The 70,793-nt window shown below is 50.9% G+C and overlaps 1 protein-coding gene and 2 pseudogenes across 1 annotated transcript; 2 read left to right on the top strand and 1 right to left on the bottom strand.

The window, feature by feature from the left end:
- Positions 1-12,397: 12,397 nt before the first annotated feature.
- On the top strand, positions 12,398-13,729 carry LOC113936857 (annotated as a pseudogene).
- Positions 13,730-30,456: 16,727 nt separating this feature from the next.
- Positions 30,457-70,043, top strand: LOC113915729 (voltage-dependent N-type calcium channel subunit alpha-1B-like; the record flags this gene model as incomplete). Its single annotated transcript, XM_035727686.1, has 12 exons — positions 30,457-30,541; positions 31,156-31,324; positions 32,735-32,855; positions 33,618-33,734; positions 46,806-47,007; positions 47,281-47,445; positions 57,910-58,026; positions 58,420-58,488; positions 59,842-59,933; positions 62,173-62,317; positions 68,717-68,844; positions 69,983-70,043. Coding segments are annotated over exons 3-12 (1,179 nt in total), but the record flags the coding sequence as incomplete, so codon positions are not given.
- On the bottom strand, positions 66,688-67,108 carry LOC113938889 (annotated as a pseudogene).
- Positions 70,044-70,793: the final 750 nt, after the last annotated feature.

The raw sequence follows: 70,793 nt of genomic DNA, 5'->3' as shown, positions 1-70,793 counted from the left end.
CCCCTGCAGTGGCACTTGTCGCAGCATGCTGTCATGTGTTGTTTCTCGGTCTGTCCTTCCTGTAGGAGTAGGTCTCTCTCACAGCTTCCTGGCTGGATGACAGGTAGATGAATGGTTTCGGGATCTTTTCTCCTGGGATAGCAGGTACCCAACAAAACCCTGATGGGCAGCGTGAGTCTCTGTCCCTCTGTGTGCCCCCAGCCTCGGTGGAGCATAGTGCCCAGGACAAGGGATTTGAGAGTCTTCCTAGATGAAGTTTGTTCTATGAAGGTGGATTCTTTCTGATATCATTATGTGACCACATAACGTGGCCGTCCCTGTGAGACAGAAAGCATGCTACTGTATTGTGTTCTACTTGCATACCGTGGCTAACAAAGAGTCAACACACGCTCACACTCACACGTTCACACTTACACCTCCGTTTCTGAGCATCACTCCCATGTAAACTGCAGTGAGTTCCCATTGGGCTGCAGACATGTAGATATGCCCTTAAAGGTAGAAATAGAGGAGGGTGGATATGGAGTTCTGGCTAAAATGAGGGAAGTCCTTGCCTACGCGGGTAAAGAAATTAGTTTTTCCCCAGAAAGCGCTACGTTCTGCTCAAAGGAGTGACATGATAATACTACGTTTTAGAACAGGGATCGGCACAAACTTTTCTGTAAAATCTTCTGTAAGGATTTTCTGTTAGGTGTTGCAATCCACGTGGTCTCCCTGACAGTGACTCCACTCTTGCATTGTGGCTTAAAAGCAGCCACAGACCATCCATAACTAATGTTCCAGCTGCACTTTATTTACAGAATACAGGGGGAGGCCACATTTGGCCCATGGGTGGCAGTTTCCCACACCCCAGGTTTGCAACCTGATTTATGATGGCGGAGAGGGCTCTTATTTTGAAATGGCAGCGTGGGCATACACTGGGATCTATCCTGCCTGACCCCGGCCCTTAAACCTAAAAGGAAAGATGATAGCAAGACTGACTAACCATTAAGGCCTCAGGAATTCCCCCGCATTTCTCTGTATGCCTCTAGCTTCCCACAAGATGGTTGTCTGTGGTTGAAGTACACGTGGGTATTGTTTGGCTGAATATGTCCCCATTGCCTAGTGGGTGTATCTTGTGGGGTATATAACACGCAGACGGTCATCTTGTTCAGGCCAAGATCATGAACATGTTTACGGTTTACATGAGTCAGTGGAGGACCTGGCACGTGTGGGCTTCAGGATGAGTTTGATTAAGCCCTCAGCAATGTTTTTGAGCCCCTGGCTTCCTGGGCCCTCTGTGGTGCTGGCACTGGCCTGGCCTAGGCCACTTCTGCAGTCGTGATGGAAAAGCCCCTATACTGGGCGGTCCACCCCATGCTTTGCACTGCAGGCTGAGACCCAAGGTTTCTGTCACCTCACTGGCTGGGACCAGGTCACATGCTTATGGATGAGCCAGGGAGTGGGGCTGTGGAGACTGGTACAGGTTGTTAGGTCCTCTGTTGTAATGACTTTTCTAATTGCTGTGGTGGCAATGTCTTCTGTGATGCATCTGTTGATAAAATGAGTATTGATTTCTGGTAGCAAGTGGGTCCAAGGTGCTGGCTTAGTACCTAGCACCTCAGTCCCGGCACCTCAGTACTACTCTACTCTTCTGCAGAGACAATGGCTGAGAATGAGCAAAGTTGATGGAAACTGGTCTGGAATGCACAAGGTAGGGGTGTGTGTGGGGGGGTATGGGGATTGGGGATAATAGCTCTGGACACCCTGTATCTACAATTTAACCAGGTTCAAGAAGGAGCGAGGAATCTATGGTGTTTCATAGTCAATAATGTTGTAGATGAAGAATATGCCTTTTGCATGGAGTATGACAAGACTTGTTCAAAGCATTTTCTAGTTGGTACAGTAGTCAGGGAGAACAACACCCCGATCTGCTAGGATAGGCGTGAGAGGCTGAGTGCTCTCAAGAAGGTGTCTGGCTTTTGCAGGGCTCAATGTGAGCCTGCACACAGGACTGACGAGGACAGTTAAAGGTTTTGTTCTACGGATGGAGTATTGGAAGAATGTGGCACACCTCGTAATCCTGGGGAGAGCACAGATCTCAAGTGGACTGTGGAGTAACTTCGTGAGAGTTGTGGTGATCTGCAGCATCCTGCTAACCAGATTCCTTTCCTTTATTAAGTTCTGGGGGTGGTTTCTATGCCTTTGTCCTAACAGCTTGGATTTCCAGGGGGTGGGATTTTTTTATTATTATTTTTTATAGTTATTTTAATCACCATACATTACATCATTAGTTTTTGATGTAGTGTTCCATGATTCATTGTTTGTGCATAAAACCCAGTGCTCCAGGCAGAACGTGCCCTCTTTAATACCCAACCCCAGGCTAACCCATCCCTCCACCCCTCTCCCTTCTAGAACTCTCAGTTTGTTTTTCAGAGTCCATCGTCTCTCCTGGTTCATCTCCCCCTCCGATTTACTCCCCTTCATTCTTCCCCTCCTGCTATCTTCTTCTTTTCTTCTTAACATACATTACATTATTTGTTTCAGAGGTACAGATCTGTGATTCAACAGTCTTGTACAATTCACAGCACTCACCATAGCACATACCCTCCCCAATGTCTATCACCCAGCCACCCCCTCCCTCCCACACCCCGACCACTCCAGCAACACTCAGTTTGTTTCCTGAGATTAAGAATCCCTCATATCAGTGAGGTCATATGATACATATCTTTCTCTGACTGACTTATTTCACTCAGCATAACACCCTCCAGTTCCATCCACGTCGTTGCAAAAGGCAAGATTGCATTCCTTTTGATGGCTGCATAATATTCCATTGTGTATATATATTACATCTTCTTTATCCATTCATCTGTCGATGGACATCTTGGCTCTTTCCACGGTTTGGCTATTGTGGACATTGCTGCTATAAACATTGGGGTGCACATACCCCTTCGGATCCCTACATTTGTATTTTTGTGGTAAATATTCAGTAGTGCAATTGATGTGTCATATGGTAGCTCTATTTTCAACTGTTTGAGGAACCTGCATACTGTTTCCCAGAGAGGTTGCACCAGCTTGCATTCCCACCGACAGTGTAGGAGGGTTCCCCTTTCTCCGCATCCCTGCCAACATCTGTCGTTTCCTGACTTCTTAATTTTAGCCATTCAGACTGGTGTGAGGTGGTAGCTCATTGAGGCTTTGATTTGGATTTCCCTGATGCCGGTCATGTTGAGCACTTTTTCATGTGTCTGTTGGCCATTTGGATGTCTTCTTTGGATAAATGTCTGTTCCTGTCTTCTGCCCATTTCTTGATTGGATTATTTGTTCTTTGGGTGTTGAGTTTGATAAGTTCTTTATAGATTTTGGATACTAGCCCTTTATCTGATATGTCATTTGCAACTATTTTCTCCCATCCTGTCGGTTGTCTTTTGGTTTTGTGGACTGTTTCTTTGGCTGTGCAAAAGCTTTTTATCTTGATGAAATCCCAATAGTTCATTTTTGCCCTTGCTTCCCTTGCCTTTGGCGATATTTCTAGGAAGAACTGGCTGCGGCTGAGGTCGAAGAAGTTGCTGCCTGTGTTCCCCTTTTGGATTTTGATGGAATCCTGTCTCACGTTTAGGTCTTTCAACCATTTGGAGTCTATTTTTGTGTGTGGTGTAAGGAAATGGTCCAGTTTCATTCTTCTGCATGTGGCTGTCCAATTTTCCCAACACCATTTGTTGAAGAGACTGTCTTTTTTCCATTGGACATTCTTTCCTGCTTTGTCAAAGATTAGTGGACCATAGAGTTGAGGGTCCATTTCTCGGCTCTCTATTCTGTCCATTGATCTATGTGTCTGTTTTTGTACCAGTACCATTGATGATGACAGCTTTGTAATAGAGCTGGAAGTCCGGAATTGTGATGCCGAGGGAGTGGGATTTTTTTAGGTCACTCTAATAGTTGGTCCCCCGGGGGTGGGCAAGTCCTGTTCCGCTGTTGAAGTTGTCTCTAGCGGTTGGAGTGTGTATTACAATCCCATAGGGAAATGGCAGGGGGGCTACAGTGGTCGGCAGGCTATTGTTGATGATTTTTATGGGTGGGTTCCATATGATGAGATGTGAGGTCTTATGGATAGGGATCCTCATTAATTGCCCGTAAAGAGTGCTTTTTCTGAGTTTAATAGTAGATATAGTTTTATTACTTCTAATAGCCCTCCTTCTTCTTGGTCCCCCAATGAGCAGTGCATTACAATGTTGCCGCATTTTACCCGTGTGCGGATGAGTGTTTGAGAATGGAAAATGTTGGCAATGCCTCTACAATTTGTACACTGGAACATCCAAAGAATAAAATTGTATTTTTGAGAACAAAATAGGAAGTATCGTCCTGTGATTCTTAGTTTAAACCAGGGGAGGGGGCCTTTTTTAAAAATTATTTTATTGTTATGTTAATCACCATATATTACATCATTAGTTTTTGGTGCAGTGTTCCATGATTCATTGTTTGTTCATAACACCCAGTGCTCCATGCAGAACGTGCCCTCCTCAATACCCATCACCAGGCTAACCCATCCCCCTACCCCCCTCCCCTCTAGAACCCTCAGTTTGTTTTTCAGAGTCCATCATCTCTCATGGTTCGTCTCCCCCTCTGACATACTCCCCTTTTCTTCCTCTCCTGTTATCTTCTTTTTCTTTTTTCTTAAAATATGTTGCGTTATTTGTTTCAGAAGTACAGAACTGTGATTCAACAGTCTTGCACAATTCACAGCGCTCACCGTAGCACATACCCTCCCCAATGTCTATCACCCAGCCACCCCATCCCTCCCACCCCCAACCACTCCAGTAACACTCAGTTTCTTTCCTGAGATTAAGAATTCCTCATATCAGTGAGGTCATGTGATACATGTCTTTCTCTGATTGACTTATTTCACTCAACATAACACCCTCCAGTTCCATCCACGTCGTTGCAAATGGCAAGATCTCATTCCTTTTGATGGCTGCATAATATTCCATTGTGTATATATACCACTTCTTCTTTATCCATTCATCTGTCGATGGGCATCTTGGCTCTTTCCACAGTTTGGCTATCGTGGACATTGCTGCTATAAACATTGGGGTACACGTACCCCTTCGGGTCCCTACATTTGTATCTTTGTGGTAAATACCCAGTAGTGCAATTGCTGGATCGAACGGTAGCTCTAATTTCAACTGTTTGAGGAACCTCCATACTGTTTTCCAGAGTGGTTGCACCAGCTTGCATTCCCACCGACAGTGTAGGAGGGTTCCCCTTTCTCCACATCCCCGCCAACATCTGTCGTTCCCTGACTTGTTAATTTTAGCCATTCTGACGGGTGTGAGGTGGTATCTCATGGAGGTTTTGATTTGGATTTCCCTGATGCCGAGCGATGTTGAGCACTTTTTCATGTGCCTGTTGGCCATTTGGATGTCTTCTTTGGAGAAATGTCTGTTCATGTCTTCTGCCCATATCTTGATTGGATTATTTGTTCTTTGGGTGTTGAGTTTGATAAGTTCTTTATAGATTTTGGATACTAGCCCTTTATCTGATATGTCATTTGCAAATATTTTCTCCCATTCTGTCGGTTGTCTTTTGGTTTTGTGGACTGTTTCTTTTGCTGTGCAAAAGCTTTTTATCTTGATGAAATCCCAATACTTCATTTTTGCCCTGGCTTACCGTGCCTTTGGCGATGTTTCTAGGAAGAAGTTGCTGCGGCTCAGGTCGAAAAGGTTGCTACCTGTGTTCTCCTTTAGGATTTTGATGGACTCCTGTCTCACGTTTAGGTCTTTCAACCATTTGGAGTCTATTTTTGTGTGTGGTGTAAGGAAATGGTCCAGTTCCATTCTTCTGCATGTGGCTGTCCAATTTTCCCAACACCATTTGTTGAAGAGACTGTCTCTTTTCCATTGGACATTCTTTCCTGCTTTGTCAAAGATAAGTTGACCATAGAGTTGAGTGTCCATTTCTGGGCTCTCGATTCTGTTCCATTGATCGATGTGTCTGTTTTTGTGCCAGTACCATACTGTCTTGATGATGACAGCTTTGTAATAGAGCTGGAAGTCCGGAATTGTGATGCCGCCAGCTTTGCTTTTCTTTTTCAGTATTCCTCTGGCTATTCTGGGTCTCTTCTGGTTCCATACAAATTTTAGGATTATTTGTTGGAGGGGGCCTTTTTTGTGGTACCAGTAATGAGTACCATAGTCCTTCCTAGGGAACATTATCAGACTCTATTGGGAACTTGGTCTTTGTTATTGTGGAAGAATCAGGAGTCGACAGATTATTTGTCTCCTGTTTCATTTTCCATGAACATTTCCACAATATTTGGTTTCACACCTCTGCCATTGTGAAATCATCCCAGATTTGGCAGAGCTCAGCCTTCTGTGCAAAGGGTATGTTTGAACCAAGAAAAAAGCAGCTTCTGGGTGACTGGGAGACTCTAGGATCAGAATGCTGTTGGTAGGTAGTTACTGTGACCCTAAATTCTGAACAAGCTCCTGACACCCCGACTAAATAGATTTCAGATTTAGAAACTTCAAATAGAAATTTTGTGTCCATGATGAAAACTAAAGAACACGTGTGATCCTTAAACCGAACTCTAACCCTTAACTGTAACCCTAAAAGCTAACGTGACCCTAAGCCCCAAACTGGAACCGTGAATCTCAAACCTGAAACTGAACCCCATACCCAAACTCTGAACCCAAGCCCTGAATCCAAGCCCTGAACCCCGAACCTAAACCCTGAACCAGAACTCTGAGTCATGAGCCCTGAACGCAAACCCCAGCAAGAACCCAAACCCAAATGTGACCTTAAACTTTATCCCCTAAGTCCTAAGTCTTAAACCCTAAATCATAAGCCTAAAGCCCTAAGCTCTCATCCTAACCATTAACCTCACCCTCACCCAAAACCCTCACCCTCACCCTGATCCTAAACCCAAACCTTGATCTAGAACTATGACCCAAACCTGAACCTGAACCCAGAACCAAACCCTTGACCACACTTTGTTTATGCATTCACCATGGATGGACATTTGCATGGTTTCTGCCTTGTGGCTATTGTGAACATTGTTCGGGTTTGGGGGCTAGGGTTAGGGTCTTGGGCTGGGGTCAGGACCAGGCTTGAGATCAAGTTTGGGTCGGAATCATGTTCAGTCAGGGCCAGGGTCATGTTCAGTGGCACCGTTTGGGTCAGGGACTGTTGTCATTCCGTATTGTTTCCAATTAATTGTTTCTTAGCTATTTTTGGAGAAGTTGGGGGGATATTGGGCTCCATTCAGCTTGAATTTTCAGAATTTAGTGGCTTCAGCTGGACCCAGGGAGCGAGCAGGTGCTTCCATTGAACGGGGAGCTCACCTTGTCCTGCACTGCCTCCCCCGCCTGCAGAGGGCGCACGACCCCAGCTCCCGCCCGGAGCCCAGAGCCCGGCCTGCGCAGCCGCCGTGACAGGAGCCGGACTTCCTCAGAACCTGATGTGGAGGCTTCTGGGGGCCGTGGGGCGCGTCCACGCTGACAGGAGCCCGGCCTCCTCAGGCCCCGCCGCGGGAGGAGAAGGTGAGGACAAGCCGTCTGAGCGGGGACCGCGGAGGGGGCCCGAGCTCACAGGACGCAGCGGAGGAAGGGCGGGTGCGCAGACCGTGGGGTGTCCGTGGCTCTGTGTGCGGTGACGTGGGGTCCCCGCGGTGCCGTGCGCGGGGCTGTCGGGGCTCCGCTCTCCGGCCTCGGATCCGCTCGGCGGCCCCCGCGTCCGTGTCCACGCGCACCCGGAGTCGGTTCCTGGGCTGCTCCCGCGGTCTGCGGTCCGGGCCGGCCGCCCGCCGCTGTGCTCCGGCTCCCCCGCCTCGGCCCCGCGGCTCCTCCCCGCGTCCACACCCGCGTCAGGGCTGTGGGTTCCGTGTCTGCGAAGACCCCGCTGGAGGCCCGTAGCGGCGGCGCGGACTCTGCGGACGGCGGGGGGAGAGTAGACATGTCCGCAGCGTGCGCTCTGCCCTGAGCGCAGGGCGTCTTCCCGGCGTGTCTCCCTCGACGTCCGCGGTCCGTGTCTCACGGGGTCGGAGAGCAGGTGTGTCGGCTCCTGGGGACGTGTGCTGCTCGGTGTGTGGTTCTTCTCGATGCGGCTGTGAAGGAGCCTGTGCTCCGCGGGTCTCGTCCTGACGGTGTGTGAGGAGCGCCTGGAAGTGCACCGGATTTTTGTCTCTCGGTTTTGCTCCTTGCCAACTTACCGAGTTTATCCGTCCTGTTGACCTTAAACTGAAAGTGCCGGTCGTTTTACCAGCAAAATGGGTTTCTTTGGGAGGAGCAGAGACTTGCCGTCCGGGACAAGCCAGCTCCGGCCACATCGCGGACGAGAAAGGAAGGAGAGGAACAGCGTGTCGTGGGGAAGGAGGAGGAAGCGGGGGGCGCTGTTCCGACGGGAAGTCCGCCGGAGAGAAGCAGGCTTCGGGGTGACGGCGGCTCGCCCCCCTGAGCTGCAGGGAGCGTGGAGTTCCTGGAGGAGCGGACACCTGCGTCCTCCGCTCCGGGGCCTGTGACTGATGGGTGTCTGCTGTGGAGGCTTCCGACCCCGGGCCTGTGACTGACGGCCGTTCCCGTCACTGACCCTGAGCGGCGGGCTCCCCGCTCCGGCCTCCCTGCTGGCGTCCCCAGTCCACGTTCCTGAGGTGCCCGTCTTGCATTTTCACAGTTCTAACCAGGTTTTGGGGGAGGGTTGTGGAAAATGGGAATTCCAGATCCCACTGCTTCTGCTGCACCCGAGACACGGGGGCTGCTGATTGAATCCTCCCGCGAGTCTCTCGCTACCACGTGGCCTCCTTCAAGGGCCAGTGGCCTCTCCGCGGTGGGGGAACCGGGTCTGGGAGGGCGCGGCCTCCGTCACAGTCTGGTGTCGTCTCTGCTTCCGTGACCTGGTGCCGCCGTGGTGGTTTGAAGAGTCGTGGACTCTGCGGTGATTTCAGAGTGCGGTCAACCTGTCACCGCAGCGCAAATACACTTTATCTCCACACTCAGACCCCAGCTGTCGTCTCCTTACCACATTTACCACTTCACACGGGGTGCTTCAGGGCGTTTTACCCCAAACAGGGACACTGTCCCGCGGAACCACCACATACCCGTAAATGAGGAAATCATTACAGTTTCCACATTATAACCCAGACCACAGGCCCACTTCCACTGCCACCCCCTGCCCCACATCCGAAATGTCCTTTTCCATTCAGATCCAGTTTTCTTTTCCTGGAGCTGCTCTGAGACTTTCCCTTATTCACACAACTCTGATGGATTTAAGGATTTAAGGATGGATTTCGAGCCATTTACAGACGGCGCTAATCTGAGTGGCATTTTCTGTCTGGCTTCTGTCACTTGGGCTGTTTTCAGTGTCCATCCACGTGGTGACATGCATCAGTCCTTCATTCACTTTTTCACCGTGACTAAACATAAATAACCTTTACCATCTGAAACATTTCAGGTACACAACGCTCTGGCCTTAGCTGAGTTCCCACGGTTGTACCTCATTCTCCAGAACATGTTCATTCTCCCCGAGGGAGACTCTGTGTGCATTAAACACCCAACTCCCCGTGATTTCTCTGGAGAAGGGTCTATCCAAGTCCTTTGTCTATTTTAAAACTAGGTTGTCTTTTTGTTGAGGAGTTGTAAAAGCTCTTTACATATTCTGGACAACAGACTTACTAGATACATCATGTACAAATATTTCCCCCTGGGGGCTGTCTTTTCACTTTCAGGATTGTCACTTCTGATGTACAAAGATTGGTAATTTTTTTTTTTTTAATTTTTTTTTTAAGAGCAAGGGAGAGAGCGTGTGCGATCGGTCGGGGGCAGAGGGAGAGGGAGAGAGACTCTCAAGCAGGCCCTACGCTCAGCGTGGAGCCTGACATGGGGCTTGATATCATGACCCTGAGATCATGATCTGAGCCAGAATTAAGTTAGATGCTTAACTGACTGAGCCACCCAGGCGTGCTGAAAAGATTTTTAATTTTAAGGATATTATTTTATCTATTTTTTCTTTCTTTTCTTATGCTTTGGTGCCAGAGCTAAAAGCATTGCTAAATCCAAGGTTATGAAGATTTATCCCCATTTATTTCTTCTAGAGTTTATAATTTTACCTCTTACATTTAAACCTTTACTTATTTTGAGCTAATGTTTCTATGTGGTATGAGGTAAGGGTCCAGTTTCCTTCCTCTGCACATGGATAACCAATTGTCCCCCAACGTAATGTTGTCCACCCTTGTCAAAATTCAGTGGACCATAGAAGAAGGGGTTTATTTCTGGTCTCAGTTAAATCCCACTGATCTGTATGCATACCTTTTTAAAAGGGTATGCATAACAATAAAAATTGTTATTTTATTTATTTATTTAAAAACTTTTTAAATTTAAATTCAATTAATTAACATATAATGCATTATTTGCTTCAGGGTGAATGCATACCTTTACGACAGTATCACAACGTTTTCTTGACTGTTGCTCTGTATTAAGATTTGAACTTTGGAAGTTTGACCTTTCACCTTTGGTTTTCTTTTTCAAGATTGTTCTGGCTATCTTGTGGTCCCTTGAAATTCCATATGACTGTTAGGATTAGCTTGTGCATTTCTTCCCAAAGGCCTTTGTGAATTTTCTTGGGAACACAGTGAATTTCCACATTGCATTGTGTACTATTGCCATCTTATCAATAGTATATCTTTTCATCACTATGGGGTGTCTTCAGAATTATTTAGGTTTCCCTTACTTTCTTTCAGCAATGTTTTGTAACTTTCAGTGTACAAGACGTGCACCTTGATTACATCTATTCCTAAATATTTGGTTAATGTTGATGTTCCCTAAAATGGAATTGTTTTCTTAAATTCCTTTTTGGATGATTCATTGCTAGTGTATACAAATAAGAGAGATTTTTGTGTATTGATAGTTTGTCCTGTAACTTTGCTGAATTAGGTAACTGGCTGTAATCATTTTTTGTTGATTCTTTTGGAAGCTCTATATAAGATGATGTCATCCCTGGTCTCTGAATAGACAGAGTTCTAGTGTTTCCTTTCACATGTGGATGCCTTCTTTCTTGGCTTATCCTTCTGGGTAGAACTTTCAGTCCAATATTGAGCAACAGGTGAAAACCAGCATCTTGTCCTTGTTCCTGATTTCAGAGTAGAGCTGTCCATCTTCAGACTTAAGCATGGTGTTTGCTGGAGATTTAATGAGAAAATTACTCCTTATTCCTGCTTTCGTGAGTATTTATATCAGCAACAGACATTGGACTTTGGTTAGAACATTTTCTGCATCAATTAATATGACCACATGTTTTTATTTAAAAATTCATTGTGCTGTATAACATTGCTTGTTTCACTCCATTGAATAACCTTTGAGGTGTTTGTGCAGAGTCACTTGCTTAGGGTGCACAGTCTATTTATGAGCTCTTGGTTTTGCAGTTCTGATCTGGCTTCTTACATCTCTTTTAAGAAAGGCACAGGAAGGTATTTTGCTGATTTTGTGGGGTTGGTAGTAGTGGTTAGGGTTAGGAGTTAGGGATTAGGGTTAGCGTTAGGGTCTCCCTGTCCTCTGCTGCACAGAACCCATTCTCCTCTGGTAACTAGAGTGATATTTTCGGAACATAACCTTTGGGCCTCTCTGTGGTCTGCTCCCCGCCTGCCCGTCCTCTCCAGCCTCACCTCTTCCACCACGGCCCCCCCTTCTGTGGGCCACCCAAGTGTGTGGTCGTCCCACATGTGCCCTGGGCCTGACTGCAAGCCTTTGCTTTTGCTGTGCCCTCTGCCAGGATCACCCTTCTATCCCCCTGCTTCATATCTGGCTTGTTCCCCCATTGGCTGGGTCTGGGCTTGCCCTCTGGTGACCTGACTCATGTTGAGTGTGCTTATCCCCTCTTTAAATGTAGTGCCCGCCTTCCCTGTGTGAGCGATTTACTAACGTGCCGGGTATGGGGCAGGCCCAGGGAAGTAGCCTTAGCGTCTGCACAAAAAAATCAGTCTCAGAGGGGCTCACCACACTTGCTGACAATGGGGGAGTTGCTGTCCTCACAGGGGGGAGCAGGTAGTACCCTTAAAGGGGGACCAGCCATGGGACGTGGTCGGACAAGACTTTGAACCTTTTGGGGCCGGGGAGATGTAGACTGGACCTGGAAGCTTACACCCTTGGATTCAAGGCTGGGGACTAAGAAAGCCCCCTCTCTTCCTGGTGTCGTCTTTTGCCTTCCCTGTCCATGGGCTGGACCTGATTCCTGATGTGGCAGAGTTTGAGGGTGACCCCTCCTAGGAATACCGGTGGCTTACTGAGCACCTTGTCAGCAGGATGCCCACTAGCCTTCCAGGGAGGACCCTACAGGAAGTGGAGACAGGTCTGCGGGGGCCAGCGGCAGCCCACTCAAAGCAAAGTGGGACAGGTGGCTGGCCCTGCTGATTCTAGCTGCTCTGTAAGACATAGAAATGAGGGCTGTGCCCAAAGGTGCTTCCTTCCTGGAAGGTGGGGACGGGATCTGCAGGGGGGGCGGCCAGTGGAGGGCACCTACAGGGTTTGCCCAGGAGCTCAGCACAGGGGGAGTGTTCCTGGCTCCAGCATGCTGACTGTGGGGCTGCATGGGTTTCCAGCCTCCAAAGCCTCAGGCTCCCCTTTGGAAGTCAGGCTGCTGATGGCCCCCATCTCTGGGAACAGACATTAGGGAGGTCCTGCTGACAGATTCACTCAGGAAGGCCAGGAGGTGGCTGTTGCTTAAAGCAGCCCAGGGCCTGCCCCCTTGAAGAAGGTACACACGTCCATGGCCCCCAACTCTGGGGTCCTGCTGCCAGCCTCTGGCAGTGACCCTCTTCCTGCCCTGTGCACTGCCCCTGTGGATACGTGGTCTTCCTGGAGCTGTTCCTGCAGACAGCAGAGAAGCACTTCATGGTGGGGCATGGGGTCACCTACTAGGTTTTCATCAATTAGCCAGCTGCCGGGCCCCGTGTGCCCCTCCAGGTGGGCCGGAGTGTGGTGGTCCTCATGGTGGACACGGGGTCACTTACTACGTCTTCACCGACCAGCTGGTTGCTGTGCCCCGTGTGCCACTCTGGGAGGGCCGGAGGGTGGTGGTCGTCGAGGTCTGTGGCGTCCTGCTCTGGCAGGATGTGTCCATGTGGCACAGAGCAATGATCAGCCGCTTCTGCGAGCAGCGCTTCCTCTGTGACATGGAAGACCTGGTGTGCGTGGACGTGGATGCGGGAATGAAGTTCTGGGACCATGAGGGCATGGAGATCCTGTCCCCCCTCTTTGGTACCCCACACCCCGGTTTCTACTGGGCAGCCCATGAGGACTTTAGCTACGAGTGCTGGCCACAGTCCCAGACCCACATCCCCAGGGACCAGGGCAACTTTTACTACATGGGGGCCTTTTTGGGGAATTGGCGGTGGAGGTTCCCCGACTGACCTTGGCCTGTCACCAGGCGATGGTGGCCAACTGGGCCAATGGGATTGAGGCCGTGTGGCCCGATAAGAGCCACCTGAACGGGTACCTGCTGGACCACAGGCCCACCAAGGTGCTTGTCCCCGGAGGACCTGTGGGACCCACGGCTGCTGGGCTGGCCCCCATCATTCCCCGGGTCATGAAGAAGCTGAGATCCATGGCTGTGCCCAAGAATCACCAGGACACCCAGAACTCATGAGGCGCTGTCCCCAGAGGAGCTATGGGACCCACGGTATTGGGCTGTCCCCTGAAGGACCTGTGGGACCCGCGGCTGCTGGGCTGGCCCCAGTCATGAAGAAGCTGAGATTCGGGCCATGCCCAAGAATCACCAGGACACACAGAACTCATGAGGGGCTGCCCCCAGAGGCCATGCAGGACCCGCAGCTGCTGGGCTGTCCCCTGGAGGACCTGCGGGACCCGAGGCTGCTGGGCCGGCCCCCCATCATTCCCTGGGTCATGAAGAAGCTGAGATTTGTGGCTGTGCCCAAGAATCACCAGGACATCTGGAAGTCACGAGGGGCTGCCCCCGTCTCCATCAGGGGGTGCTGCCTTGAGCGGAGCTGTCAGAGCAGATTCCTACTTCTGTCCCCTTGAGGGAAACTGTGGAGCCCAGCACTGCTTGCACGGGCACGCCAACGCCCCAGGCACCCCTGTGCACAGGAGGCCTGCCTGGGGGCACACGTTCCTCTCTTTGTGGTCACTACATTTTGATCATTTCGGGGTCATTTGCAGCTGTGAACGGTTCCAGTTTTATGTCAGATGTTTTTCTGTGTCAATGCTGAGCAACTATCTTTAAAAAGAACAATTAAGGGAAAAGGTTTTCTCTCTGGTTCTAAACAGACATTGCCTGTTGGGGCTGGGAGCAGCCCTGTAGCAGCCATGGAGCCAGAACAGGTGCTGGCCGGGTCTTCCCTCCCAGTCCTTACACCTCACCGCAGCCATGGGGCTTCAGGGTCAGGGTGTGCCGGGCCACCTCTCAGACCCCCCAGTGCCCTCACCACTGGAGGCCTTGGCCGTGGCCACTAGCTCGGCCTCCAGGAGCGTGGAGCCCTCTGGGCTATATAAGGTTCCTGCCTTGGTTTTAAATGGCTATTTCTGGGCTCCTGGGTGGCTCAGTTGGTTAAGCGACGGCCTTCGGCTCAGGTCATGATCCTGGAGTCCCAGGATCGAGTCCCACATCGGGCTCCCTGCTCAGCAGGGAGTCTGCTTCTACCTCTGACCCTCTTCCCTCTCGTGCTCTCTGTCTCTCATTCCCTCTCTCTCAAATAAATAAATAAAATCTTTAAAAAAAATAAATGGCTATTTCTATGCTGGTGTTTGTGAAATGTGGGCACTCGCTCCGTCTGGATGCACGTCCCCTTGGGATTCCTCAGTGCCCCCCAGTGGGTTTGCACTTGTGCACTTTCTCTGGACCAGCTGCCTGCACTGTGTCTTAGCAAGCACTTACTGAGCTCAGTCACCCAAAAAGGGGCAGAGCGTGAGAGCGAGAACTAAGATACAGGCTCCCTGCTCCTGGGCCCTCCAGGAATTTGTGATGGCCCCGACGTCCTGACTCACTTCTTTTGTATTGTGGTATAATGGACATACAGTTGATACCATGAAGCGCGTTTCAGTGGCAATAAGTATATTCCCTGTTCTGCACCGGCTACTTCCGGTCCATTGCCACAATGTTTTCATCATCCCCAACTGAACCTCTACCCACGAGACCCTAACCCCCCATTCCCTTTCCCCAGCCCCGGCACCCAGCAGCTCCTTCCACCTCTGTGATGGGAGTGCTCTCCATCCCTCACAAGTGGGGTCCTCCAGTGTCGGTCCTTTAGGGACTGGCTTATTTCACATGGCATAATGGCCTCAAGGTCTGTCCCTGTGAGCCTGAACCTGACCCCGCTTTTCCCCCAAAAGTGTGGCTCAGCCCTCTCCTGTCTGAGCCGAACCTCCTCAGTCCCCTCTGTTCCCCTCACCTTCCTCCTCAGCCTGAAGATGATCCCAGCCAGTCTGCAGCTCTGAAGACCTGTCCAGTCCGGATGCCAGGCACATACCTCGGGGGCCTCGGGCCTCACCTATACCCCATCTGTCCACGTCAGGTGCCTGCCCCCCTCCCCCAGCTGACCACCTGCACCTCCCACAGGTGTCCCCATCTCAGGAGAGGGAAACACCAAGTCCAGACCCTTGGAGTCCTCTGGGACTTCTTGCTTGCTACCAACTTTCCCAGCAGTGAAGTGGCTACTGGAGGACATTCAATGTCCAAAACATTTAAAGGCATACGTGAGTCTCTGCTGCCTAAGGCAATGGATAACAGTTGGGGCAAATAGAAACCAGGCAGAATCACCGGAAGAAAGGCTGAGGAATGAGGAGCTTTAGGGAAGAAGGGTCTGGAAGCTCTGACTGCCCCTACCTGACCTTCAGATGCTCCTCAGTTACTCCTGTGCCTCTGGTATCTTCCTGGAACCCTGACATGGCTGTTTTCAGACAGCTCGTCCAGCGGCACCCTCAGTTTCTGGGAGGTGTATTTGCTGGAATCCACAGTGTGTCCTGCTGCCCCACCGGGATCGCTTTTTGAAGGTGCATCGTCCGGGCCATCTGAGGAGCCAAGACTGTGGGTCTGTGACCTGGAGGGATTCTGAGCAGAGCTGGTGGGATGGGAGGGCTGCAAGGCCCAGAGGCAGGTTTCCCGAAAGCCGACTGGGGTCCCCGGCATCCTACCGTTTTTGAATCAAAGCCCTGAGATTTTTAAAATGCCAGCAATGTTACAGCATGGGCCAGAAAAGCGAATGTCCCTGTGCACCCAACCCCACCTAAACTATTGGCCATTTCTTGTCACTTGAGCTGAGGTCAAAGGATTGGGAGTCGGGGCTTGAGGAGGGTCCTGGGCCAGACTTTGTATTTGGGGGACAAAGGCCATCCAGACAAGCTTGTGCTGAGCCTGAGGAGGGGGTCTGTGTGGAGACCCCAGCTGCAGGCACTGCTGTCCACGGATGCCCCCTCAGCCTGCCCCAGTGCACCTGCTGCTGGGGGAGAGCCTATCCCCTCCTCTCTGCCTGAGGGCTCTCTCCTGCACCAGGTGCCTCCTCCCCTGCCGGCCACTGCCATCCTGCACCCCGGGAGGGTGGCTACCCCGAGTTCCTCCAGCTGCTGGGGAAGCACCTGCCCCCTCCTCTCTGCCTGAGGGTTCTCTCCTGCATCAGGTGCACCTCCTCTCCTGCCAGTCACTGTCAGCCTAGAGCCTCGGAGGGTGGCTACCCTGACACCCTCCAGCCCTGGGGACAGAGCTGCTGTGGGTGAGATGCGGTCTCCCAGCAGGTCAGAGCACCAGGCCCACATAGTGCTCACTCTCCTCCTGCAGGCTCACTGTGCCACATCCTCCCTCAGTCTCCCTGGGCCCAAGTCTTCCTCTGCTCGCGGACCATCCTTGACCCAGGCTCCACACGCTGGCACTGGGAGCAGGTCGTCTGGACCTTCTGGACTCTCGCTTCCATGCCCGTGACATGGGTACAGTCCGGCCTCACAGACTGCTCAGAGGAGACCCAGCACAGGAAGATGCAGGCCACTGCAAGGGAGATGCTAAGTGACCCCAGACGGAGCACACAGTCCTTGCAAAAAGCACCAGGCTCACGGGACCCAGCATGGGATGTGGGCGTCAGGCCAGGGGGCACAGGGAGTCCTGGTGGGGATGGCCCTGGTGGGGAGGCCACGGAAGGGTCCCAGAAGAGGCAGGAGACAAGGAAGACGACAGGATAGAGCTTCCCAAGGAGGTTGATGGAAGGATCAGAGAATCGCAGAGACCCTTGGGAAAACCAGAGGCCCTGGAGATGTTGGCTGAAACGTGTCATTTGGTCAGAAAAGTTGGGTCACAACACCCCAGTCGACACTGGATGATTTACTCTTTGTTGGTTCTAGGAATCAGTAGGTACCTGCCAGTAGAACTCACATCGCATGAAGTCTAGGATATACTTACTTTTCATCACTTTTCAGGACTAGATTTTTCTAGAGGAAGTGCTAAGCATGGGTCTCTCCATTCTTTGTGCAACTGGCCGGTGTTTTCAGGAGCAGATTCCTGGTGCTCATCACCAGTGCTAGCCCTGAGGACTGCCCCCGTCACCTCCCACAGTGGACATGACCATGTGGGTTGGGGGGTGCTCACTGATGAAGCCCCAGTGCTCAGTACACAGCAGGGACCCCAGATCCTCTGCTGAATGAGGGAGGAAGGAGGGAGGGAGGGAGGGGGAGGGAGGTGAGGGTTGGAGGTGGGGAATGAATGAGGGAGAGAATGAATGAGGGAGGGAGTAAAACCACAGAAGCCGGGTCCATAAATCAGGAGTCCTTATTTGGGGTGAGGTCCGAGGGCATCACAGCCTGGGCCCTGGATGGTGGTTCAGGGCACGTCCATCTGTCCTCCCAGTGCTGACCTTCCTTCTCCTTGGACCTGCTGTCATCCTGGATCCTCTCCCCCTCCTCCTCAAACAATTCTCAATGTTCCCAGGGGCAGGGTGGCAGGAGGGGTGGGTCTCAGGAGGGGCTTCCCGGATCCTGTGCCCCGGATGACACCGGGACAGTAGCTGCAGGGCATTCTGTCATGAGAACTGGGACTGTGGATCCCATCCATCTCCTTGGGCATTAGTGCTATTCCATTCCCTGCTCTCTCCAGCACCGCTGTGATGAACACTCCTGACAATACGTGTGTGAAAAACCGAGCCAGAGTTTCCGGGGCTGAGTCCGAGGCTGAGGATGGGTGCACCTGTGGCCTGGGATGGGTGCTGCTCACTGTTCTCCCAGATAGGGGTGCCTGTCACCCTTCTCTCCAGGGGACCTCTACTTCCTCATGTTCTCCCCAGGGCTGCTGGTCCCCAGACCAGACAGCTGCCAGTCTGAGGGTGACCAGCGCTGCCTCCATAGGGTTTCCTTTGCCGGAGTCCTTCCCCAGGAGCTCCCGCATCTCTGACACATATTCCCTGCGTGCCTATCCTTCCGCCTTGGACTTGCATGTGTTTGGTCTCCATCCCTGTGGAACCCAGTGACTTGGAGGGTGGTTTGGACCAGAGTCAGGTGAACCCTTTCTTTGGCCTTGGGTTGTGAGCAATGCTTTTGCCCTTTGTGGTGTGTCTTCCAGCTTTCTGCATTTTCCTGGTTTCTGTGTGGGTCACAGGAGGAACCAGCCCTGTCCTGTCTGGGGTCAGGCTGTGGTGTCCCAGCAGGACCAGGGGTCTCGGCCCCGAGATTGTGACCATAATTCCTAAAGTGGCCTCTATGATTCCATCTGATGTGTCATCCATCGGGGATTTCAATATCAAATAAGGGAAATTTTATGACAAATAAACACAGAAGAAAATGAGTCCCCTTTGAAAATAGGGGGGCAGACACAAAGGCCCCTATTGTGTGATTCCACTTACAGAAACATCAGGAATAGGTAAAGGAACAGAGAGAGAAAGCAGCTTAGGTGTCGCTGGGGTCTGGACTTGGGAAAAAGGGGCAGGGAGGGCTTCTGGTTCGGGGACTCCTTTGGGGAATGAGATATTCTGCGGCAATGTTCTGGGGTGTGGTGGCACAGCGTTGGGCATGTACTTAATGCTCAAGACGTGTTCAATTGAAAACAAGTAATTTTATTTAAAACAAATAATAAACAGTATATAGGACATGGAAGGATAAAATAACAGTTAATATGTACCAGAGAGAAAGAACACAGGGGGAGGGGATGAAACAATCGGGCGGGGTCTCGGGTTCCGGGGATGGAACTAAGGGTGATTGTACAAGGAGCTCTCCCTGCAGGGCTGTGGGCTCTGGATCTGCCTGTGGGAGCCCTGCAGGAGCAGGAGTAGGGGCAGGGCTCAGGATAGGGGCAGGGACAGGGGCAGGGGCAAGGGGAGGGACAGGGTCAGCAGTAGTGGCAGGTGCAGGATCCAGGGCAGGAGCAGGGACAGGATCTGGGTCAGGGGCAGGAACGGGACCCCTGGCAGGGGCAGGGGAAGGGGCAGCGGCTCTGGCAGGAGTACGGACAGGGGCAGGAGCAAGGGTAGGATCTGGGTCAGGGACAGTGGCTCTGGCAGCGGCAGGAGCAGGAACAGGGGCAGGGGCAGGAACAAGAGCACAGGCAGGGGCAGGGGCTGGGGCAGGGGCAGAGGCAGGGGTAAGGGAAGGGGCAGGAGCCAGGTCAGGATCTAGGTCCGAGGCAGGGGCAGGGGCTGGGGTGGGGGAAGGGGGAGTGGCAGGAACTGCAGCAGGGGCAGGGGCAGGAGCAGGTGCCAGTTCTTCCTGGACAGCGCCAGGCTCTCCGTGGGCAGGTGCCGGGTCATCTGCCGGCTCCTGGTCTCCTCCTGAAGTCACTGCAGGCACCAGCCCTCCCTCCAGATCGGGCTCTAGCTCCTCAGGTGGTGGAGCAGCTGTGAGAGGAGAAAAGCTCACCCCTGTGCTTACTCGCCATGGGCCTTTGCAGAGACAGAGCCCAGCCCAGGGTCTCCCAGAGAAGCCACAGCCGGGAAGGAACCTTCACGGGGACGTGTCCCCAGCTGCAGTCCACCTGCTGGGTGCTCTGTGCTCAGTCGTTGCTCCTGGCCCCACACCAGCCTCTGGGGGCTCCTCCCTGTGGGGCCGCACCGACCCGTCCCCACACACCACAAACACCCAGCCCCGGCCTTCTCACCCTCGGCCTCAGCCTCCATGGGCTCCGGCTCCTGGACCACTGTCCAGTGGACGACCACCTGGGACGGTGGTCCGCGTGGTGTCGGAGGTCTTGCCTGACAATCCCCAGCACCTGTTTCTTGGGATGCCTTTGGGGTCACCCCCTCTGTCAGGGAGGAGGGCACGTCCGCCAGCTGCCTCTCCGTGTCCTCCGTGGCCTTCTGCAAAGACAGGGACCGGTAGCCGGCCCCAAGGCATCACAGCCCTGCCCGGCCATCTGCACTGTCCTCCTGCCCAGTCCCCCTGCTGTTCCCAGTTCAGACACACACCTGTGCGTGCACAGCCCTGCACCCGGGATGCAGTGACCCATCCCTGCAGGGCTATCGGGATAAACCTTGGGCAGAAGGGGCAGTGCCCACACACCCCATCCCACACAGCCAGCCTTGACCTTGAACATGACCTGCCCACTGGGTATCTGACCCCTCAACAGCCTGCTCCTGCTCGGGGTGGCCCCACCCCCATGACCCCTCTTTACACACACACTCACACACATATGCACACACACACACGCGCACACCATCACACACACACACACAGGGAGGGCACCTGGGGCTACACAGGTCAGAGCGAGTGGGGCTGGGTGGCCGGCTCTGGGCCTCCTGGTGTCACCTTTCTGTCCTTCCGACCAAATGGCCAGAGGCGGTGGGGAGCCCTGACATGAAATCCCCAGCGGGGGACAGCGTCCATAGGGCGCGCTTTCTTCCATCTGCAGCCTCGGGACCTCGGCATGCAACACGTGAACATCTTGCCTTAATGATCTCCAATGAAATGAGCTGGGCAGGGGGCTGTCTGTGGAATGTGGGTGCCTGGTTACCGGGGTTCCAAATTCTGTTGGGCTCTATTGTCAGGGAAGTGAGGTCACCAATGCCTGGGGTCCCCTTACCCAACTTCCTCCTCACACAAGAGCCCCCCGAGGGGCCCCCTCCCCCGCTGCGGAATGCTCACCCTCCCCCCATGCCCCATCCATACAGTGACACCCCCACAGCCCCCGGGAGGCCTGGGTGCAGCCGGTGTCCCTGCTGTGAGGACACAGAGCTGGGTTCAGACCGGACTCCTGTGCATGCCCAGGGCTATGACCCTGGACAGACCCCGTGCCTCTCAGGGCCTCCCCAGGCTCCCCATCTGCACATCGGGGTATTCTGGCTTCTACTTCTAGGGACGCCATCAGGGGTAGGACCTCTACACATGTTCCATACCTGCTATCACAGGAGGCTGGGGCATACTTGGCAATGCAAGGATGAGCCAGGGGCTCGGCTTGGCATGGAACACAGCTCAGAGGGGCTTGGGTCTGCTCTGGGGTCCAGGCAAAGCCACCCCCCTCCTGCCTGTGTCCCAGCCCCCGTGGGAAGGTAGGAATGAACTGATTCTGACCTTGTCCCCTGGTGACACAGACTTCCAGGGGCTCCCATTAGGGTTAGGCTCAGGTCCCAGGGCCTCATCTGTGCCCGTGTGCTGGGCAGTCCCCACAGTGGCCCCTGGCACCCCTGAATCCTGGTCACACATCCCTGTGGAATCCCCTCCCCTCCAGGGTGGATGGCCTGTGTGACGGCGCTCTCAGGAATGGAATGGCACAAAATGCCGGGATGTCATTTCCAAGCTGGTGGAGGAAAGTCTGTGACTTCTCCTGGTTCCCTCTGTCCTGTGTTCATTCTCCGTCTCCTTCTCTGTCTCTGTGTCTGTGTCTCTTCCAGGAGCAGGATCTGTGGGTTCCATGGGCGATGTGAGAAACCTCAGAAGCCTCCCTTGTCCCCGTTTCCCTCTCTGGTCCCGGTGCTCCAGTCCTTCCTAAGGCCTCCTCACCCTGACCAGAGCAGTGATTCTGGATCCTCTTCCACATGGGGACCCTGAGGCTGCAACAAGGAGGGCCCTGACCTTGGTCTCCAGACTGGTGGCCCAGTGCTCTGCCCCGTTCTGCGTAGCCAGGTCCTCAGCTCCCCAAGCCCCGAGTCTGTCCTCTGCTGAGAAGGACCTCGAGGGGGTAGAAAGCATTTTCCCCAGACTGGGATCACAGGGGGTCGGGGATGGAGATCCAAGGGCAACAGGCTCTTCTACAAGCCTGTGGGACCCTTGGGACACTGCATCTCTGTAGCGCAAGTGACAGCAGAGGAAGCTGAGGCCTTTTGGGCTATTGCCCTCTGGACTTGGGGGTGGGTATCTCTTCCTACTCCCAAGTGCCCAGGGTGGTGGTGGACACCGGAACCCAGACCCTGTCTTTTCCCAGTGCCCTGGCAACCCCCCGGGCTTCTTGGGGACCCCTGACCATCAGCCTGGCCTGTCTCCCCTCCCCATGCTCTGGATCTCGGTCCTTGCCAGGAGTCCTGATGCCCTGCCCCATGGCCCAGGTGTCTCCAACCTCTTTCTTCTTTCCCCCTTGTCCCCCACCTCGCTCCCGGGGTGTCCTCCCCTTCTGACCCCCAGCTGGGCAGTCAGAGTGGTGCGTGTGGTTGGGTTTGCAGGTGCGCATGCCTCTACATGCCTGGGGATGCCAAGGTCATGTCCCCACATGGGACATGGTGGGTAGCTCTCCCCGAGGATCTGAGGGGGTCTCACCCCCAAAGCGACCCTCATGGGAGGGTTGGGGCTGGCCCAGGACTGGAGAGCAGCCCTGCTCCTTGGGCTCTGCACCCCTCATTTGTCTTGGGCCAGTGCCTGCCTCTCTTGACCCAGGTTCCCAACTGTCCCTGAGGGTTGGACATGGAAACGCTTGTACGTGGCCGCTCCTCCAGGGGTAGGTGGGGGACAGGTGCACCAGGCACCCAGACCTCCCCACCGAGAGGGCCAGCCAGGTGTGTCATGGCCAGGTGTGCAAAGGAGACCTGCATGCAGCACCTGTACGGTGAACCAGCCCTGCAGCGGATGTACACGAGACCCATGGCTCTGCACCTGACCGGTCCCCCACATTCCCTCACCACAGCCAACTACTCTGTGGCCCCAAAGTCCGCTGGGCCCCGCAACCACGCCCACCCTGGGCGGCAGGCCTTAGGGTGCAAGGCCAGGTGGGTAGGACATCTGGGGACGCACAGGTCATTGAATAGCCCTCCCACCCAGCTGCCCTGGAATGCAGACTCCCTCTCAGGGTCCAGCTAAGTGCAGGGCTGGGCCAGTGGACCTGCAGGCATCAGTGGAGGCCGACTCAGGACAGGGAGAAGATCAGTCTGCCCCTTCCCCTTCTCCACTCCTCCTTCTGCCTTTTCTTCCTGGCAGGATCTGGGACAGAGGTCCAGCCTGTGCCTGGCTGCAGCCCCGGCTGGAGTCAGAGGGGCGGGAAGGAGGCCGGGGTGGAGGGGCCCACCAGGAGGATGCCCGAGTGTGAAGGGGGTCGTTACTGTAATGAGGGACCCCATGGGCATTCAGGGATTTCAGCCCTTTTTAGACATGAGCAGTGGCCCCAGGACTCGGCCCCTGCCCCATCCTTCACTCTCCACAAGGCCCTGCATCCTCCCCAGCCCAGTCCTTGTCCACAGCCAGTCCTCCCTCCGGCTCCAGGGGCTCCACGGGCTGTGAAATCATTACAAGGTGGAACCGAGCCGTCCCTATGAGGCCTGGTTCCGGGTCCTGCAGCCCCACAGTGAGGAGAGCTGAGGCCAGGCAGGAGCGGGGAGAGGGCAGAGTGGACTCTCCCTGGGGGCCATGGCTCCCTGGTCAGTGCAGATCCTGTTGTGTGCTGGCCCCTAGGGCACCCAGATTCCAGCTCCCAGGCAGGCTCCGGGAGGGAGACCAGAGTGTGGCTCCTGCTAGCTCAGATGTGTCACTCTGTCCTGTAGCTACAGCCTGTCCCACCAGCTGAACTCCCCCTCTTAGTCGGCCAGCTCACCTTCAAGGTCAAGAACAGGCCATCATGAAGGTCAGGGGCCAGTGCGTGTCTGGTCAGGCAGGCGAGGGCTCACTTTCTACTCAGGGAGTCTCTGGCTGGTCTAGCAGGGGCTCTGGAGGGCTGGCTTTCCAGCTTCTCTGCTGACCAGCTCTGGGACTGGAGCCATTTACCTCCCCTCTCTGGGCCTCGCTCTCCTCCTCTGTGCAGTGGGGTGATGCTGAATGATCCCTCCCATGGCAGGAACATGTGGAGTGCTGGTGATCGACGTAAGCTGGGCACAGAGCCTGGATTGCAGAGTGCAGAGGGGGATGGCGAGCGGTGTGGGCAGTGAGCACTCCTTCCCCCAAAAGCAATTCAGCTCTTTGATGCAGCCACCAGGCCCCTGGCTGGGAGCCCAGGAGCAGTGGCCGACCACACTCCTGACATCAGGCCCCTGCGTGTGGCTCTTCCTCAGCACTGGGACACGGTGGGGACCCCGGCACATGGGGCCAGCTCCTCTCTCTGAGGGAAGGAGAACAAAGACTTTCCTTGGGGTCCCACAAGGCCCCGTAGGCCTAAGAGGGGAGGAGGCTGCCCCCAACCAGTACATTGAAATTCTGCTTGTGTTAGAACCTGAGCATTGGGGTTTGGTTCTTTCACTTGCTGGGCTGACGAGTCACACTTGCTCTCCATGACTCCTCCTCAGATGAAGAGCTCTTGCAGGTCCCGGGAGTCCTGGACCTGGGGAGGGGAGAGGGGCCAGTCCCCTCCCTGGCTCCTGCAGGAGACCTGTCCTCCCAAAGACAGGATGGTTTCGGGTCGTGATCCTGGGCCAGGGTTGGACACAGCTCCTCACTGCTCCTGACTCTGGGGCTGAGGGGGCCTTTCTCAGGCATAGCAATGCCCACGGAAGGCAGGGGCTTCAGAAAGAACACACTCCTGGACCCGGTCCCGCCCCAGGACGGTGGCTGCCTTCCCCAGCTCCGGAGGAAGAGGGATATCCTCTGCTTCTTTGGCGGTGGTCCTCTGACCCATGAGCAAGCCCTGAAAAGTCTCTAGTCCTCCTCTGGAAGTGCACCAGCCCTGAGTGGGCCAGTCACTGTCCACACACGAAGACGGACAACGTTTTGAGGAAATGTGGGAGGTGATCCTGTGCAAATGGCCTGTGGGTCGGTGGGGCTGGCTGCTTCACTGCCCTCCAGCGGACCCCCTTTCCCTGGATAGGCATCCTCCTGGAGTCTGGTCTCTGCCCTTGGAGGTCCCTTCCTGCTGGTTTCAGAACCAGGGGAGAGACTGTGGTGTGGCTTGGAAGGCTCCACCCCAGCCTCCTCCCTTTTGCACACATCACTGCTCCCCAAGAAGCAGGGGCTGTTGCTCCTGCATGCCCCGCACAAGGCTGGTTTAAGGCACTCATTCCCTCCAAGTCCCAGCCGCTCTGGCTCCATCACATACATCATGGCCACAGCTGCCTGGCTGGGCGAGGAGTCCAGGAGAGCTCTCCTTTCCCGGGATCAAGGTTCACACTCCTGGCCAGAGAAAGAAGTCCCATCTGTCTTCTGCTAGAGAAAGTGAATTCCTGGGCCGGGTTGCCCTCAGGTACCTGAGGACATGGGGGTCCCCTGCAGGTCCCCTGGAAAGAAGGGTGTTGGGCACCCCAGGCCTGGAAAACAGTGAGCAGCACCCATCCCAGGCCATGGGTGCAGCCATCACCTGGCAGTGCTTGGCCTCAGACTCCCCCCCGGAAACTCTGGCCGGTTTTTCACAGATGTGTTTTCAGGAGTGTTCAGCACAGCGGTGGTGGAGAGAGCAGGCAATGCACCAGTACTAATGCCCAAGGAGATGGATGGTGGCTCAGTCCGTTAAGCCGGCGTCTCTTGATTTTGGCTCAGGATGTGATCTCATGGTGTGGGATCGAGCCCCACGTAGGGTCTGTGTTCAGGGCAGCACGGGCTCACGATTCTCTCTTCCACCTCCTGTGTCTACTACCACTCTCGTGCCACGCTCTCTCTCTAAAATAAATTAATAAAATCTTTATAAAAATGGAATCATACAGAATGTACTTTTAAAAAATGGTAAAAAATCTATCATAAGATCTCACTGATATGAGGAATTCTTAATCTCAGGAAACCAACTGAGGGTTGCTGGAGTGGGGATGGGTTGGGAGGGATGGGGTGGCTGCGTGATAGACATTGGGGAGGGTATGTGCTATGGTGAGCGCTGTGAATCGTGTAAGACTGTTGAATCACAGACCTGTACCTCTGAAACAAATAATACATTATATGTTAAGAAAAAAGAAGATAGTAGGAAGGGAAAAATGATGTAATAGATGGTGATTAACATAACATAATAAAAAAAGGAAAAAAATTGTAAAAAATCATAACATTGATTTTGCCATTTTAAACATTTTCAGTATAAAGTCCAGTAGTGTGAAGTCTATTTACACTGCTGTGATACATATCTTGAGAACATTTCATTTGCAAGTCTGAAATTCTGTACTCATTATTATTTGTTTTTCATGTAGAAAGCATATTTATTTATTTACTTATTTAATTAGGTTCAGTTAGCCAACATATAGTACATCTTTGGTTTTTGATGTAGCATTCAATGACTCATTATTTGCATATAACCCAGTGCTCATCACAACATGTGCCCTCCTTAATACCCATCACCCCCAGATACCCCATCTCCCCACCCCCCTCCTTTCTGTAACTCTCAGTTAGGTTCCCGGAGTCCAGAGTCTCTCGTGATTTGTCTCCCTCTCTGATTTCTTCCCATTCAGTTTTCCTTCCCTTCCGCTGTGGTCCTCCACACTATTCCTTATGTTCCATATATGAGTGAAACTATATGATAGCTGTCTTTCTCTGCTTGACTTATTTCACTTAGCATAATCCCCTCCAGTTCAATCACGTCAGTGCAAATTGTAGGTATGTATCCTTTCTGATGGCTGAGTAATCTTCCCTTGTATATATGGACCACATCTTTATCCATTCATCTGTTGAAGGGCATTTCGGCTCCTTCCACAGTTTGGCTATTGCAGACATTGCTGCTATGAACATTGGGGTTCAGGTGCCCCTTCTTTTCACTACGTCTGTATCTTTGGGGAAATACCCAGTAGTGCAATTGTTAGTTAGTAGGGTAGTTCTATTTTTAACATTTTGAGGAACCTCCATACTGTTTTCCAGAGTGACTGTACCTGCTTGCATTCCCACCAACAGTGTAAGAGGATTCCTCTTTCTCCACATCCTCACAACATCTGTCGTTTCCTGACTTGTTAATTTTAGCCATTCTGACTGGTGTGAGGTGGTATCTCATTGTGGTTTTGATTTGAATTTCCATGATGGCTAGTGATGGTAAACGTTAGTCGTTTTTATGTCTTTTTTGGAGAAATGTCTGTTCATGTCTTCTGCCCGTTTCTTGATTGGATTATTATTTTGTTGTTGTTGTTGTTGTTGGGGTGTTGAGTTTGAGTTCTTGATAGATCTCGGATACCAGCCCTTCAACTGTAATGTCATTTGCAAATATCTTCTCCCATTCCATGGGTCACCTCTTAGTTTTGTTGACTGTTTCGTTTGCTGTGCTGAAGCTTTTTATCTTGATGAAGTCCCAAAAGTTCATTTTTGCTTCTGTTTCCCTTGCCTTTATAGACATGTCTTGAAAGAAGTTGCTGTGGCTGATGTCGAAGAGGTTACTGCCTCTGTTCTCCTCTAGGATTTTGATGGACTCCTGTCTCACTTTGAGGTCTTTCATCCATTTTGAGTTTATCTTTGTGAATGATGTAAGAGAATGGTCGAGTTTCAATCTTCTGCATGTGGCTGTCCAGTTTTCCCAGCACCATTTATTGGAGAGACTGTCTTTTTTCCATTGGACATTCATTCCTGATCTGTCAAAGATTGGTTGACCATAGAGTTGAGGGTCCATTTCTGGGGTCTCTATTCTGTTCCATTGATCTATGTGTTTTTGTGCCAATACCATCCTGTCACAGATTTGTAATATAGATTGAAGTCAGGCATTGTGATGCCCCAAGTTTGGTTTTCTTTTGCAACATTTCCCTGGCTATGTATCCTTGGCTGCATGTTCTCATTTAGTACTGTGAACATGTCTTTCCAGCCCTTTCTGGCTTGCCAGTTCCCTGGTGTTATTCTGACGTTATTCTGATGTTCCTCCCTCCGTACGTAAGAAATCTCTTCCCCCTGGCTGCTTTCTATATTGCTTCCTTGGTTCTAAGATTTGCAAGTTTTCCATTTTTAATTCTAATAGTGTATTTATAGACTACTTTGGATTTTCTATGTACACCATCATCTTATCTGTGAATAGTCACAATTATCTCCTCAGTGGGTATTCTTTTTGTTTCTCTTGGCTTATAACACTTGGGAGATTCTCCAAAGTAATGTTGACTAGAGTAGCATTGTTTGAAGATTTTAGTATACCTTTCGCAATATCCGATAGAAAAACAGACAAAACATTGGTAAGAAATGTGACCTATTTGACATATATGGAACATTACATAGTAAGTGCAGAATACATTATTTTCAAGTGGTCCTAGAATATTTACCCAAATAGCCGACACGTTGGGCCGTGAATCAAGTCTACACATTTTAAAATCCTGAAATTAACTAGATTATATTCTTCGACCACAGGGGAATTGAGCCATAGTCATAATGAAAAGAAAACCAGGAAGTCCCTCAATGTTTAAAACTTAAATGTAACTTTGCTACATATCCTAAGGGTCAAAGAGGGAATCAATGGAAATTCTCGATCTTTCCTACATCAGAGCTCACAGACAACGGCATTCTATCCATGAAGAGCACTATGAATAAGGTAGACAGGAGCTGAGGCTTAAGTCCGAGTTCTGCCTGCCTCAGCCACACCTGGCAGCCTTGGAATGTGGTCGCCCCCGGCTGCCCTTTCTGGCAGCCCTGAGCTAAGGGGGACAACATGGCCATGTGGAAATGGGAAGCTCCACACTCCTAGTGATGATGGTGTCTCCCACCCAAGCTGCCCTTTCTGGCAGCCCTGAGCTAAGGGGGACAACATGGCCATGTGGAAATGGGAAGCTCCACACTCCTAGTGATGATGGTGTCTCCCACCCAAGGTGCCCTTTCTGGTGGCCCTGAGCTAAGGGGGACAACATGGCCATATGGAAATGGGAAGCTCCACACTCCTAGTGACGATGGTGCTATTGTATTGTCCTCACCAGTCCAACAACATGATTTCTGAGTGAAAGATGACACAATAGCAGCTTCTTGACCTTCCTTAAGGTTTGAAAATCATCTTGTGAGTCATCTATTAGAAATAGGGTTTCAACACGTGTTCATTTATCTGGAAAAGAAATAGATCCAAATAGTAATTATGGCTTCCTGAGCACCTGCCGTTGAGCGCCATCACACTGGCTCTTTGTGGAATTGTCCCTCTTAAACTTCTAAACTATGAGGTAGGTATTATTAGTCACATTTTCTAGATGGTTAGACAGGGGCTCAGAAACGATACGAGTCACAGAGGATTTGAGTGTCAGAGACCTAAGTGGGATCTTCAAACTGACTCCAAATCCCTTGTTATTCCATACACGGTACTATTTCCCTCTTTTTTTTTTTTTTTTTTAAGGTTTTATTTATTTATTTGAGAGAGAGAGAGAATGACAGAGCGCAAGAGCGGGAGGGTCAGAGGGAGAAGCAGACTCCCCGCCGAGCAGGGAGCCCGATGTGGGACTCGATCCTGGGACTCTAGGATCATGACCTGAGCTGAGGGCAGTCGCTTCACCAACTGAGCCACCCAGGTGCCCTGCTATTTCCCTCTTATCTCTGGTCTTCTCTATCTGGAAACATATCAAGGATCAGGAATTTTATGTTGTGTGGCCAACTGGAATGAATTCAGTTGGCCTTTTAACCTCTGCCCATCGTAATTGAAGGATCTTTGAGTGAGATACTCCAAGATCTCTAGGAATAGAGACATTATAATATTTTTCTAATATTACAGTTACTGAAAGAACTATCTTTTTTTAATTGATTCAGGCTCTGGTATGATCAGAGTGTACCGTAAGACAGGTCTGAAATAGTATTTAAAAACACTCAGCTCAGGGGTGCCTGGGTGGCTCAGTTGGTTAAGCGACTGCCTTCGGCTCAGGTCATGATCCTGGAGTCCCGGGATCGAGTCCCACATCGGGCTCCCTGCTCAGCAGGGAGTCTGCTTCTCCCTCTGACCCTCTTCCCTCTCATGCTCTCTATCTCTCGTTCTCTCTCTCTCAAATAAATAAATAAAATCTTAAAAAAAAAAAATAAAAACACTCAGCTCAGCCTCTTCTACAAAGTGAGACCGTGCTTATAAACACAGAAACACAGCTGAAATAGTCTCTTAGCTACGATTGTTTCCTTCCCAACCATCGTAGTGTTTATATGTTATGACTAGGACTTACATTAGTCAAAATCAGCAAGGAAAGAACTGAGACAGTGTATCCAAGCTTTAGGAGCACTTCATGTTTCCATTAGTGCTGTGAAAATGAGCTACTCTGTTTTATTCTGTAGTCTAAGGGAATGGTGCCAGACATCTCTAAGATGTCTAGTAGTTCTAAAATTCTGACTTTAGGTTATCTGTGTGCTTCAGAGATTTGGGCAGGAGAAGGGGAGGAGCCCAGCGTCTCTGAACCCCTCTGTTACCCGTGTGGACCATGGAACAGGTAAACTTCTGTAGGCATCATTTTGATTTCTTGGTACTATCGTTAAAGGTACTTTTGTCTCAAGTTCCTCCCTTGAGTAGTAATTCTAATGATAATGGAAATTTTAATCTTTTACCATCCGTGGGCCCGGATCCGGGGCTCCCAGAGAAGCTACCCTTTAACATTTTACCAAGCTCCGAATGGGCAAAACCTCAGAGCGTGGGTCCTATTTCTGTCCTGAGCACATATTGTACATCTGGTTTGAGAAGAAAAAGATAACCCCCAAATGCCATTGCAAACATAAAGATAAGAAAAACGGAAGAACCTCTCTGGCTCCCATAAGATTAAAGTCATACCGACTTGCACAAACGGAAAGCACAGGAAGAAGTCTATAAGTTTCTGGAACGTTCTCCCTCATGACGATGTGTAACTCTGTATGTAAAACAACACAGAACAAATATATAAACCTGCCCCAGATGTTCCTTCCCCGGAGCACTCCCTTCTTTCTGAAGATTGTGTCTCCCAGGCAGCTGTCCTGCGGTGGGTTTGAATAAAACTCTCTTCCTTCCTCTCTCAGCTGTTTAAAAGGGTTTGCTCATTCAGTGTCGACAATAACAATACGTTTTCTTTTTAAGTGAAAAATAAATGTTCCTGGTTCACGACTCCAACAGCACAGAAGGGCGGCTGTTCTTCATCCTGGAGCTTCCCTGCAGAACCAAGCATATGTATATATATATTCCAGCATAAAAGAGCTCATCCTACAAGGATGCTTTGAAGGTCCAAGAAGCACTATCCACTCCATGGGTGAGACCAGAAAGTGAAGCTCTTCCCGCTTAGAGAATTAGTTTTGGGTTTAAAACTGCCTTGGAAATGCGTGAAACCATTGCATTTCCTAAAGCCCAAAGCCTCGGAAGGTCCGAGTGGGGCTGACCTTGCGGGGGGCCAGGAACAGCTCTGCAGGCAGGGTTGGTGCAGGAAGGGAAGGGGCAGGGCTCTGGGGGTGGTCTGAAGCCCGAGGCGTCCGCGGAATTGGCCGGGTGTGTGCCTGGGGCGGACCCCGCCCATAACCCCCGCCCATGCCTGCGCCGCCGAGCCAGGTGCTGGCTTGAGGAGGGGCCTCCTGGACCACCTGCGGTCGCGGGGAGCCGCGGGCGTGAGGGCGGGTTGGCCGGTAGAGGCAGGCGCGCCATCCAATGGGCTCGGGGCACCACCCTCCCCGACCAGTCACCGCGTGGGGGTGGAGCTACCTCTGCGGGAGGTCCCGGAACTGCCCGGGGGTTGCAGAGGTCTGGCAGCTCGGCCCGCTCCCAGAGAGTTCACCTGTGGAGTTCCCGGCTGGGTGAGAGCACGCTGTGGGCTGGGGTGGGGGTCCCGGGGGCAGGGTGCGCCCTGGATGGGAGTTGGGGGTTCTCGAAGGCGGCGGGGAGCGAGCTAATCCCGCGAACTCAGATGAGTTTTCTTTTTCCCTTGAAAGTCCTTCAACTGGCGGTATCCCCCAGCCCCGTGAACTCCAGGGCCCAGCTCACCCGAGTTTTTGTGGGATGGGTTGCGGACATTTCAGGGTTTGCCTCGTTCCCCTGGAAGAGTGCACGTAAGGACCGCACACAGTCCCCAACTTCAGTGGGGTGCCCCCTGTCCCCTGGCACAGTGCAGGTAATGGACCTTGAGCAGCACCCCGAGTTCAGCAGGGTGTCCCCTGTTCGCCCAGGCACAGGTGTGGTGGTAACAAGCCCCAGAGCCGTCCCCCAACTTCAGCATTGTGCCCCATGTCCTCAGGGATGGTGGTAATGGTCCCTTATGATCGTCTGGGAGGGCCCTCCATGTTCCTGCTCCCCCAGGCACAGGTGCGGTGGCAACAAGCCCTAGAGTCATCCCCCAACTTCAGCATTGTGCCCCATGTCCCCCAGGGATGGTGGTAATGGGCTGACAGGATGGTGCAGGAGGGTCTTCCAGGTGGCGGCCTGGAGGCTGGAGTAAACCAGACCCCACTCAAGTTGCATGAGGAATAGATGAGTTGAGGTGTTCATTTGGAAGAGTAATTTCGCTTTTCCAAAAATGTCAGAGTCATTGGTCTACACTAGAATGAAGATAATGACTACTTAAAAAACAAGTGTGTGTTTCCCCTCCTCCCAGAAACCGAAGCAGGTGTGCAGGCCATAGGTCGGAGGTGCCTTCTCATCCCCACCTGACAGCACTTCTCTGCTCTGGCTCCAGGAGACCCGAAGTTCTGAACATCAGCATGTGAGTCAGTGATGCAGCTTGTCACAGGACGTCAGCGTTCAGAGAAACCAGCAGGTCCATTTGGCGCAGTGTCATCATCATGTCAGGACAGGAGGTAAAACTTCTCATGAACCCCAAACCTCCTGGGCTTTCCTCTTTTCTCTAGTTGAGCCACGAAGTAAAACTTCAGTAGCTGTCAGCATTCTCCATTTGGTGCAGGAGTTACTTCATTTCCCTGCAGGTAGAAGATTGCAGGGGATCCCATTTTCTCTATTCATTATTGCTTACAAAATGTATTCTGATCATCTGTTTCCTAGAAGTAACCTTTATTAGAAAGGGAAGGTGAAATTTACTCTTTGTGTGTTTTTAACATATCATTTGTTCCTTCATCTAACAGCATTTATTCATTTGGGCCTAGGATATGGTTGAGTGGCCAGCATCTAGAGTTAGTTGGCTTTTTGTCATCAGATACAGACTTGGATGATGTCTTGTCATTTGTCAAAGGTGATGTTTCATAATTGATTAGTCTTTTCATCAGAAGAGTTACAGTTAGGGTCGAGGGAAAAATCAAAATTATTCAAAGCAGCCTTTTACTGTTTAAAGGTTGAGCTTGAGGGGCGCCTGTGTGGCTCAGTCATTAAGCGTCTGCCTTCGGCTCAGGTCATGATCCCGGGTTCCTGGGATCGAGCCCCGCATCGGGCTCCCTGCTCCGCGGGGGGCCTGCTTCTCCCTCTCCCACTCCCTGCTTGTGTTCCCTCTCTCGCTGTGTCTCTCTCTGTCAAATAAATAAATATTAAAAAAAAAAAAGTTGAGCTTGACTTTCTAGTTTTTCTAAATGTGTCGTCTAGATATTTTGACATGCTGATTTTCTCTGCAGTTTCTTTGGTGGTGGAGTCAGAAGGAGAGTCTTTGAGAATTCTGCATGCTGGTGGCATCAAGGGGCTTGGCGTCAGGAGCACTGGTTTGAGTTCTGGAACTGCTTGCCCAACCCTAGGTGAGTCAGGTTATCCCACAGAGCTTCCATTGACTCCTTATGAAATTGCTGGAATCAAATATCTATGGAAAGGCTTTTTTCACAGAAACTGTTCTGCCTAATGAAAAGCAATTAAAAATGAGGTGATTTGGGCTGTATTATTCTGTGAATAATAGTTTTAAACCCCCCCGTCATAGGATATGGTGTTTTATTGTACAAGGAGTCCTCAGAAGGCTGCAATGAAAGAAGCAGGTCTCAGAGCATGTCCATGTTCCATCGATACATTCCTTACAGTTTGCCCAGGTAGGAAGGTAAGTAGAGAGAAATACGACAGAAGGGGAAAGTAGTGAACCATTCATTAGGTAGCCTTCCACCTTTCTCATGAAAGCCTTGGGCCAGTGTCATTTTGGAAGAAGAGGGGGAGTCCTGGAGCTCTGCAGCGGATGGGGGAGTTCCAGGTCTGGGTAAAGCTGACAGGAGTCTCAGAGGAGAACTGAGTGCCTGGAGCAGGAGGGTGTGGGCAGGGCGGGCTCCAGGGGTGGCTTTGGGTCTCCCGGGTGAGAGTGGTGACAGGTGAGGGCCGTGAGGAGGTTCCTGGCCGAGGACAGGTGAGGCCCAGGTGGAGAGCTGGCCGAGCACCTTCTTCTGTGCCACCAGCCTCACCCAACACACACGACGTCATCATCTGTCCCTGTCACTCCAGTTCAGACGTCTCAGAGTTGCCAGGCCAAGACGTTTGTTTGAGCTTCTTTCTTTGTGTGTGTGAAGTTTCAAAACTTTGATTATGGAAATGACGGGTCATCAGAACATCTGTTACTCTTTTATTTCCTGCTCTTCTTTCCATCACCAAAGTGAATCATACCTGCTAGTGGAAGGGGCTATCTGTGTGTTTTTATATCCCAATTTAATTAAACAGTGGGAAAATAATCTTCCGAAATATTATGAGAATCCTTGGTGGGTGTTTATGTTTTCCTCTTCCATGAACAACATTCCGAGATTAGAAATTATGTTTTAAAGTAAGCACAGCCTCAGAGCTGTAACAGGGTGCCCTGTCCTTTGTGAGAGGGGCACATGGAGGAGTGTAGGTTCTTTAGGAGCTCGGGGAGTGGCACATCGTGCTCCCAGAGGAAATTGAGCCCCCTGTTAGCCTTCCCTGAGGGGGCTGCTTACGTGGCCCATCCTGGGCTCTGGAAGCTTGACCCGGTGAGTCACTTGTGACTTGAGCTGGGGAATTTATGAAGAAAACGGAAGGAATCCTGGAGGGTGCCTGCATCCTTTGTACTCGGACAACTCCACATAGCAAAGGAACTCATCATCCCGTGAGGCGTGTCGGGATCCCTGAGGGAAAGGGCTTCACTTCGTGGGCTGAGGTAGTGTCTTCATCCTTATCTGGACCAGAGCCATGTTGTGTGGCTATGGAGATCCAGACCCTTATGTGACCATGTCATTATTATTATTATTATTATTATTTTAAGAAAACAATATAGACATTGACTTCGAGATACAAATATTGTAAGGAAAAACACAAGGTCAAATATATATATATATATATATATATATAATGATTGAACTCGTGGCCTCTCTCATTAGTATGGGTAATGTAGGGCTGTCCGTATGAGAAAGACCAAGGAATTATATTTCGATTAGTGTGCTGTGCACACGTAGTGTTTTATTCTGTCATTTGCCTTATTTTTCTGGAGGGAAAATGGAGTGGTGACTGGAGCTTGGTTTCTGATTTTAAGGAATGGGAGACAAGTGAATTGAAAGAGCAGTGTTGATGCTGACATGGTGCTCAATGCCCAGTGAGCGAAGGTTTGAAGCTCGGACTTGGAAGCCTTGGTGTTCAGCGAGGATGTTGTCCGAGTTTCCAGCACATTGAGTCACTTGGCTGGTGTGCCTAATCGGGCTAGTTCCTGCCTTTCTAAAGGCAGTTTGAAAGTGGCTTGAAACCCTAGGGTATTTGTGGAGTGGTCTGGATGGGACATCTGTGTGGCCAGTGTAGACGCCACCCAGGGAATTCCAGAGCTAATGGTGAGCACATTTGTGAGGCTGGGGTTTGCTTCTCTGTGAGAAGCATTGAGCTGCAGTGGAAAGACGTCGCTGGGTCTTATGACTCACTGTGTGAGCAGGTCTGAGCCTGGCAGGGTAGTCGGATCAGATAGCTGGGAGGTTGTGATGCCGTGGTGGTGGACCGTCGCTCATGATGGGCAGGCCAGCTTGCTACAGGGACAGGGACTGGGCTGTACTCCCTGGCCAGCCCTCCTGCTGCAGATGTGATGAGAGAGTTGCTTCCTGTTTAGTGCCTGAGCCCTCGGCTCAGCAGGGTGGTTGGTGGGAAGCAGCCCACAGGCAGCATTATCGATTCTTGCCCATTGTGCCCCTGCTTCCTCAGAGGAGGCACAGCAGATGTCCTCTGCCTGGTGTGTGTGAATTCAGCCAGCAGAAGCAGTTCTTCCAGAGCCCCACCCCTGAGAAATCCTCTCCATATTCCTGTGCTGTGTGCAAGAGGTCACTTTTCATCTGGAACTGAAATCTCAGCTCCTACCGTTAGGGTCCGAGGCCACACAGGACACCAGTATCCGTGCAGTTCTACTTCTGCATGGGGCCTGATGTGCGAGACTGAGGCCGAGCCTGGTCGGCCTGTTGATGCTGCTGCAGGCTCCTTCCTGGAAAATGTGCAGCACAGCCTGGTTTGTGATGATATCGCAGGAAAGAGGGACAGGTGCACCACTCTGCCTGACCGCCGGAGTATTCCGGACGTCAATCCCAGGTGGTTGGTGCAGGGAGGAGAGATGTCTGTTTCCCAGGACGTTGGCCAGAGGGAGAGTTGGATCCTGGGATGGGTCTCTGTTCACCTTTCTCAGATGAGCACCTCAGGCAAGGAGAGGAAGTGTGAGTGCTCACCTGTAATTGAGGGAGGTGTCTGGTTTCAGGTCTCATGGGCAGGTGGATTCCTCATGTGGCTCATTTTCCTGATAGTGTTCAGGGTGCAGTCGATGGACCCCTGGTCCTTGGCATCCTGGCTGTGCCAGAGCCCTGGGGCACCTTTTCCCCCGGGGCTTTGGACCAGGAAATCGGAGGGAGTCAGTGGTGAAAGCGTCAGTGTAGGCCTTCGTTTCTGCCCTGCCGAGATGGACTGGTGACTGTGATAACTGCTACGGAAATACGGAGCAGGAGACGGGGCTGGGGTGCTGCAGGGGAGGTAAGGGTGGTGCTTGCTATTTACATAGAGCCATGTGGGACTTCACTAGGAAGGTGATCCTTGAGTGAAGATCTAAAGAAGGTGAGTGATAGCACATCAAGAGCATTCTAAATGGAAGGAAAGCACGTGCAAAAGTCCCGAGGCAGGAGCATACCAGGTTTGTCCAGAAGTAGCAAGAAGGCCCTGTGGGCACGGGAGACAGCCTAGGACATGACCTCAGGGAGGTGACAGAGGGAGACAGAAAGCCATTTCAGTGCTGTGACCCCATGGGACCCTCTTTCACTGGGCCATCCTGGCTACAGTGTTGAGAACAGATGACAGAGGGTTGAGGATGGGCAAGGGAGGTCCATGATGAAGCTTTTCCAGGAACTCAGGCAAGAGATGGCCTCTAGTGTGGACCGGACAGGTGGCCTTGGAAGGAGTGGTCAGTCCTATTCTGGGTATGTTTAAGATGGAGCTCACCAGATTTGCTGATGGGCTAGATACTGGGAATGGGAGAAAGGAGGAATTGGGGTAACTCCCAGCTGTGGCTGGTTGTCCTGAGCAAGGGGAAGGAGGAGGTTTCTGGGGGTAGGAGGTCATCTGTGTTCTGCTTGCTCAGGAAGGTGCCTTTCACGGTGGATCTGCTGATGTGCGTGTCCAGGAGAATATTTAACATCTCCCTCAGCAACTTTCAAGTACAAGTATCCCCCACTTTTTAAAAGTTCACGGTACACATGGCTTTTTTTTTTTTTTTTTTAAAGATCTGTGTCATTACCCGGCTTCAATAAAAGGAGGAATCCTGAAGAGGATTTCGCTCTTATGAAAAAAGTCGAAAAGTGAGCATCGCGTTCCTCATCTGTTTTGCGGGGAGCCACTGCAGAGGCGGTGTGCACCTCAACCAGGTCTTTCCTGGGAACCGCTCTCCGCATCCAGCCCCCAGCACTTTGAATTGTGTCTGTGAGCATCTGCTGTGCTTCATCTCCATTTATTTTGGGCATCTATTAGGAAGCTGTGTCCCGAGGCCTAGGAAAAGCCAAAGAGAAGTCGTTTTTGGAGTCTGAGCACGCGATTTTTTTCTGTAGAAATGAATGGTGATTCCTCCTTTGGTCTACACCTTTCTTGCTGTGAAAGGTTTCCTTCCTAGGAAGGAAGGAAACTACTTTCAAATAGCGGGGAAACCTGTACCCCATCCTGCAGGGTTAGCTTTAGTCTCCATGCTGCACAGAACGTTCCATGACTTATGCATTTTATCACTCAAACCTTGTGCCTTTTTTTTTTTTAAGATTTTTTTACTTATATGAGAGAAAGAATGAGAGATAGCACGAGAGGGAAGAGGGTCAGAGGGAGAAGCAGCCTCCCCGCTGAGCAGGGAGTCCGATGTGGGACTTGATCCCGGGACTCCAGGATCATGACCTGAGCCGAAGGCGGTCGCTTAACCAACTGAGCCACCCAGGCGCCCAAACATTGTGCCTTTGACCACCTTCCCCCATTCCTCCCCCATCCCTGGATCTGGCAACCAGCAATCTGTTCTCAGTATCTGTGCATTCAGTATTTTTTTTTCCATGTGGAACGTCCATGAATGTCTGGTATTTGTCTTTCTGTGTCTGCGTTACTTAGCATAATGCTCCCAAGGTGTCTGTCTTTATGTCTGGCTACTGTGAAGAATGCTGCAGTGAACATGGGAGTGCATCTGTCTTTTTGAGGTAGTGTTTTTGTGTTCTCCAAATAAATCCACCCAGAGCAATCACTGGGTCATGTGGTAGTTGTATTCATTTTTCCAGGAACCTCCATACTCTTTGTCACAGGTGCTGCACCAATGTACATTCCCACCAACAGTGCACAGGGTCCCCTTGTCTACACACCCTTGACCACACCTGGTGTCTGTCTCTGGGACAAATGCCATCCTGACAGGTGTGAGGAGATAGCGGATTATGGGTTTGACTTATGTTTCCCTGACGACGATTAGTGATGTTGAACAACTTTTTCTGTGTCTTTTGGCCACCTGGGTGCCATCTTTGGAAAGTATTCACATATTCTCCCCATTTTTTATAGAGGTTTTTCTGTGTGTTTTGATTTGTATGAGTGTTTTGTATATTTTGGATATTAGCCTCTTCTCACACCTATGATTTGCAGATTTTTTTTTTCTCATTGGGTAGGTTGCCTTTTAAGTTTTGATGGTTTCTTTTGCCATGTAGAAATTTCAGTTTGATGTCGTTCCCCTTGTTTATTTTTGCATTTGTTGCCTTTGCCTTTGGTGTCCGATCTAAAAGACTCTTTGCCAAAACCAATGTCGAGAAACTCACTACCTGTGTTTTGTTCTCGGAGGTTTATGGATTCCGGTCTTATATTCAAGTCATTCATCCATTTAAAATTTTTGTGTGTGCTGTAAGAAAGTGATCCAGTTCCATTCTTCTGCATGTAGTGTGCGGTTTTCCAGGACCGTTCACTGAAGAGGCAGTCCTTTCCCCGTTGCATATTTTCTGCTCCTGTGTCGTAAGTTAAGGCCATACATGTGTGGGTTAGTTTCTCAGGTTTCTTCTTCTTCTTCTCCTCCTCTTCCTCTTCCTTCTCCTCCTCCTTCATTTTTTTATTTTACAGTTTATTTTTTGGGAAAGTATTTTTTCCTGTTGGAATATATGCAGTGTGGACTTTATTGATTACATGTTCATACTATTTGTTAGGACATTTCTCTGACGTGTGTTTTTGTAAATGACTTGCCGGATTTATAGCTTTCAACAGGTTTAACATTTGGGCAGAACTACTCAAAATGTTACATTCTTCCATCAGATAAGAGATTGTGTCTGATTGTCTTTTGTGATGCTATCAGTTGTGATGATTGATATCTCTGTTTCTTTTCCCTGATAGGTTTATTAAAGTGATTTTAATATTTCTTAAAAACGTGGATTCTAAATCACTGTTATTTAATAATATGTGTTTATATAAAACAAGTTTAAAGAAATGCATTTATTGGAATCAGCTGTTGAAACAGGAGATAAATATTAATTCCTCTTCAGAGTTAATAATTATATCAGAGCTAAGTCAAAATATACCTTTAATGTACTGACTCTAATAAGTAAGCTTTGCCAAAAGTGCTATGATTATCATTTCCTGAGCTTTCTATTCGGTTCCATTGACCTGTGTGTCTCTTTCTATGTCAGCACCATACAGTTTTGATGACCACAGCTTTGTAATCTAGCTTGAAATCCGGGCGTGTGGTGACTCCTGCTCTCTTCTTTCTCCAGATGTCTCTGGGTATTCGGTGTCTTCTGTGATTCCATATGAATTTTAGGGCTGTCTTCTATTTCTGTGAATAATGGCACTGGAATTCAGATCGGGATTTCATCACATCTGTAGATTGCTTTGGTTGCTGTGGACATGTTAACATGATTAACTCTTCCAGTTAATGAGCAGGACGTATGCTTCCGTTTATTTGTGTCGTCCTGTGTTTCTTTGACCCATATATGCCCCCTCAACATACATGTGTTTTTCCTTCCTTTTCCAACATGTGTTCAGTGTACCAGGTCTTTCTCATTCTTGGTTACTTTTCTCCTAGGTTTTTTTTTTCTTGATGCAGTTGTAAATGGCATTGCTTTCTTATTTTCTCTCTGTGAAGGTTTGTCTTCAGTACACAGAAATGCAACAAGTTGGGACACCTGTGTGGCTCAGTCGGTTAAGCATCTGTCTGTGGCTCAGGTCACCATCCCGGGGTGCTGTCATCGAGACCCGCAGCGGACTTCCTGCTCAGTGGGGAGTCTGCATCTCCCTCCCCCTCTGCTGCTCACCCTGCTTGTGCTGTCTCTCTCTGTCAAATAAATAAAGTCTTTAAAAAAAGAAATGCAACAGGTCTCTGTATATTGACTTTGTATCCTGCAGCTTTACTGAATTTGTTTATTCTAACAGTTTTGTTGGAATCTTTATGTAATTCTATATATAGTATCATGTCATTTGCAAACACTGACAGTTTTCCTATTTGGATTTCATCTTTTCTTTTTTTTTTCCTTTTTGTCTGAATGCTTTGGCTAGGGCTTTCAATACTGTGTTGAATGAAAGTGATGAGAGTGGGCATCTTTGTCTTGTTTTTTTGTTTTTTTGTCTGTTTTATTTTTTTTATAATATGTTATATATTTATTCATGCGAGTCAGAGAGAGGCAGAGGCAGAGAGGGAAGCAGGCTCCCCGCCTAGCAGGAAGCCCGATGCAGGACTCGATCCCAGGACCCTGGGATTGTGACCTGAGCCGAGGGCAGACACTTAACCATCTGAGCCCCACCGGCGCCCTCTTTGTCTTGTTTTTGGTCTTAGTGGAAATGTTTTCAGCTTTTCACCCTTGGGTATGATGTCAGCTGTGAGCTTTTCATATATGAACTTTGTTATCTTGAGGTATGTTCCCTCTATACCCAGATGGTTTAGAGTTTTTATCATGAATGCATATTGAACTGTCAAGTGTTCTTGTTGAGGTACAGCGGAATGGGGGGGTTTGCCGGGATAGGCGTGCAGATTTCTCCAGGTCAGAGACTTTTCCGTAGTTCCAAATGATGCAGGATCCTTCTCGGTGGCAGCCTGAGTTCTCTCCTATTATTGAGGTGTCCCCAATGCCCAGAGCTTTGTAGCCGGGACTCTGGGGAAAAACCCATCAGAACCCAAGCCAGGGTTAGGGTTTGGGACTACGGGCATGACAGACCCGATCTGCTAGCACTGTGGCAGGCTTTCCAGGGGACTGAGTTGAGGGCGTGAATCAGGATGAATGTCATGCCAGGGATTTTGGCCAGGGGGCCGCTGAAAGTGGGGGTTCGCTAGGATGGGCCTCCGGAGTTCCCAATGGCGAGGTTTCCTTCTGTGTGTCAGTCGGTGTCCTCTGGTATTGCTCAGTTGTCCTCAATCCCTGGAGTTTAGAGGAAGGCCTCTGGGGACAGATCCTTCACAAGCCAAAATAAGGTTAAGGTTAGGGCTTATGTGCCTGGCAGGCCCGATCTACCAACACAGTGGTGAGCTTCCCGGGGAGCTGAGTTGTGGGCATGAGTCAGGGTGAGTGCCAGGCCCAGGATTTTAGGCCCGACCACTGATTGTGGGAGATTGATGGGGTGGACATGCAGGTTTCTCTTTTTTTTTTTTTTTTTTTTAAAGATTTTATTTATTTATTTGAGAGAGAGAGAGAATGAGAGATAGAAAGCACGAGAGGGAAGAGGGTCAGAGGGAGAAGCAGACTCCCTGCTGAGCAGGAAGCCCGATGCGGGACTCGATCCCGGGACTCCAGGATCATGACCTGAGCCGAAGGCAGTCGCTTAACCGACTGAGCCACCCAGGCGCCCCATGCAGGTTTCTCTTGCCCTGAATGCTTTCTGGAGTCCAAACGGTGAGGTTTCCTTCTGGGTGTAGGCTGAGTCTTCTGGTACTTCTCAGGTGTCCCATTTCCTGGGACTTTGGAGCCAGGCCTCTGGGGACAGATCCCTCAGAAGCCAACCTAGGGTTAGGATAATGGCCTAGGGTTATTTCAGCCACATCTGCCAACACTGTGTCATGCTTCCCAGGGCTCTGAGTTGGGGGATGGGTCAGAGTGAGTGTCAGGCTCAGGGTATGCCGCCAGGGGACCCCTGAATGTGGGGTTTTGCTGGGATGGGCAAGTAGGGTTCTCCTGCTCTGAATGCTTTCCAGGTTTCCAAATGGCACAGTTTCCTTCTGGGTGGCAGGCTGAGTTCTTTGGTATTTCCCATGTGTCATCAATCCCTGGGGCTTTATTGCCAGGCCTCTGGAGACAGAGCCCACAGAAGCAAACCCTGAGTAAGGGTTAGGGCCTACGGGTGTAGCAGGCCCAATCGGCTTGTGCCGTGGAATGCTTCCCAGGGCATGAGTTGACCACGTGGGTCACAGTGAGGTTAAGGTCAGGGTTTGCAGCCACTGAAAGTAGGAGTGCGCTGGGATGGGCATGCAGAGTTTTCCTACTCTGAATGCTTTCTCGAGTTCCAAAGAGTGTGTTTTCCATCTGGGTGGCAGGTTGAGTCCTCTCGTATTGCACTGATGTCCCGAATCCCTGAGGCTTTGGAGCCAGGTCTCTGGGGAAAGAAACCTCAGAAGCCAACCTAGGATTAGGGTTAGGCCGTAGGGGCAAGGCAGTCGATGTGCCAGCACTGTGGCGAGCTGGGGTCTGAGTTGAAGGCATGACTCAGGGTGAGTGTCAAGCTCAGGGTTGGTGGCCGGGTGTCCTCTGAATGTTGAGGTTCGCTGGAATTGGCATGCAAACATCTCCTGCTGCGAATGCTTTCTGGGGTTCCAATTGGCGTGGTTTCCTTCAGGGTGGCTGGCTGTGTCCTCTTGTATTGCTCAGATGTCCCCATCTATAGTGTTTAGGAGCCAGGCCTCTGGGGACACAACCCTAAGAAACCAACCTATGCTTATAGGGCCTAGAGTCAGGGCGAACCCTACATGTCCACACTGGGGAGAGCTTCCCAGAGGTCTGTGTTGATGGCGTTGTTCAGGATGAGTGACAGGGTCAGGGTCTGCTGCCAGGGGACCAATAGATGTGGGTTATGACTGGGATGAGCTTGCTGAGGTCTCCTGCTCTCAGTGCTTTCGGAAGTGCCAAATAACGCATTTTGCTTTGTGGTGTCAGGCTGAGTCCTCTGGTATTGCTCAGGTGGCCAAAATCCCTGGGGCATGGAGCCAGGGACCTAGGGAGAGAGCTCTTCGAAGCCAAGCGAGGGTTAGGGTTAGGGCCCAGGTGCACGGCACTCCTGGTCTGCGGGAACTATGGCGGGCTTGGGATGGGCGGTTTGTCTTGCAGGTGGGGGTCAGGTTGAGTGTCAGGCTCAGGGTTTGCCGCCAGGGGGCGAAGAAAGTGTAGTTTTGCTGGGATGGGCATTCAGAGTTCTCCTGCTCTGAATGCTTTCCGGAGATCCCAGTGGTGCGGTTTCCTTCTGGGTGGCAGCCTGAGTCCCTTGATACTGCTCGTGTGTCCCGAATCCTTTGTGCTTTGGAGCCAGGCCCTGGAGAAAGACCGCTCAGAAGCCAACCTAGGGTTAGGCTTAGGGCTGAGGGGCATGACAGGCCTGATGTGCCAGCGCTGTGATGAGCTTCCCACAGTCTGAGTTGAGGCCGTGGGTCGGGGGGAGTGTGAGGCTCAGGGATTGCGGCGTGGGCACGTTGAACTTGGGTTTCATTGGGATGGACCAGCACAGATCTCCTGTTCTGAATGCTTACTGGAGTTCCCAATGGCACGTTTTCCGTTTTAGTGGCAGGCTGAGTCCTCTGGTAATGGTCAGGTGTCCCAAATCCGTAGGGCTTTGGAGTCAAGCCCCCGGGGACAGACCCTTAGAGGCCTCTAGGGTGACGGTTAGGGCCTAGGGGCACGGCAGGGCTGACGTGCAGGCACTGTAACCTGCTCTGGGGGGTTTGTCTTGAGAGTGTGGGTCAGGTTGTGTCAGGCTCAGGGTTGGCCGCCAGAGGGCGCCAAATCTGTGCGTTGGCTGGGATGGGCATTCAGAGTTGTGTTCTGAACCCTCTCGGGAGTTGCAAGTAGTGTGTTTGAATTCTTTTTGGCAAGCCGAGTCCTCTGGTGTTGCTCATTTATTGACATCCCTGGGGCTTTGGAGCCAGGCTTCTGGGGACAGAAGCTAAGAAGCCAACCTAGGGATAGGCTTATGGCCTAGGGTCGTTTCAGCCCTGATCTGCCCACGCTGGGGCAAGCTTTGGGGGGGTGGGGGGTCTGAGTGGGGGGTGTGGGTCAGGGTGAATGTCAGTCTCAGGGTTTGTGGGCAGGGGGCCGTTGAATGTGGCATTTCGCTGGGATGGGCATGCAGAGTTCTACTTGGAAACCTTGCCCCAGGTTCCCAATGGTGCGGTTTGCTTCTGGGAGACAGGCTGAATCTTCTGGTATTGCTCAGGTGCCCCCAATCCCTGTGGCTTTAGAGCCAGGCCTCTGGGGCCAGAGCCCTCAGAAGCCAGCGAGGGATAGGGTTAGGGCCTAGGGGCACGGCAGGCCCGACGTACCAGCACTGTGGCCTGCTTCCCTGGGGTTTGTTTTGAGGGCCTGGGTGAGGTTGAATGTCAGGCTCAGGGTTTGCCGCTAGAGGGCGCAAAATTTGTGCATTCCTTGGGATGGACATTCAGAGTCCTCCTGCTCTGAATGCTTTCAGGAGTGCAAATGGTGCGTTTACTTTCTGGGTGGCAGCCTGAGTCCCTCGACACTGCTCGGGTGTCCCGAATCTGTGGGGATTTGTAGCCAGGTTCTGGGGACTGACCCCTCAGAAGCCAACCTAGACTGAGTGTTAGGACATAGGGACACGGGAGGCCTGATGTGCCAGCGCTGCGTCGAGGTTCCCGGCGGTGGGGGTCAAGGGTGTGGGTCAGCGTGAGTGTCTTGCTCTTCTTTTCGGCCAGGGGACCGCTGAAAGTGTGGGTTCGCTGGGATGGGCATGCCGCGTTCTCCTGCTGTGAATCCTTTCCGGAGTTCCAAACGGTGGGCTTTCTTTCTGGGTGGAAGGTGAGTCCTCTGGTATTGCTCTGGAGGCAAGTCCTAGGGAACAAAGCACTCAGGAGCCAACCTAGGGTTGGGGTTAGGGCCTAGGGGTTAAGGCCTAGGGGTTAGAGCGTAGGGGTTAGGGTTGTAGGGGGTTAGGGTGTAGGGCTAGGGTTAAGATTAGGGTTAGGGCCTAGGGTAGGGCCAGGGTTAGGGTTACGGCCTACGGTTAGGGCGTAGAGTTAGAGTTAGGGGTTCGGGGTAAGGGTACAGGTTAGGGTATGGGTTAGGGTACGGGTACGGGTTAGGGTATGGGTTAGGGTTAGGGTATGGGTTAGGGTTAGGATACGGGTTAGGGAATGGGTTAGGGGTTAGGGTACGGGTTAGGGGTTAGGGTACGGGTTAGGGTATGGGTTAGGGTATGGGTTAGGGTTAGGGTATGGGTTAGGGGTTAGGGCTAGGGGTTAGGGTACGGGTTAGGGTATGGGTTAGGGTTAGGGTATGGGTTAGGGGTTAAGGTTAGGGGTTAGAGTATGGCTTAGGGTACGGGCTAGGGTACGGGTTAGGGGTTAGGGTATGGGTTAGGGTACGGGTTTGGGTATGGGTTAGGGTATGGGTTAGGGTACGGGCGCTCTGGGCTCTGCTGACACTGTCACAGTGTCCACAGGAGAAGGGTGGCCCATGTGAGTGCTCACTGGCTCATTGTGTCAGATCACGCTAGAGCAGAGGGGCAGCTTGGGCAGGGAGTCTCAAACTCTGCATCCGTTTGTGTTCTAGTCTTCCAGCAAATACACCATAGGCTCTTGCACCCACCTGGTAAGACATGACTCTGCCTTCTAGGAGTGGGCAACCTGGAAAGAGGACGAGATTAAGACAAAGTACACAGCATAGTGATCTCCTGAAAATGGTTTTTGAGTGGCTGAAGGCCAGAGGGAGGATGGGTCTATTTGGTGTCTCCCTGTGCTACCCTTCTGGCCTCAGTTCAGGGTAGACAGAGGGATGTATGTATTCAGTGTCTCACTGGATGACTGGGGACTTCCTTCGGGGCTGGGAGGACCACCGCTCAGAAGGTAGGATCAGTGCTGCGCCAGGAGCCCAGGGCTTTCTAAAGGCAGGTGAAGCTGGGTATGAACTGGTGAGCTGGGCATGAGCAGGTGTGAGCCAGGAGTAAGCAGGGCAGGGCAGAACTCCTGGGCCTCCACCTGTCCTGGGGTTAGGACCTCCCATCCCTGGAGACCTCCCCTTGATGGCCCTCCAACAGCCCTGAGAACAAGCCCTATAGGGAGGGTAGTCTACCTCAGGAGACTGCGGTCCTGGGGCCCGCAGTGTTGAGCATCCCCTTCCTCTTGCCATCTCTGGGCTCAGATATGCAAGCCTCACCTGTGATACAGGTCTTGACTTTCCCATGGCTCTTTCCTCAGGGGTCCCCCTGACAGTTGGTGTTTGCCCTTGGTGCAGGGTCCTGAAACACTCTGTGGACGCCACCTGTGAGGAGCAGGGCCCAAGCCCTGGGTACCGCATGGAGCTGTCCATCTTCTATGTGGTCTACTTCATGGTCTTCCCCTTCTTCTTCGTCAACATCTTTGTGGCCTTGATCATCATCACCTTCCAGGAGCAGGGGGACAAGGTGATGTCTGAATGCAGCCTGGAGAAGAGCAAGGTGGGTGCCTCTCTCTTCTGCCCCATGTGCACGTGTGCATTGGATGCTCTGCTGGGCTCCCCTGATGGGCAGAACCACTGGAGTTCCCTTCCGCATGGGACTCGCTCATCACCGCATAGCTGGTGGCCAGCACAGGGGCAGGGAGGGACCGAGTGTGGCTGGTCAGAGCTACCTGCGAGGATGGAAGAGACAGGTGTGGGGTGCAGTGGGTGCTGCAGTGTGGGGTTCCCCCCAACCCCACCATGTTCTCAGTGCTCCTTTGTCCCCGGGCAGAGGGCTTGCATCGACTTCGCCATCAGCACCAAGCCCCTGACACGGTACATGCCCCAGGACAAGCAGTCATTCCAGTACAAGACATGGACATTTGTGGTCTCGCCTCCCTTCGAGTACTTCATCATGGCCATGATCGCCCTCAACACAGTGGTGCTAATGATGAAGGTATGTTGGCCCAGCACGGGGGACAGTGGGTGCCAGCTGAGGTGAGAGAGAGAGAGAGAGAGAGAGAGAGCCATAGTTGCAGCTGATCACGTCCTGGTCAGCATGGGATGCCTACAGAAGCCCAGTGCTCTGGGTTCTCTGTAGGCTGAGATGGTGAGAGTGTCCTGGGAGGAAACGGGGAGAGCAGGGATGGGTATCCCTACCCTGGGCAGGCGTGCAGTTCTCTCTGCTCTGGCAGGAGGTCAAGGCTGGGGTGTCTTGGGGCAGCCGAACCTGTAGCCAATGGCACTTATTCCCCGTGCAGTTCTATGACACACCATATAAATATGAGCTAATGTTGAAATGCCTGAACATTGTGTTCACATCTATGTTCTCCATGGAATGCGTGCTGAAGATCATCGCTTTTGGGGTGCTGGTAGGTGCCTTGGCTCCCTCTTGGCCTTTTGGTGGTCTGCATTCTGGCTCCCTCTCTGTAGGGGGGATCTTCAGGGACTTGTAGCTTAGAGCTGGGAATTGCCAAGCCCCCAGAGCAAATGTGACATTGCAGGGGCTCCTGAGAAAGGGGCTGCTCCAATACCCTGAGCTGCCTGAGCTCTGCCCCGAGCCCAGTTCCTGGAGACAGGCGGGGCCAGCCTCCTCCTCTTTGGACACACAGCTCTCAGTTCTGCACCTGCCCAGACCCACAGGTGTTTGCTTACTCAGCTGTGGTGTCCCCCCTGGGTGGCCCATCTGTCCCTTTGCTCCTTTCTTGATTAGGGGTACTTCCTGCAACTCCTTGCCTGGCAGAGCCCTTACCAGCCTCTAGCAGTAACTGCTCTTTTTTCTCTCCAGAACTATTTCAGAGATGCCTGGAATGTCTTTGACTTTGTCACTGTGTTGGGAAGTGTTACTGATATTTTAGTAACAGAGATTGCGGTATGTAGTGTTTCCTGTCCTTCCTGCAGGGCCCCAGAATGGTTTCCTTCCAGGCAGTGCTCCTCAGTGTGCCTCCAGGTCCTGAGTGTTAGCCCCTTCTCTCTTGCCAGCGTTCCCCAGGAGCCCCTGGAAAGAAGGAGGCTCCTCTCCAGAGGTGGAGTTGGGGATTGGGTATTGTCTTGGGAAATGCTTTCTCTTGGATAAGACAGTGGTTTCCAAAAGGTCTTCTAGGCTGGTGGTCTGAGAGTCACCTGGGAGCTTCATTGTAACAACTGACCAGGAAGACAAGAATCTTTTAAATCTGTGTTTGTGCGACAAATCTAACAACTTGGCACCAAAGTACATGAACTAAAACCAACAAGAATTTAGAATATTAGGTTTGTTTTACGTGTGTGTGTGTAAATAAAATGAGATTTCATTCATATCAAACATACACAGATTATATGTAAAAACTGACCAAGTGCTAAAATATGAAATTGTCTCGACAAATTTCAAGGAATCTGAATCATAAAGCAATATTCTTTGAGTACAATGCATTATGTCAGCATTAAATGGCAAAAAATCTCATCTCAGTCCTAAGGTGACTTCTCCAGGAGCAGACACTTAAGGTGGGGTTCTTGTACAAGTCATTTCTTAGGAAGCACTCCCGGGCAAGACCATGAGAGGGAAGTTTGGGGAAATGGACAGCTAAGAGAAGGGGGATCAGAAATGGATCTGGAGCCAAGTGCCGGGGTGCGTCTGGGTCATCCCCGACGGGGGCTTGGAGACAGGGTGTCACCCCTCAGAGCTGCAGAGCTCATGCCTCTGTACGGATTAGTCCACCACTAAGGGCTGCACCTGGGGGCTGCAGTTGTCAGATACCTCCAGCCCTTCTGAGTGCACCCCACGTGCAGGCAAAGCAGGCTCTGGCACCACTGGGGAGGAAGGAATATCAGACTCCTTGGTAACAGGACCGCACTGGAGTGCACGAGTGTCTGCTGTTACCCTGGCCCCACTCAGCTCTGCCCACGTCTCACACTGGGTTCACTTCCCTCCTTCTTCAGGATGATGCTGGTCACGATGTGTGGGAGAAGAGGGTTGGTGACCAGCTAGAGCTAGTCTGAGTTAAGTTGATGTTCATTAACTTATTCTTCCTAACCCCTTTTGGGGTCCCCTTACTGGTGGCCAGCCTTCTGCCGCTCTAGTTGCTGGACGGGATGAGGCAGCCCACACTGTCACCCTATGAAGCCCAAGTCCCTGCTTGTCACACCCTTGTGTGGTTCTGGCTGCCATAGTAGTCCAGTCGTAATTAAGACTGGTCATAGAGCACTAGAAAGGCCCTAGTGAACCCCCTGATTTCCAGATAGACTTCTTCCTACCCTATGTAATGGTAGCTCTGCCCTTTTCCATTCCCAGCATCCAGTACCCTGGCCAGCCTAGAAACTCTGCTCTGCCTGCTGATCTTACGGCATGAGGAGCACAAGTGACAGGGGCCCACCATGACTTTGGTGGTCCACAGTGGAAGTCTTCCCTACCCCTTGAGCCAGGACCTCTAGATTTGCCAAACCTAAACTTATGGAGATGATGAGAACAAAGTCTGACCTGGGTTGCTAGAGGATAGTGAGAGGGGCCACCCCTACTTCCACCACTTGCTTTCTGGATCTGTGTGACAGTTGGACACCCAGTACCATCTCTTGTTTGTCAGTTCATCCTGAAGGACAATATCCCAACCCTGTGAGGTACATCACCAAGCCAGCATTTAATCTGTGTCTTTAAGAGGCTTTTTCAGTGTTTTATGAGGTTTCCACCTCCTGAATGATGTTGAATATTATATGCCAGTGGATCCCGAGTCACCTGCTCCTTTTGTACCTGCTTCTGCTTGCTCAGTTTGGAGTCGATGTTATGTGGAATCCAATATGGGTGAATCCCTGGTTCTGGTGTGGGCCAGGGTATTCCATGGGCAAAGACAAACCCACACCCAGAGTATGAGTGATCCCAGTAGAGACACATCACTGCCATTTCCAGGTGAAAGGATTCTCATGGAAGCAAATTACCACCAAGTGGCTGGCTGACAGCCTAAAGCATGGTGCATTGTAGAGGCCTCGTTGACTTCTCATAGTGGGCTGGGTGTTTAGTAGTGGTCATGGCTGGATCAGCCCAGCCATGGGCTCAGGCACGGCCTTCATCTCAGCCATCATGGTCACTCCATTCATGGATCTACTATGTGAACACTGGGGCTGGTGAGAATAGAGGCTGGCTGTCATGTGTTGGGTAAACCATCTCAAGGCCTGGTTTTTAGTGCCCCTACAGCTGTGGATGCTCTGTGGTGGACACTGATGTGTAATACAAGGACCTGCATGTCGCATCCATTCCCTAGGCCCATCTGTATGCCTTTCCCCAACCTTTGTTCTCTCCGGAGCCCTGGCCAAGCTTTAGCTCTTGCGTAAGGTCCTGTAATCCATACCACAGGCAACTTCTTTCTCCATCCGTGCCATGGCTGCTAGATTCACCACCTAGAACTCTGCCTCACCACTGTCTTCCAGCTCGTCTCTGTGTGGGGTTCTAGTGACACCAATGTATTGAGCCAGCCACTTCATGTAACAGGCTTGAGTTTTTCCTCCTGGCTTTAGTGATCATCCCATGATATGTTGGGGGTAGGAGTGAGCTAAGGAAGACAGGTGCAGCAAAGGTGCAAGGCCTGGGGCACTGGGCCACCTGTCATGAGACTGTGCCCTCTATTTTGAGTGAGGTAGGAAGAGGAGTGACATCATCTGGCTTTTCAGACCAAACCTCTGGCTGAGAATAGAGTGCAGGGCACAGGCAGAAGCAGCTAGGCAAGTTAGGGCTTAGTTGGGTTATCCCAGAAGCAGACCCCAAGACAGGATTTCAATGCAAGTCATTGATTTGGGAGGTGATCCCTGGAATACTAGGGGAACAAGGAAGTGGGCCAGGGAGGGGGGCAGCCAGTACATGGTCCTATGAAGCCGGGTACCACTGTGGGTCCTCACTGGGAGCCCTGAGCCTCCATTATCCCAGCAAGGGGCGGGGTGAGTGGGGTATTTTTCAGCAAGTGCTGTTAGCTACTAGTTGAAGGCTGCTGGGGAGAGGGGGCCAGAGAATGTTAATTCTCATGTCCTGGCCTGGGAAAATTCTCAGGAAAAAAAGATGTGGATGCTGACAATTGAGTATTGGGCCTGTGAGGATACGAGTGCCACTGAATGCCACAGCAGGGAGCCCGGCAGAGGGTCTAAGGTGAGAGACCGTCATTCCGGATGTAGTTTCCAGTAGAGCTGCAGATGGACCACATGTCTCTAAAAGTTGAGCAAGAATGGCATCAAAGTCTGAGCACTTGGGAACGTGGATTATCATTAATTGAAATGGGAAAGACTGTGGGTGGAACAGGTTTGTTGTGGACTGTTTGTACATGTGGACTGGATGCAGTTTGTACATGTTAGATTTGAGTTGCCTGTTGGCCTCCCTGAAGGAATCATCCAACAGGCCGTTGAACAGATGGGCCTGGAGTTTGGAGAAGAGATTCATGCCAGTGTCATAGGATTGGGAACCATGAGCATATGAGATGATATCAGATCCATGAGACTGAATGAGATCAATAAAGGAGAGAAAAGAATGAGCTACTGAGTTCTATGATGCACCAACATTTAGTGACAAAGGCGTGGCCGGAGGGCAGAGAGGTTATCCAAACCATTAGCAAAGGTTAGTGTGCAGAATGTGCAAGGCTCTTCTGTGAATCATTAAGAAAAACAAAAGCAACCGAATGGAAAAATGAACTGAAGGCATAATTGGGCATTTTACTAAAAGAATAAGAAACAGAAATGACCAATTAACATAGGAAAAGCTGCTCACCCTTATTTGTAATTAAATGTAAAGTGAAATGACATTGAGATGCCATTTCACACCCTCCGGTTTGTCAAACGTCAAACAGGAATTCCAGCCATGGCAATGGTTAGCAAGTGGGACAGCCAGAACCTCCACGCTACTGCTGGGGGGTGTTCGTTGGACAACCTTTTCGGAAGAGTGTGGCAGTCCCTGGAAAGCTGGACATATGCATGCCTGCAGCGACTTAGACACATAAGCCAGAGGGTGTCTGGGCAGGTGACCTGGAGACACTTTCACACAGAGGGTCGTGGCTACCTTGTTCACAGTAGCAGCGGAACGCACTGATTGTTAGGGGACGTGAACGTAGTGAAGTGCCGCACGCACTGGAGGGTGGTGGTCTCCACATCAAGAAGGATGTTTTTCAGAAGCAGAGTTTGCTTGCCGTCAGCACAAGTTTGCCCAAGTCCGCGAAGGCTGCATACGGTAGCATCCCATTGAAAAGGCTAAGAAAAGTCAAGTATAATGCATTTTAAGAGTTTGTCATAAGACAGTAAAGAAAAGCAATTATTAACAAGAATTAAGGGTAGCTACTACATCTGGGGAGGAGAAAGGGAGACAGGACGGGCTTCAAAAGTAATGGTAACATTCTGTTTTCTTTAAGCTGGGTGATGAATATATGGACATTTTATGATTTTTCTTTGAAAATGTGCATCCGTACACATATTTATACATATTCTTTTGTGTATGTGGTATGTTTTATGGTTTTAAAAAATTAGTAATCCAAATAATGCGGGGAAAGTTCTGAGCTGCCATTTTCACACAAAAACCAAGGATGTTCTGTCACACCAACCATTGGCATTGTGGCATTGCCCAAGTGCTTCTCATCCAGAAATAGTTCGTACCAGTGTGGTTTCTGGAAGGAGCAAGCTGGCTGCTGATCCTTACGGGCCCCGTCCTTGGACACAGGCATCTTTGTTCCCTGGATAAAGGGATCCAGACATTGCGCTCCTGTCTGCAAGGGCACAGCTCTGGGGGTTTCCTCATGTGTGTGCCTCCTCGCCCAAGAGGGCGGACTGATGAGCAGGCATCAAGGGTGGGGGTTGCCAGACTTGCAGAGAGCACGACGCCCAGCTGTCTTGCAGGGAAGCCTCCACCTCCAGAGAGGCCCGCACACAAGGCAGAGACCTTCTGTGGCGCAGGTGGCTGGAGTAGCCCAGTGTCTGTCCCTCAGCTGTTGGACGCGCAAGGCCAAGGGGGCTTGTGGTTGTATCAGACCTTGCCTCAAATAAGCCCTCCATGGCCGCTGCCGTCGGCCCCCGATGTCTAGCAGGGCCGGTGGGAGGGCTGAGGAGCCGCTTGGCTTGGAAGCTCTGCTGTGCCCTGGCCGCTGGTGCTCTCGGAGCTCAGTCCTTCACCCAGTTCTGCTGAGGGGAAAAGATGAAAGGAAGTCGTCATGTGGATTAGTGGTGTCTTTATTTTTGTTCATTTGTAGTCACTTCAGATGTTACTTTGTGATGTACTTTTTTTTCCTTAGGCAAAAAGATGAGTGTCAGTTCCCACCACCAACTTAATCAAAATAGAGTAATAGTCTTAACGAGGGTCACGTAGAGACAGCATTCCCAAGCAAGCATAAAACTGACATTGATTTCTTTGCCTGGAAATAAAAAAATAAGTGTCTGTGAGTCATCTTTGGATTTGTATTACAAACAGGAATGCAAATGAATGCCACCCTGTCTGCATAACCTACAGATTTCAAAAATATGTTTTGATTTGGTGCATTTTAAGCCAAATATGCAAAGTTTACTAAAATCCTCAAGTTTTCCAGTGAGGTATTCAAAGTTTGAGTTTTTGCTTGTGTTGATGACTCATTTTCTCTTTTGTTTTCTGTTTTTGTTCTTGATTTACCTTAACCTACCTGCTGACTCACGCCATCCAACCAACAGACAATGCAAAAGCCATGTCTCCATCTGTATGTTGCGCACCTGCTGCTCAAACATCCCAATTTGTAAATAATATGCAAATATCCATCCATGAAAACGTCACATATAGGAAACGGTTGGTTTCATGACTTTCAACAGTTCTTAAAACTCCTTGCTTTGCTTGCTCTCCTTCTGTTCTTCCTTCCATTTCCTGTGGCCCCTCACCACTGCCTTCCTGAGGGGTGTGGTCAGAGACTTGCAGTACACCCATCCCCTCTGGCCTCTTCTTCTCGGCTCCTGGGGTCTAGCAGGGGCTTCTGAAGGCCCTCCCAGGAGCCACTGGATTCAGGAGCTGGCCTTGGGTCTAGAGAGGAGGTGTAGGGTCCCCTGAGTGAAGTGGCCAAGTGCCCAGTGTTTCTTGTCGGGATCGGGCTCAGAATTGGGGAGATTTGTGTAGGACATGAGGTTGGACCTGATCCTACAGAGTCCATGGTTTCTCTTGCACCGTCTTCCTTCTGCTCCCTTCCCCACTGTACCAACATACAAGGCTGGTTCTCCCCGGTGGCCTCTGACGATGTCTCCTGTAACATTCTCCCTGGACATGCCCTTCCATAGGGAACCCTCTCTGGGTCTCAGGGCTGGAGGGGATTGGAGATTTTGTCTTCATGATTCAAAAAAGGGTGGTGTAAGGCCTGATGGAGTGGGAAGAGGGTCTGCCCCCAGAGACAGTGAAGCTCAGGGCTCTTGCACCCAGGCATCATTGGAAATTCACATAAAGTAGCAAATATTTGAGATTCCTGTTACAAAACGAGCATTAATGATAAAGTGTTTCACAAGTGTAGCAGAAGATCTTGAGTTGTGAGAAAATGCCATTTGACGCCACAGAAATTTTCGACTCACTCAGGCCTTTTCGTGGCCTTTTCCCGTCCACTTGGGAAGAGCACCCCCCTCCCCCCGTGCCCTTCCTCATCCTCCAGAGCACACATCATCACCTGACATGCTGCGCATGTTGGGGTATACAGAGCTTTGCTTTTCTTCATCATTGTCCCATGAGAACAAAGCTGATTAGGAGAGCAGTTTGTTGCAGCATAGACTGTGGCCCCCAGCAGATGTGCACAGGTCACTTTGCTTGACCCTGACTGGAAACAGTGATGTACTTGGATGCAGGAGATGCCGATCTGGGTCTGAGGCCTGTTGATCCCCTTTGTGGGGGCCATGTTTCACAATGCCCGGTGTACCTTTAAATCCCTTAAATCTCGGACTCCTCACCGTCTGGGCACAATGTCCTAATGTCTCCATCTTGTGGATGAGGAAGCAAGGGGCTCAAAGGAACCAGGGACCAGTGTACCCTCAAGGTGAATCAGCTACCACATTGAGAGGTGCGATGATGCATCTTTGGGGTGCTCTAGACCTGTCCTGATGCAGAGGCAGATGGCAATAAGGAAGGGTGTGGCTTTGAATTAGTGGGGGAAGTAGTAGGTGCTCTCTGGTGTGACAGAAACCACGGACTCTGGGAGGATGGGGCAAGCTATGTCCATCTCCGAGGGGTTGGCCGAGGCCAGAGGCGACTATGCATAGCCGTGGGAGGCTGCCGTGTGCTTGCTGCCCCCTGCTCTCCTGCATGCGCTCGCATGGCGTTGCCTGGCAGCTCCCGCCCTGGGCACAGCCACGGAGTGCTCTGGCTGCCACACTGTGCTCGGAGTATCTGTGGCTGCTGTCGCCATCTGTCCTCATGGCTCTCTAGGGCTGTCTGTCTGTTGCCACCCCCACCCCTCTCCCGAATGCCCACTGGAGCCCCGAGAAAAGACATCTGGGAGGAGGGGTGAGAACGTGAGTCTCAACAAAACGTAGCAGGTGACTTGTTGAGCTTTGCGTTCATGCACCATGTGGATGGACAGTGCCTTCCCCTGCCTTGTCTTCCGTCCCTTCTTTCTCACCCAGAGCCTCGATTTTCCCCAATATCTCCAGGAAATCTTCTCGTCTGTGCCAGTGGCCTGAGCAGAGCGCTTTGGGCTGGGCAAATGATAACTGTGTTATCACAGTCTTGGCCCCTCCAGACCCAAGTGAGCAGGTGCTTTAGAGGCCGGGCCCTTGGAAGCTCCCTCCCGTTCCTCTGCTTTATTGTCTTGTACAAAGTATTTCCCAGCACTGTAGACAAAGTCTCCCTTCCATCTCTGTGCCCATCCTCCCGAGGTGACTGGCTCATTTGAGAACCTGGGGCCCACGGGGCAGGGGTGGATGTCTCTTGGACATCCTGTACCACTGAGATTCTCTTTCCCCAGCACAAGCAGGTGAGGGAGCTCTAGGCAAACTGTGTGCCCTCCAGGGTCACACCTCAAGGTCCACTCCTGCCTTCTTGCCGATCTGGACCACAGTCAGCACCTCCTTGTGACTGCCAGAACTCCCACCCCATGGCTCCGACATCTAGCCCTCCAGCAGAGACAGTCTAGTCTCCAGCCACCCCGGTGGGAACTGAAGAGGCAGACAAGGGCTGGGTTGGGGCCACTGTCCTTAGAAGTAAGAGTGAGACCTGCCTCTCCACCAAAGTCCTCAGCCCAGCCTAGAGCAGATGGGCAGCCCTGGAGGGAGGGCGGCCAGCTCTCCCCAGGCTCCCCATGCCTCCTGCACGTGCTCTCCTACTGCTGCTCTCATTCAACACGTCGTGTTCTTTTCTCTTCATCTGACCACTGAATCTGGCGATACGATGTGTCTAGGCCTGAGCTGCTTGCATATGTTAAAACACCAAAGTGGCAGGAAGCTGCTGTCAGGCTGCGTGCGGGCACCTGGTCTCCAAGCAGACAGAGGGTGGGAGACTGCCCAGGGCCACAAGCACCCCCACGTCGTGGACACCGTCCAGAGCCGTGCTCCCTGAAAGGGATGTGCCAATAACTCAAGGCGCCCCTGAGCCAGGGTAAGCCTCCCTCCCAGGTAATCTGTGGAGTCCAGAGTTTATTGCTTCTTTTTGTGCTTGATTTTGAACCTCTTGGATGAGGGAGCAGTGCTAGATACCCTGGGATCTCTGGAGTTGAGACCATTTGCGAATTTCATAAGTGGCTTCCGTGGTGTGGGCCTCAGGGTCGCCAACACTTACCCTTCCTATGGTGACTTATCTGCAGGCACCAGGAGCAGCCCCAGAAGAGATGTTTGCCCCTCTGCCAGGTCCCAGGCAGCAGGGGCTTTGCTAGCCATATTGAGAAGCAAAGGGCCCTTCATTTTTTTATTTTATTTTATTTTTATTTTTATTTATTTTTATTTTTTTTAAATTTTTTTGTTTTATTGTTATGTTAATCACCATATATTACATAATTTGTTTTGGTGTAGTGTTCCATGATTCATTGTTTGTTCATAACACCCACTGCTCCATGCAGAATGTGCGCGAAGGGCCCTTCAGAGGCTCTCGGTGAAGAAGCAGCCTTGCCCGGCACTTGGACGGCTTGGCTGTGTCTTGCCAGAGGCGGTCAGTGTTAGAGGCCCATCCACAGTTGGTCTCCTGGCTCCACCTGGCAGCAAGGAGCTGCTTCTGAGAATTTTTCTCTCTCTCCCTCCCTGTTGGGTGCAGGGGAGCCTAAAGCGGAGGGGTTTCTTTGATTTGCTGCATGAGAAGTGATTTGCAATGACAAGCTTTACTTTTGGAAGGTTTTCTGGTGGCCGATTGCTGCTTATACCGTAGAGCAGTGACGTTTTGTTTGATCTCTCTTTGTATGCACTTTTCTTCAGGACCACAGCACGCCAGGGAGAGGTGGGTGGGGAGCAGCACCTGCAGTTGCAGGAGGCTGGTCTCCGCAGGTTAGAGAACAGCCTCTCTTCCCTACAGAACAATTTCATCAACCTCAGCTTTCTCCGCCTCTTCCGTGCTGCCCGGCTCATCAAGCTGCTGCGCCGAGGCTACACCATCCGCATCCTGCTGTGGACCTTCGTCCAGTCCTTCAAGGTGAAGCCCAGGCACGGCCCTCGTGCCCTGACCCTCCCCTGTGTGATGCACAGTGCTGTGGCCACCACCTCCTCCTTGCCACCAGAGCAGCCCCTCCTCGTGGAGGCTCCTTGTTGGGACCCGTTATCCTATTGTAGTTTACAAAGACATTTTAAGTGATCCAGAGAGCATCTTGGTAATGCTCACTGACTCTGAGGTGGGTTCTATGACTGATTATAGACGAAGGAACTGAGGCGGTCTCTTGGTGGAGGGGCTTCATGGTCAGTGGGGGTGGATTTGTGGTCGCTGGGTGGCCCTAGAGATCCGGCCACCGTCCACTCTGCAGACGAGGCCCGAGCAAGGTAGCTGGGCAGCCCTCCCTGGAGCTGCCCTGTCCTCTGTATGTCTCCACAGGCCCTGCCCTACGTGTGTCTGCTCGTCGCCGTGCTGTTCTTCATCTACGCCATCATGGCATGCAGGTGGGTGCGCCTGATGGGACAGGGAGCAGAAGGGGCCCCTGTGCCCTGGGGCAGAAGGGCACTGATCATGGTCATCAAATGGTATCAATGACAGATTGGCACTTGGGGAACATTTCTATGTTTGAAGCACTTTATGAACTTAATTCTCAGAAAGAATGTTCTACCGATAAGGACACGGAGGCTGGGCACCACGGGTTTGGGCCTGTCACCCAGAGTCCACTAGTGAGGAGTAGCTCCACCGTCTGTGGGAAAATGCTCTGCTGTGCTCCTGAGTGGAACCCCATTGGGCTGTTAGGGTGTTGATGGGCATGTTTGATTGGGTGCCGGGCCCCCATGGTGGCGGAGCTTTTGAGCACATCTGCCTAGTTCTGAGTGGCCTGCAAAGCACCAGCTGGTCATTCTGTTAGTCCAGAGAGTTGACCTGATCCTTTACAGGAAGTTATATGTTACAGAAGAAAAAAGTCAACAGGATCACACCAGATCACTGTACTGTCAAGTTCAGCTTGGATAAGTTAGATTGCCTTTATTTTGCCAAAGAACCCTTTGTCAGCTACTTAGAAAAACATTTAAAAGAAAGCAGTGTTCCAGTTTTAAATCTTTGGCATCTGGCCACTTTTCAACAGTAGGATGGGAGATGGATCCAAATGTTAAATTATAGTGGGAGAAGCCATTGTCTTAAAGGTTAGCTGAGAAGTGATTTTTAAACTCTACTTCAGGGATTGAAAAGGTTCTCTTCCTTTAAAATTTGCTGAGATCTGATGCTATTTAAAAAATAAATATATTTGTGCCTGCTTTGGTTTGGGAATTTATAAGACCAGAAGGGTCACTGATCTTTGTTTTTGGTGAATATGTGATAGTTCATAAATTTTTCAGCCAGATTCCAGATTTTAAGCCAAGTACAGTTACTGACTTGTTTGCATTCCTAACCCTAAAAATAAATCAATTAAAATGGATAAAAAGCCCATTGTGATGTTTGCACAGAAATTTAGAAAGAAACTTTCAAGTTGACCTCATAGCTATTACCAATAAAATTATTGCTTCGGAGTCATTGATGACAGGGTGAAATTTCAAATGCTTCCTGTCTTATATATAGCGCAGCCCATGTAAACTTAGCTCTGGGTGGCATTTTTACTCGGCATGCGGACTTGCAGGTGTAGACATGAGGAGCTGGGGGGGGGCGGTGGGCAGTGACGTGTTTGGCTGGAAGTGCTGGCCTCTCCAGCCCCTGCCGCAGGGGTGGTGGCTAAGGGCAGCGTCCTGTGCCCTGTGGGTCCTCACGTGCAGACATCCTCTTCTGCCTGGCCACAGCTCCTGAGGGCCCAACAGGACCAGCCTGCAGCCTTCTTTCTCATTTCAGGTTTTTGGAAATATTGCCCTGGATGATGACACCAGCATCAACCAGCACAATACCTTCAGGACGTTTTTGCAAGCCTTGATGCTGCTGTTCAGGTGTGTTGTTTGGGGAGTCAGCACAGGCTCAGAGGCTCCTCCGTTCAGGAGGGACAGGGCGTGTGCCGACCCAGAGGGCCACCCCCCTCCGACACCCAGCTCGTGCTGGCTTCCCCTCAGTGGGCCTTCCCAGCTTCTTCTCCCCTCTTCCTCCTTCCTTCCCTAAGGGTTCCTGGGCCTCGGGACAGATGGAAGGGAAGTCCATGAGGGAGGTCAACCTGAGAGCCCCAGGTGAGGCTGGCCTTGACCACCTCAGCTCAGATCCCTGGGGGTGGCCAGAAGGCCTCTGGTGAAGCTGCAGCCAAGGGTCTGGGAGGACAGAAGGTGTCCAGCAGGGCCTTTTTCGGTGTGCTGGACATAGGCTTTGCATCTGCTCACCTTGTTGACTGCAGGGTCTGTGGGATCGGGGGCGGGGGCAGGGGCGGGGGCAGGGCAGGGGGACACAGAGTGTGCTACTCAGGGACCCAAGGAGCTCAACTGGCCAGAGTGAGTGCCTCCACCTGCCCCATGGCTCACAGGACTGCAATCCCCTAGGCTCCAGGCTCCAAGGCAGGCAGAGTAGCTTGTTTCTGGCTCAGGCGCCTCCCTGTGTGCTCGACAGGGCTGCATGTCAGCTTTTGTTCCGAGATGTGACACACTCTCTGTGGCCCATCCTGGTTTGGGGGCTGTGGGGAGGGGGTGAATGTGTCTCACTGCCTCCAGGGTCCCCTTCGTTAAGGCAAGCCCACCACATGACCCTAGGAGGGAAGAAAGGAGCTCTTCGTAGGGACTTGAGGAGGGGTACTGACATAAAACCCTGCCTGGGGCTCCTTCTTGAGGTGCCCACACGCGTGTTTGTTCATGCAGATGCACCAGGATGCTGTAAGGCCTGTGTTGGGAGATGCCCAGCACGGTTAATCCCAGGCAGATGCATTCCAGGGCCCGTGGAGGTTCTTCTTTTTATGGAGGGAGATCAGACCGATCTGCTTAGCTAAGCTGCCTGGAGAGAGTTGTCTGACTCTTGTTTTTTTAATCAGATAGACAAGTATCCTTAGGCCTACACCTTCTCCAAATGACATCATTTCTCTGGACTTTAGCTATTACATTCATTTCATCTCTTCATTAATTAATGTCCTGCCTCCTGCTGCAAGAGTTGAGGCAGGCCTATGAAACCAGCCTCAGTTTTAATTCTTTGTTCTCAAAGATCTCTTTTCCTCCCTGGTCTCTGTGTCATGTGTGAGCACCAGTATCAGTCAGGCCTGGCATTGGACAGCTGCCCTGCAGGAAAAGCCCCCTACTCCTAGCCATTGTTAATGGGAAGTGGGCTCCACTTGTGCCGAGAGCTGGCCATGCAGGCACACCCAGTGTCGGGGGGGGCCCAGGCCTCTGGGCTGCCTGCTAGTCTAGTGCACATCTGGCCCTCGTGCTGGCCGCACACCCAGGGACAAAAGTCCATGAAGAAAGGTCCTCCAGGGTGGCCACTCAGGCTGGTGGGGCTGTTCTTGCTGTGTTCAGGAAACAGCAGATGCTGGTGTGGCTGGAGTGGACTGAGCAGAGACCACGGGGAAAGAGCAGGCTGCGAGTTTCACAGAGCTGTGGGCAGTTGTGTGAATGTTGGGTTTTGCAGTAAGTGAGGGGTCATTGAGAGGAAAAGTGACCTGATCTCACCTCTGTGTGGTGGACCCACTTGGCTGTTGGGTGGGGCAGAGCAGGAAGATCCGTGAGGAAGCTATTGCAGCAGCTCAGGGGAGGTGGTTGTTGCTTAGCCCAGGGTGCTGAGAAGTGGTAAGAGTCTAGCTGGTTTTTGAAGGTAGATGAGCTGATGAAGCTGGTGAGAAGGAATGGAGGCAGGGATGCCTGCAGTATATTTGGCCTAAGAAACGGGATGGAGCCCCCATTTCTTGAATCAGGGAAGTTTGGGATGGCACATGCTGGGTGAGGGAGGCCAGGAAGGGCTGTGTTGGCTTCGAGGTGCCAGAGGTCCATGAAGGGGCGCTCACCATAGTGCTGACTTTTGGTGCAGTTCCTTGTTGTCAGTAACTAGTTCTTTCCGAGTTAATGATCAATTTGAAAACCTAATGCCAGAGGATTCTTTTTAAGAAGCAGGCATCTCTTACCTAGACCTTACATATGAGTGGGTTCTCTGTGGGAGGGAGCCCAGGGAGGGTATGCACTTGAGCCAGCTCTTCTGAGATTTCTTCTCAGGCTGGCCTGGGCCTTCCTTTGTGGGTCTCATGGCTCTGTCCTTCTTCTCTCTCAGGGGTGCCACTGGGGAGGCCTGGCATGAGATCATGCCGTCTTGTCTCAGCAACCGGGCCTGTGATGAGCACACCAATGCCAGTGAGTGTGGGAGCGACTTTGCCTACTTCTACTTCGTCTCCTTCATTTTCCTTTGCTCCTTTCTGGTAAGTCCTGGTCACTGTGCCCATGTGTCCACCTGTCTCAATCCATCCCAGGCCTCCCTTCCATCTCTCACTGATCCCTGATACTGATTCATGTCACATTACAAGCGGATTCTGTGTTGATGGTCCTGTTTCCCCAGAGACGATGACCTCTAAAAGGACCCACTCTGTCATGAGCTCCTGTGGGCCTTGCCTTTCCTTCTCAGAAAGGGTTTTAAGTTTCCACGGGACAACTGTCCTTTAGTCTTTAGCCTCTGCCATGGTGATGAGTTACAAAGAAGCAGCACTCCAGCTGGTGTGCCTGGGGCAGATGAGCCTCAGGAAACTGGTTTTTGGGGCGGTAAGTGGACTAGGTCCAAGTCAGCAGACACCACTGGGAAACTTTGAGCAGGGGCATGGCACAATCTGGTTGATACTTTAAAACCTTGCTCTCGCCTCTGGTCAGGAGAGGCTGAAGAGTGGTCAGGAGATGGTTGGAGGTGACAGTGCCTAGAGAAGGGTGGGGATGAAGGGGGTTGAGCTGCACTTTAAAGACAGAGCCAACATGACTGATGAGTAAGCACAGGCATGAGAGAAAAAGAGAAAGAAAGCCGCACCTGTCGTTTGCTGGGGCGCTGGAGAAACAGGTGCTCGTTCACGCCAGTGAGAATGTGACGAGGTGCAGCAGCTGTGGAAGACAGTCTGGTAGCTCCTCAGTAAACTGAAAATAGAATGGCAGTATAACCCAGCAACTCCACTTCTGGGCATATGCCAGAATTGAAGACAGGGACTTGAATAAATATTTGTACACATACGTTCATAGCAGCATTATTCACAATGGCCAGGAGGTAAAAGCAACCAAAGTGCCCACCAACAAGTGATTGGTACACAAAATGTGACATGAACATACAAGGGACTATCATTCGGCCTTAACAAGAGAGGCAGTTCGGGCCCATGCTTCAATATGAATGAATCGTGAAGTCATTATGCCAAGTGAAATAAACCAGTGACAAAAGGAAAAATAACTGTATGGTTTCACCTATCTGAGGCCCTCGAGTGAAGTTCACAGAGACAGAGTAGGATGTAGGATGGCGGGTGCCAGGGACTGGGGAAGGGGTGGGAGTTAGGGTTTAATGGGGTCAGGGTTTCAGTTGGGGAGGATGGAAGAATTCTGGAGATGGATGGTGGGGATGATTGCACAGCAGTGTCAGTGTGCTTGATGCCGCTGCACTGTGCACCTAAAAGTGGTTAAATTGGTCAGCTTTTTGCTTTGTATGTTTTACCACAATTTAGAAAATGGTATTAAAAAAGAATTAACATAAATCCTATCCAAACTCTTTTTATTTTTTTAGAGGGGGGAAGGAAAGAGGGAGAGAGAGAATCTCAAGCAGACTCCATGCTGATTGTGGAGCCCGACCTGGGACTCCATCTCACGACCCTGAGATCATGACCTGAGCTGAAATCCAGACTCGAACGCTTAACTGACTGAGCCAACTAAGTGCCCCCTATTCAGATTCTTTCAAAAAGTAGAAGAGCAAACACCTCCTGACACATCCTGGGATGCTGCCATTGTCCTAATACCAAAGGCAGGCAAAGATGCCACAAAAAAAGAAAACTACAACCAATGTCCCTGATAAATATATAGTAAGAATCCTGAACAAGATGCTAACAGACTAGTTCCAATAACACATTAAAAGGATTATACACCATGATCAAATGGGATTTATCCCAGGAATGCACGGATGCATTTTCAACATACAAAGATTAACCAATGTGATGAGGAAAAAACCCACATGATTATCTCATTGGTGCAGAAAAGCATTTGACAAAATTCAACACCCTTTCATGACAAAAACACTTAGCAAACTCGGAGTAGAAGGGAGTCCTTAACATGATGAAGGACATTTATGAAAAACCTACAGTTAACATTATACTCAGTGGTGAAAGACTACAAACTTTTCCCCCAAACAGCAGGAATTAGACAAGGATGCCCACTTTTTTTTAATTATGTTAATCACCATACATTACATCATTAGTTTTTGATGTAGTGTTCCATGATTCACTGTTTGCATATAACACCCAGTGCTCCACGCAGAACGTGCCCTCTTTAATACCCATCACCAAGGATGCCCACTTTTTATCACTTCTCAACATCGTGCTGGAAGTCCTAGTTAGAGCAATTAGGCAAGAAAAAGAATTAAAAAGCATCCAAATTGGAAAGGAAGAAGTAAAGATATCTCTATTTGCAGATGATACTATTCTATATGTAGAACATCCTGAAGAACACACACACACACACACACTACTAATACTAATGAATGAGTTAAAGTGTCAGGGTACAAAATCAACACACAGTAAACAACCAGAAAAGGAAATTAAGGCAATAATTCTATTTCCAGTAGCACCCAAAAGGATAAAATACCTAGGAATAAATAAATACCCATGGAGATGAAAACCTGTACGGTGAAAACTGCAAAATATCGCTAAAATGAGCTAAGACCTAATTAAATGGAAAGACATGCATGTCCATGGATCAGAAGACTTAATATTGGTAAGGTGGTAATGTCCCCACAAAGTGAGCTCTAGATTCAGTGTGATCCCTGTCAGAGCTCCAGTGGCCTTTCTACAGGAATGGAAAAGCTGATCCTCAAATTCATATGGAATGGCAAGGAGCCCCAAATAACAAAAAATCTTGAAATTAAAGACCAAGTGAGAGAACTCACATTTCCCTATTTCAAAACTTACTATAAAGGTACCATGAGTAAAAACAATGTGGCTGAAGAGATACTTTTCCAAAGACATACAGGTAACCAACAGGTACATGTAAAGGTGCTCAGCATCACTTATCATCAGGGAAATGCAAATCAAAATCCTAAGAGCCAAGATATGGAAACAACCTAAGTGTTCATCAACAGGTGAATTAGATAAGGAAGATTTGGTGTGTGTGTACATACACACACACATTTTTCAGCAATGGGAAAGAAGGAAATCCTTCTGTCATTTGTGACAACACAGATGGATCTTGAGGGCATTATGCTAAGTGAAAAAGGCCAGACAGGGGAAGACACATACTACATGTATAACTTATATGTGGAATTTTTTTTAGAGGTCAAACCGTAGGAACAGAGAGTAAAAGAGTCGTTGCCAGGGAGTAGAGAGTTGGGGAAATAGGGAGAAGTTGGTAAAAGGGTACACACTTTCAGCTATAATATGAATAATGTCTGAGGAGGTAAAGTAAAACGTGACTATAGTTGATAATACTGTATTGTATAATTGAATTTTTCTGAGAGTAGAACGTAAGTGTTCTACCAAAAAAAAAAAAAAGGTGATGGATGTGTTAATTAGATTGTAGGAATGATTTCACAATGTTTATGTATGTATATATACCACAATATGCACTTTAAGTCTCTTATAATTATGTCAGTTATATATATCTTAATAAGGATGATACTGGGGCAGTATGGTATTGGCGTAAGGATAGACCAGTGGAGTGGGATGGAGATTCCAGAAATAAATCCAAATATCTATGGACAGTTGATTTTTGAGAAGGATGACAAAGCTGTTCAGTATGGAAAGAATAGTTTTTTAAGACATGGTGAAGAGACAACTGGATGTCCACATGCAAAAAAATAAAGATGGACCCCTACCTCAGCCCATATACAAAAATGAACCCAGAATTGATGAAGAGCTAACATACAAAACTCTTAGAAGAAAGCATAGGGGGCAGAACTTCATGATCTCGATTTGTCAGAGGATTCTTAGATTCAACACCAAAATCACAAGCAACAAAAGAAAAAAATAAATTAGACTACTCAAAATTAAACACTTTGTGTGTCAAAGGGGATTATAAAAATGTGAAAATACAATTTAAGGAATGGGAGAAAATACTAATCCACATATTTTATAGGGGATAATATCCAAAATACATAAAGAACTCTTAGAACGTACTACAAAAGACAACCATATAAAAAATGGGCAAAAAATCAGAATACACATTTTAGCCAAGAAGATATACAAAGTGGCCAACAAGCACATGAAGACATTCATCACCTTTGGGCATTAAGGAAACTCAAAACCACACACTTGCTTCACACTCACTAGGATGGCTATAATGATAATTTTTTTGGGGGGGTGGCTGCATACTAACACAACTTGGTAGTTTTTATTGTCTAGGACAATGGTCACAGACCACAAAGACTCGGGAAGACCCATTGCTTGGGCCCAACAAGAGACAATACTTTCCCTCGCAGTTCAGAGTCCTCTGGGCTGTAAGGGGACAGGCTTTTCTTACGTGGCTCTGGTAGAAGGTCCGTGACTGTACTCAGTACAAGAAGAGCCACAGCTGAGCCTACTTATGTGGGGGTGGGTGGATAAGGTGGCCATCCTCATTTCCATTACTTGGGTGCAACCCTAAAGACCCGGATGTGGATGGCCGAGTTGTTGCAGATGCGGGTCAGTGGCTCTCGTGTATCAGTCTCTGGTTCCAGCTCATCGACAAGCTCCACAGTGGAGGTATTGGCAGCCACCTGCAAGGACCCGAAGCTGCCTGCCTGAAGCTGTAGGGCAATGCTGATGACATGGTTGATGGCCAGGCCCAAGTCATGAATGCAGATCTCACTGCATGAATTCTGACCCCGAGCCCCTCCGTCCAGAAGCTTTTGGCAGCGGGCCAACTGGGCCTTAAAGTCAGTCTTCATGTTGACATAAATGTCATTGGGCCTCCAGGGCAGGTGGTGGGGGAGCCTTCCGAAGGGTATACTCCCCCGGGTCCAGCTCAGCCTCGACGGCCCCGCGGGGCTCTCGGTTTTCCGCCATGCTGTGTGCCACTCTCCAGTCCACAGTCCCCTTCCCGAGCACGCGGCCCGCTCCGGGCCAAGCCACTCAAGCACTGCGCCCACCCCCTCGGACTGAGCGCGCGGCGCCGGACACGCAAGACCGGGGAAGAGAAGAAAAGCCGCGTGCCGGAGGATCGCGAGTCTGTGGCCGCCCTTACGGCTCGGGGATCCTGAAAGATAATTTTTTTAATGGAAAATAACCAGCATTGGCAAGGACATGGAGAAATAGTAACTCTTGCACATTGTGATAGGAATGTAAAATGAGGCAACTTCTGTGGAAAACAGTTCAGCCCAAAGGTGGAAACAACCCAAATATCCATCAATGGATGAATAGATAAACAAACTTGTATATACCTACCATGGAATATTATTCAGCCTTAAAAGGCAATGAGGTTCTGACCCAAATGAATGGCTGAGCCTCAAAAAATCACGCTAAGTGAAAGAAGTCAGGCACAAAAGGCCGTATATGGTCCTGTATTGTAGGATTCCTTTTATATGAAGTACCCCAAATAGACAAGCCGATAGATGCAGAACAGAGATTGCTAGGGAACGGGAGAAAGGGGAAATAAGTGAGTGACTGATTACAGTAGGAGGCATTTTCTGGGGTGATAAAGAATTTTTGAGGGGCACCTGAGTGGCTCAGTCGTCAAGCGTCTGCCTTCGGCTCAGGTCACGATCCCAGGATCCTGGGATCGAGTCCCGCATCGGGCTCCCTGCTCCGCGGGAAGCCTGCTTCTCCCTCTCCCACTCCCCCTGCTTGTGTTCCCTCTCTCGCTGTGTCTCTCTCTGTAAAATAAATAAATCTTAAAAAAAAAAGAATTTTTTTTTAAATCCTTGTTCTTTTATTTATTTCTTTCCCAAAGATTTTATTTATTTATTTGACGGAGAGAGACACAGCGAAAGCAGGAACACAAGCAGGGGGAGAGGGAGAGGGAAAAGCAGGCTTCTCGCCGAGCAGGGAGCCCGATGTGGGACTCGATCCCAGGACCCTGGGATCAGGACCCGAGCCGAAGGCAGACGCTTAACGACTGAGCCACCACCCAGGCGCCCAAAAAAAAAAAAAAAGAATTTTTGAAACTAGAGAGGTGGTTGCATAATATTGTGAATACACTGAAGCCACCGAGTTGTACTCTTCAAAATGATTAAATGTATGTTATGTGAATTTCAACTCAAACAAAAAAGAAGCTGAGCTTTTGGCCTCTGGAGTCCAAACTACTAACTCCAAAGTCACTGTTTTCCTTGAAGACTGGCTAGGTGGGGAAGAGGGTGGGTGATGGGAGGTGGGGTGGGAGGGGTGCCAACATGAATTAGGGTAGGGCAGCAGAAGCAGGGAGTGGGAGGGACCTGGGTTAGTTTGCGGGACCCAGAACCCCGGGGTAGGAGGCTGGCTGCTGCGGGGGCTGGTGGTGGTGGTGGTGCAGGGGAGGCCCAGAGGCTGGGGGGAGCAGGGCTGGACGGGCTCTGGCTGAGTCAGAGTGGCCTCCGCTGCCACGATGGTTTCGCACAGACTTTGGCTGGAGGGTAAGGGCTAGGGTAGAGGGCGGGCTGAGGTCTCTCTACGTCACCCCTTCTCCTTCCTGTCCTGCAGATGTTGAACCCCTTTGTGGCCGTGATCATGGACAATTTTGAGTACCTTACACGGGACTCTTCCATCCTAGGGCCTCACCCCCTGGACGAGCTCATCCGGGTCTGGGCTGAGTATGACCCGGCCGCGTGGTGAGTGGCCCCCGTGTTCCGTGGTCCTCAGGGTGGTCCGTGCCACGGATCTCGGGACAGGGCTGGGTGGCTTCAGACCTGTGTCATGTGGCACAGGTTTTGTCAAACCCCTTCAGGTTTTGGCGGGGTCCGCTGAGGGTGGTGCCAGGTCCCCTTCTAGGTGGCACGCTCCTTCTCATGCCCACAGTGCTCTTACACAGCTCCCTGGGCTGAGAAATGCTCTGTGAGACCCTTAGTCCAGGCTTAGGAGGTTCCAAGGGGTCTGTGAGGCTCAAGTCTCTTGCCAAATGGGAGTGTACTGTCTCCTCACAGGTCTGTCACATGAGGGGCGTGGAGGGCTCAAGGGAGAGGGTGTGGACACAGCAGGAGGGCCTTCCCTTGGGGCCTCACCATCCTCATGAAGCTTGGAGGCCTTCATGGCAGAAATGACATTCTTCCCGCCGATGGGCTCAGGCCTCTCCCTCCCTGCCATCTCTTGGGAACAGGAGCCAACATGCACCTGTGTCCCCAGCCCAGGCTGCAAATAGCAGGCGCTTGGTGAACTTTCACTGAAATTAAAGGAGCTACCAGGAAGGGTCTAATATGTTGAAGACCCTTTGGTCATGGTGGGAAAGGGTTACTGTGTTGCATTAAGTGAGGGGTAGTTTGTTTCCAGACAGAGCAAGTATGTCATGAGGGGACTGGCTTGCATTAGAAGGGTGTTCCGTGATCCATGGGAGAGTCCTGCACACCCAGGACACATACTCTTATCCTCGGGGCTAGCAAAGCAGCATGGACTCACCATCTGCCCATTTGTCTGTTCCTTCATCACTCGCTTCTTCATTTGCTTATTCATTCATTCATTCTCTCAAGCGGATACTTGAGTAGTTATTCAGGGCATGCTCTCTGCAAGGCCAACACAGGACATGGAAGGGCCAAGACACCTGGCTGCTGGGGAAGGCACAGGCCGGCTCATCGCCTCGCTCATGGTGAGCGCTCAGCAGACATGAATGTGAATGAACCAAGTGCATCAGTAAACGGATGGGCATCCATCCCTTCCCACGCTCGAAGGGAATGAGAAGACTGTGAAGATGGGGTGTAGCCACTTCCCACCTCCTCTCTCCGAGGCTCCCAGCCTGCCCGTGTCCCCCTTGCACAGCTCTGTGTTTGGTCACCCCTTGCGTGGTAGAGGCCTGGAGGAGATGGTCAGTGTCGTCGTGGTGAGGACCCTACTGCCCACAGTTTTGCCCTAAATTGGAGCTCAGCAAGGGGATTGCTCCAGAGCTCTCTGACCCTCAAGCCCCTGGGAGCTTGGCTGGGCTCCCCCACCCTCCTCTCATCCTGCCTTCCCGGAGCCCCTACCCCATCATGTGAGGATCCAGAAGATGCTGTATGAGACCCTTCCCAGGCTGGGCAAGTCCTGAAACCACTGGTAGCACCAGCAACCCTAGGGCATTTCCATTCCTGTAGTGTCTCTGGGTGTTTTCCATTGTAGTGAAAACTGAATAATTTTCACGCAGTGCAGAACAAGCATGGATTTATTTATGTTTCATGGTGTAGGTGACCGTTTTTGTGGCCTCGGAGAGTCCTGTCATTTTGCTGATGCGTCAGCACATCGGCCCTGCAGTGCCCAGTGTCATTCTGGGTCAGGGGTAGGTGTGGGTTCTCTGGTCAGGAGGGCCCAGTCAGGTCAGAGAGCAGGAGAGACTCCAAGTGAGGCAGGCTTGAGGCTCATTCTAGGAGGGTCATCTGCACTGTGGTCTCAAGAGATGCTGCTGTTTCTGGGCACATTGTTTCCAGTATATGTGCTGCCAAAGGGAGGACCGGGCACGTTGTTTCTAAAGGGTGTGTTGCAGGGAAGCAGAGATGCTGTATGGGCAGTATGTTCATATGTGCACGACAAAGGCAAGTCAGTGCAGGCCTGTGAGAGGGGAGGACTTCCCCCCAATCTTTATGAACTGTAGACCCAG

Source organism: Zalophus californianus, chromosome 5 (assembly GCF_009762305.2).
Source record: "Zalophus californianus isolate mZalCal1 chromosome 5, mZalCal1.pri.v2, whole genome shotgun sequence".
Classification (NCBI taxonomy): domain Eukaryota; kingdom Metazoa; phylum Chordata; class Mammalia; order Carnivora; family Otariidae; genus Zalophus; species Zalophus californianus.
This window is presented reverse-complemented; position numbering and strand designations above follow the sequence as displayed.